This window comes from Jatropha curcas, chromosome 1 (assembly GCF_041381405.1).
Source record: "Jatropha curcas cultivar XTBG-Jc1 chromosome 1, XTBG_Jcur_1.0, whole genome shotgun sequence".
NCBI classification, from domain to species: Eukaryota; Viridiplantae; Streptophyta; class Magnoliopsida; order Malpighiales; family Euphorbiaceae; genus Jatropha; species Jatropha curcas.
The window spans coordinates 4,960,541-5,032,629 of NC_143151.1; the positions used below are offsets into that span (position 1 = coordinate 4,960,541).

The following is a 72,089-nucleotide window of genomic DNA, read 5'->3' on the forward strand; positions in this document are numbered from 1 at the left end:
AAAATTTTCCTTCTAGTGTTATAATTTTTTTTTTCAAAATTAAAATTATTGTTTATCATCGGGATTATGTATATAAAATATTATATAAGAGCAGTTTTACAAATACAAAAATAAGTAAATTATTACATGCATGAATTTAATTTTAATTAAGAAACTTGTAAAAATATATTAATTATAAATTCTATATTCCAATTTACAAATTGAAGGTTATAAATTCATGATATATGGACACATTTACATCGTATAAATTCTAAACTAAACAAATTTTATTCAAAAGCTATATATGAGTTGAGTATATAAAATTTTATTTTTAAAAAAATGTAAAATAGAATTTAGAACGAAAATAAGATTAATCAAGTTGAAACCTAAAGATTAATAACGTTTAAAGTAATTATTATTATATATATATATAATAAATATAGAATATGGATTATTTTTAAAAAATGTAAATGAATTTAAGATAAAATTGATTAGTTAAACTACAAATTAAAAGTAATAAGGTACAATTTCTATAATTTGATATTATAAAAGAGTAGAGATTTACAAGTCAAGCATTGGAGTTATATAATTTAATTTTTTAACTAAAAAATATTATCCAAAAAAATAAGGAAACATAATTTAAATTACATGATACATGATAAATATTTTAATAATAAGAAAATAAAATTTATAATTATTTATTAAAACTTTAAATAATTTATTTGAGTAAATGAATCCGAAGTATTAGACAATTATTTAGCACTGAATTTTTATGTTCTATAGAATTATAGTTGTGTTGAAAATAGTATTTTTTTTTTAATTTACACAATTAAATAGTTATTTATATTTTAATAATAAAAAACTAAATTCTCTATTTTTAATAATTCATTCTATAGATAACAAGTCAGTCATTTACTTAATTTTAAATCTTATGATTTATCTCTAACTAGTTTAATCTAACGGTGAAAAATGGAATTTTACCAAAAAATAAAAATAAAAACAAAAGCTACAATTTGATATATGGAATAAAATGGAATTTATAAAGTCATTCAAAATTGTCCATTATTGAATATTTACACCAAGAATTAGACAAACGAAAGCAAATTTTTTCTTGAAATCTGAAATTTTTTACGATAATAATAAAGAAATAAAAATTATTTTGTTATGCAGTGTAAATCATTTTTTCATTTGTCCTTATTATGAATGAAAAAGCAATTGGAATCTTTTTTAATTGCTCATCTCACTCATAACACAAATCACAAATGTTTAAAATTACCATTGTAGAACATGATTTTAACGGTAAAATTGATCAGATGTAAGACTAGATTTTATAAAATTTATGGATTTAAAAAATATTTTTTAGAATCAAATTAAATAGCTAAGAGGTTTGAGTGGAAAGTAGAAATACTTCAAGCTCTTTAAGTAAAATGTGGAGCGTTCGATATTTATAAATGGAGAAAATTTATGCAAGAGCGTTTTCCTCTTATGGTATTTCAATATTTATATTTTAATTCTAATTTTAAACATATATAAGTATCTAATTTATATTAAGACCCCAATGTAAAAAATTAGTTAATAAATTTATCTAATAACTCTATAAAATTTTTTATAGTATCCATAAAATATCAAAGAACTATCCTCAAAATGTTTTAGAAATGTCTTAGAAGTGTCTGAAATAAAAAATATTGAAATATATTTCTTAAAGTATTCGACACATGTTCGAACGTGTTTAAAAGGTGTCGATATCTAACTCGGTTACATTATAAGTACGTTCGAATTGATGTATTCATGCTTCCTCTATTCTATGTTATTTGTCCTATTTAATTTTACCTCTAATTCTCTATTTCAATTTTGTTATGATATTTGTACAATGTTCTTAAAAAAAAAAAAAAAAAAAACCTTTTCAAGTAGACTATTGCATACCATATTTAGCTTTTGTTTAATAAAATTTTGCTATGTCTCTCAAAAATAAATAGTCCATATACATAAAGTCCTTAACTTGCTGAAAATCTCCAAGCTCAAGTTGTCGTCTGTCGTGCTCTGGCTATTTGTCGTTTCAGGAAAGCAAAATTGAAGACAATATATATATATATATTTTTTTGAGTATAAGAGAAGTAATTCAAATTTAAATTTATTATCAGGTCATACATATATTTACCATTAGATTATATTTTAGCGTGTAAAAATAGTCATTTTAAAGAGAAGACCTAATGAAATTAGTCTATAATATGAGCTCCTCTTTTTATTAATAGAATAGGATTGGACTTGGGAGAATACACTATTAATATCAATTTGGATTAGTTTAAGCTAATCCATATAAGAAGGAAATTCCCTCGCGACGAAAAACAAAATGAAAAAAAGGAAGTATTCTAAGGCCATATTTGTTTTCAATAATATCCCCAAAGAAATACTTTTTTATTTTTTTATATTTTATAAAAATCAACCAATGTAAAATATTTTCTGGTAAAGGAAAAAAATGGGGGTGCCTTTATTTACAGAAAATAGTTTTCTTAGAAAATGATAACATTATTTTAATTTAACTTCATAAATATTATTCATAATTTTCATAATTAAAAAAAAATATATTATAAAATAAATTTAGAATTTTTTATATGAAAATTTTTAAATTTTTGTTATTGATTATTTATAATAATATTATTGTTTTTTATCATTTTGTAAAATTTTTTAAAAATAAAGGATATAATATATTTGTAATAATAAGATTAATTATTTATTAAAGTATAATATAAATTTTAATGTTATTTAGATATTTTATTTTTTCAATGAAAATATTTCATAGAAAAATTAGTTATAGATATAATAATTTAAATTATGAAAATATAATTTTTTTAAAAATGAAAAATATGTGTTTTGTTATGAAGGAAACTGGAAAATAACTTATAGCTGCTTTCCCAAATCTTAGTTAAAAATGAAAAATATGTGTTTTGTTATGAAGGAAACTGGAAAATAACTTATAGCTGCTTTCCCAAATCTTAGTTAAATTTTGAAGAATTGGAAAGTTGTTTTTTAGTTTTCTAAATAGAAAACTGACTGATTTGAGTAAAAAAATTATGTTTTTCAGTTTTTTTAAAAAATTTTTCTAAAAACCTACTCTAGTTTTCTATAAATGAACACACCTGAGGCATTTTAATGAAAAATATTTTCCTTTTACAAGTAAATAAAACATTTCTCTAAAATTAACAAACTTACTGTAACCTTATAAAAATACATTTTATATTAATCCATTGATCACTGCTAATCGGTGTACGTCATTGGCATTGCTGTGCTAACTACCATTATTGGTCGCAACTACCTTAATTTATTATTTTATGCATTTTTCTTACATCGCTGCAGGTCATATGAAATTTTTATAATTTTAAATATTTTTATATATTCTTATAATTTTAATTTTAATATATTTTGACTAATTTTCTATTTACAATTAAATAATAGAAAATAAGTTTTTTAAAAAATATATTCCAATGAAAAAAATATTTTTATAAAATAACAGAGCCTAAATATTATACTATGTATAATTTCTATATTGAGATGTAATATAATAAATCAATTAAAATAATTATAATAATTTAAAAAAAAATAATTACAACTATTTTAGTTATTAATAATTATAATTCATTGATCTTACAAAAATCAATAAAATATTGGGGTAGTCAGGCAAATGTCATATATAAGGTTTAGTTTTTAGTAAATATCATAAAATATCAAATATTAAGAAACTAACACATTTGGTCAAAATTAAAATGAAAATACCCAAAGTAACTTCAAACAACATAAAACTAATAGATTTGGTTAAAAGGAAAACGCTGGAAAAAAAAAAAAGAAAATAGTAAAAAAAAAGAAAACACTGAAAAAAAAAGGAGACGTTGAAAAGAAAAAGGAAACGCTAAAAAAAAAATAGAAAAAGCTAAAAAAAAAAAGAAAAGGGGAAACACCGAAAAAAAAGGAAACCTTCAAAAAAAAAAAAAGGGACACCAAGAAACACGAATTCTGTAAGAGCAAATCTTTATACAACTCATGTGATTCAACAACAAGGATGATGATGGGCAACAACAACTACAATAACAGTAAATACGATATATATGGTGTATATATTGTATTATTAAATACAATATATGTATACATTGTATCATTACATATTGTAAAATCAATTAAATACGGAATATATATATATACACCAATTAATACATCAGATCAAACCAAGTAAATACGGTGTGTATATATATACTGTATCAGTAAACACAGTGTATATATATGTACACTTTGTCAGTAAATACTGTAAAATCAATCAAATACAGAATATATATGTATATGTACAGCAGTTAACACATTGAATCAGACTAAGTAAATACGGTATATATATATATATATATATATAAAAGTACCAGTATCAATCCAAATAGAATTGAGAGTCCTACATTGTCTCTACAAAGCATAAACAACATCCATGATGGTGACAGTTTTCGATAAAAATTAAGTTTCTCATACGCTCATATAAAAATGAAATCGCAGAAAAAAAATAGAATAAAAAAAAAAAAACTGTGGAACAATGCCAATAATAAGAAGAACAACTGACAGCTGAAAATGATGAGAGCAAAAGGAGAAATAATGATGAGAAAATAATAGATGACAACAAAATGAGAAAGAACGATGGTGAAAGTAATGGAGGCTCAGCTGAAAATAATGAGAGCAAAAGGAGAAATAATGATGAGAAAATAATAGATGACAACAAAATGAGAAAGAACGATGGTGAAAGTAATGGAGGCTGCAAAAGACGGCAGCTGAAAAAGGAAAGAAACTAAAAAACAAAATAATAATTAAAATAGAAAATTAATAAAAAAAGAAAACACTAAGCAATTAAAATACTAATTTACTTTAAAATAGAAAATTAATAAAAAAGTAAACACAAAACAATTAAAACACTGATCATTAAAATAAGAAATTAATAAAAAAAAAAGAAATACAAAGCAATTAAAACACTGATTTACTAACAAACTAACGCCTAATAAAATAAAAAAGGACATAAAATAACAACAAACCCAAACTGATAATAATTTAAATTGAAAAGTCAAAATGACATTCTCTGAACATAAGTTTCAAAATATGAAATTTACTAGAATTACCCTAAAATATTAATAGATTAAAATGCGGCCCTCAAGGCTTAATCAACGGGTTCTCATGGGCTTTACCGATTAAGGGCCATAAAATTTCACGCTCCAGAACCCCAATAGCAAATTAGGTGATAAGAAAGAAAATATAGCAATATCGTTTGCTTCCTTACACTTGCCAATTTGGTTCCAAAACCTCAAAAAATATTTAGGAGTTAGATTAATTTTAAAAAACACTCCTCTTAAATCTTTTTTTTCTTCTTTTTAATCTATAGGTACAAGGTAGAGGGAAGAGGAGGTGGGAGCGGTTCAAATCCAGTTCAACCATGCAAAGGTTTTTTTTTTTTTTTTTTTTTTTTTTTTTTAAATATCGGGGTGGTGTCCAGCCTTTAGAGCCGACTAGTGAACATGTGTAATTCTTGCTCTCCACCTTAGGTTCATACAAATGCCCCCTCCACATGGACCGAGCAAACCTTCAATACATATAAGGGTGATGATCCATGAGCATACATAAGTATCATGATTGGCGGGTTTAAGCTTAAATATGTATTAATTAACTATTAGGACGCTTCAAAGAATTGAACTCAAGACCACCTGAAATTTATCTGGTATGGTTTCCATTAAGCTAACCCTTTGGAGGCAAATTCATGGAAGTATTATGACGACACTAAGACTTGATTCCCTCTTAAATAGATCTCAAGCCAGATTATAATTGAAGCTAATTATAAAATGATTAAAAATTGTGAATTTGAAAAAATTGGGGGGAAAATATACGCAACTTGATCCTCAGCGGTAATAAACTGTACTTGAATATTTCTAGCAGTAATTTGTTCACATACAAAATAGAATCCAGTTCAATATGGTCAAGCATAGCAACAATATAAGCAAAAGCTTTATACTCACTCTTTACGGAAAATAATATAATTGGAGAAATTGTCTCAGTAAAGAAAAGACATTGGGCCATAGTATGTCCTAAACATCTAAAAAGATCCGTGATTATTTTATAATGAAAGAGGCATTTTGAATATTGAAAGAGAAATTCAAATTTATCTTTATTATCAGGTCATACATTCATATACGGTTTCTTAGTCATGTCTTGGTGTGCAAGAGATATTAAGAGTCTAATCATTTTGAAATACATGCTAAAGGGCTTCAAAGAGACAACCACCTATCTATAATGCTTAGCATTTACTAATGAAATTCCAGAGGCTTTGGATAGCGATGATAATGTGACCAATAGAGTGAGATATTTGCCTTTGACTTTTCCGTTAGGATAGATATCCAAAATGATAGATTACATAGACTCTTCATTTATTAGATGTCAAACAACTAGCCAACCATTGTGAGATATTTCATAGGAAGCCATTACTGACAGTGATATCTAAGTTTTAAAGTCTAATACAAGTTTAATATTTTAGAAATGCATTTTATTTAGAAATTCAAAATTTTTTTATGTTCTGTGTTTAAAGGGATTACACCTCCTGATTATATATAAAAATAATAATAATATCACACTATATTGTAGAGCATGTGATGCTTTTGGAACAATTTTAGTTAATTGCTTAATTAAGTAGCTTAATTATTATCCGTTTTTCTCATAATTAAATTAATTAACCGCCCATTTGACATGATTTTAATTGTTTTCTGTTGCAAGCAAATAACCTTCTAACAATATGTCTTATTATAATATAAAGTTCTCAGATCTATCACGAATAAGTATATAGTTGATGGCTAAATATTTGAAAATAGACAATCAAATGAGAGACATCCACAAAAAAAGCACCTACTCTATATGCATGCATATTATTTACTTAGTTGTAATCCATCAATTCCCTTTCATAAACAAAAGATAGACACCTATTAGTTTATGGGGCAACTTATGATTCTAATTTAAATAACTCTTTTTTTGGAATATTTTTTTTTTAGAAAGAAAGGTTTATATTTAATTGAGTATCATTCACATGAATAATGAATTAATTTTAGCTTCAATAGAATATATGGAGCAATTAAAGTGTTTTGTAATTAATTTTTTCTTTGGAATATAATTTATTTATTCTTAATTGAATGCGATTCACAAAAGATGAAGATTAGAAAAAAGGAAAAAGGAAAAAAAAAAAATCTTTTATTGATTCATTGGGAAGTACAATGGCCGTTAACTCATTAAATCGATGAAAACACTTATGGTCGAGAAGACTCGAACTCGAAACTATCCACTCTTCATATAGTGAGAAAACGAACCAGACTAATCACACTTAATTGGCGAAAAAAAAAAAAAATTTAATTGTATTGATAACATAGTAAGATTTTACATCGTTTTTCAAAGTAATCAAATTATTTATAAGTGGGCCCTAATTAGAAATAGGCTTATCTTGAAAGAAATTGGTGGGTATGTCATTTTCATAATATTTATATGGAAGGAGTATATATATATAAGGTCAGTAACCTTTTTTTCAAATAATGAATGTCTATTTCTAATGTCTATGTGGGTTTGATTTAACAGAAGCATCTAATTGTTCAAAAGAATCACATTAATGTCAATGTGGCAAATTTTACTTTATTGCACAGTCTTGGAATATATGTACATCATATATAACAACTAGACCACACACCTATTCAATAAAACTTTAAAAATTACATATAATATAATGATATTTACTCTTTAAATAATTTCATTATAAATTATTTAAAATTTTAATTATTATATTTTCTATAAACTAGAAAACTGAAAGTTTCTTATTTTACATTATTTTTTAACAAGATAAAAATTCTAAATAAGTATATTTTTATATTATATTTAACATTTTGTTTGCTGGTTAGTTACTAATTGTTTCTACGTAACCTTCCTTAAGCTGAAGGTAATGTAACCTAGGTACATATATTGTGGCCATCAATTCTTATAGGTTAAAATAATTATTTAATCTAGTAGTGTATAGTTATAATTATGTTTTAATTTTTTTATTTGATAAATATATTGGTTAGTGTTTCAAATTTAATTTCGTTTAGTCATTCCATCCAAACACGTAACATTTTAGAGTTAATACACTATTATATTAAACTCTTTTGGTAATTTTACATTTAATATAACATCACTATTTAGTGCTCATTTAACGGTAAACATGGCTCTTTTTGAATAGAAGAATTAAATATTAATCATTATATTTAATAAAAAGGATGAAATTATAATTATCATCAAATGTAAGCAATTAAAATTGTATTCCGTAACAACTTTTTAAGTAGATTTTCAGTATAAAAAAATGCATTTTTTCGACCGACGAAAATCGGTCGCAATATTGCGACCAATTGCAATGATTGGGAGAGTGAATATCTGCCGACCGATTTGTGACCAAACGGCTACAGAATTTGCTATGGATTTGCGACCGATAACAAATCCGTCGCTAACTATAGCGCTAATAATTCCCACCGAATTTAATTTTCTGTCTGCGAAGGATTAGTGACTGATTTGCGACTGATTGTTTGCGACCGATGAGTTTTGTCTCAAATCGGTCGCAATTTGCTCCATGTTAAAATGACATCGCAGAATTAAAAATTGCGATCGATTTTGTGAATAATTTGCGACCAACGCGTTAGGGCTTTATAACTTGCGCGAGCAACCTCCTTCTTCTTTCTTCTCCTTCTTTCTTCTTTTTTCCCAGCCATTTGCAGCGTCATTCCCAGCCATTTGCCGCCTCCTTCTCTGCTCTATTGCAGCACCGGTCACCGAAGAAGCTCTTCTCCTCTTCGTTCATGGTCGTCAGGTCAGGTACGAGTTGCTCTTTTTTTTTTTGGTTCTCGTTTTTTTTTTTTTTTTTTTTGTGGATTTGTTTTTTTGGTTGTTCTTGTAGTTGCATGACAAAAAATTAGTTGTTATTTAGTTGTTTTAGTAGTGATTTAGTTGATATTTTGCTGTAGTTGCATTGTGTGTGTTACTAAAATAAATGACAAAAGGAAAAAAGAAAATCTGATATTGTAATGATAATTTTGGAATTTTTTATATTTTAGGCAAAATCTGATATGTAATTTAATCAATGTTTAATCAGTCTAATTTTATTAATTAGAGCATTCAATCAAATAATTTTATAAATAAAGTATTTAATAGATGCAATTTTAAAGTTTAAAGTGTTCAATTGATTGAGATAAAAATAAAGAAAGCCATAACACCTTTTTGTAAAATTTAAATATATTTAAATAATAAAAAGAAACATAATAAATTCTCATGTTATTTGTTATTTATTTCTAAACACTTGCCAAATTCTTAGTAAAATTAAAGTTGAAGAACATCATTTTGTAACGTTAGTAAAAGTAAAGTGAAAAACAAAAAATCACATCTTATTAATTAATGTTAAAAAAAGAATTAAAAAATTCAAGTAAAACAAATGACAAATAAACATAATTGTGTAACTAAAACAAACCATAATATAAAATAAGTACATAAATAAATAAATCAATATATGAGCATATATACACCCTTGACAATATATGTGCATATAACTAAAACAAACCATAAATTAATATTTATTCGTTTTTTTGTAATTATGAAATAATGCATTTTATTTGTTATTATTGTTGTTATTATTCTTATTTTTTTTTTGTTATGAAATGAATGATGCGTTTGTGTTGGAGGCCTAATAGTGGCCATTTTGCCTTTAGAGAATGTTGGTATGATATAGAAGTGTGTTTTGATTTGAGATTTGATTGTGTTATGCCGAAGTGCTACCGAATTTTTTTTAAAAAACTGAATATGAGGAATCGTACACTTACTGATATTATAGTAAGCATATATATATATATTACCTTAGTTAGAAATAATGAACTTAGTGAGTTTACACATATACAGTTACCCTTATTATAGATATAACCTTAGTAAGTTAGAAATGTAAATGGAACATTAAATTTGACATGTTTTAAGGATGGTTTAGGACTAATGCAATTATATATAATTTGCCCTTTATAAACAGAGTGTTAATTAGGTAAAAAAATGCAGACTAATCAAGATTGGATGTACTGGAGTTATGAGGTCAATGGGATATTAAGACAAGAAATCTTGCAAGGATTGGAGGCGTTTATATAGCTTGCAGTTAGTAATCCCAGTTGTATGGATGGTAATAAGTTGAGGTGTCCATGTAATCACAAAAAGTGTCAAAATAGAGCCTTTTTAGATATCGATACAATTAAACTTCATTTATGCAAAAATGAGTTCGTGGAAAATTATTATGAATGGATACATCATGGTGAACCTCGAGTTGCTAGTGGGTCAGGCCGCTCTATTCCGATAAGTTTAGTAGGTCAGCCTTATCAATTTCAGTATGGTAATCAATGCAATGATATGGTAATCGATGCGGGTAGAGTAGAATTTCATTGGGATTATATGGAGGAATCGCCAAACTACATAGCACAACAATTGTTTGACATGCTAAGTGCAGCTAACAGTGAACTGTGGCCTAGATGCAAGAATCATTCAGTTCTATCTGTTATGGCACGATTACTGCACATGAAAGTGGAGCATCATTTTTCAGAAAGATGTTACGATGATTTTGTGCAGTTAGCAAAAGAAATGTTGCCTAAAGGCCATTCGATGGTTGATAATTTTTACTGGACAAAAAAATTAGTTCGAGGATTAGGACTACCCGTGGAAAAGATTTATTGTTGTTGTAATAATTGTATGATATACTAGGGTCTTGACTCCGAATTAAGAGAATGCAAGTTTTGTAATCTTCCAAGATATCAACGGCGGGGTCAAAGGACTGGTAGAGTACAAAGAGAGAAAGCTTTCAAGAAGGTGTATTATTTCCCTCTTGTTCCTCGCCTTCAAAGGTTATATGCTTCTAAGGCGACAGCTGAACACATGAGATGGCATGCTTTGCATGAATATGAAGATGGTATAATGACTCATTCGTCAGACTCTGAAGCCAGGAAACACTTTGATAACAATCATCTTGTATTTGCTGCTGATATGAAAAACGTGAGATTGGGGCTTTGTACTGATGGGTTTCAGCCGTTTGGCGAATCAGGACAACAATATTCATCATAGCTTGTCATTGTCACACCATATAATCTACCACCCTCAATGTGTATGAAAGATGAATACATGTTTTTGTGTGTTATTGTACTTGGTCCTAATAATTCGAAACACAAAATTGATGTGTTTCTGCAACCTTTAATTGTCGAACTTAATTATTTATGGGAATATGGGGTTGAAACGTTCGATATTTCAGCCAATCAGAATTTCATAATGCGAGCTGCTTTGCTTTGGACCATTAGTGATATTCCAGGATTTGGAATGCTATCTGGATGGAGTACGGCAGGCAAATTAGCTTATCCTCATTGCATGGAAAACACTAATGCATTTACACTAAAAAAATGGAGGTAAACAACGTTGGTTTGATTGTTACCGCAAATTCTTACCAGAATCTCACCCTTGGAGGAGAAATCGACAATGCTTTAGAAAGAACATGACTATTGTTGATCCCCCTCCGCCTATGAAGTCTGGAGTTGAAATATTACAAGAAATGAAGATCCGGGGCTTATGAAAGTTACAGAGTTAGGTGTAGAAGAGGTAAATGGAAGAATTGGCAGGAATAGCAGGTGGAAAAAGCGAAGCATCTTCTGGGATTTGCCATACTGGAGTTCACTTCTTATCCGTCATAACCTTGATGTGATGCATATAGAAAAAAATGTGTTTGAAAATCTGTTCAACACTGTCATGAACATTGAGGGGAAACTAAGGATAATGCAAAAGCGAGAGCAGACATGAAGGAAATTTATCATCGAGAGAACTCGAGCAATCTGTACTTACTGGTAAGTTTCTAAAGGCATGTTATTCTTTAGATAAACCCCAAAGGTAATTATTATGCGAATGGGCCCGTTCATTAAGGTATCCAGATGGATACTGTTCAAATATGGGTAGATGTGTGGACATGAGGAAATACAGATTGTTTGGCATGAAAAGCCATGACTGTCATGTTTTCATGAAAAGATTGATTCCTATGGCATTCCGGGAATTATTGCCAAGGAAAATTTAGGAAGCAATGATAGAATTGAGTCTATTTTTCAAGGAATTGACGATGACTGTTATCCGAAGCGATGATATGAACCAATTAGCGTGAGAAATCCCAGTAGTGATATGCAAATTGGAGCGAATTTTTCCACCCGGCTTCTTTGATTCTTTGGAGCATCTGCCGGTTCATTTGCCCTATGAATGTCGTATAGCAGGACTGGTACAATATAGATGGATGTATCCATTTGGGAGGTGAATCACTCACATCCCATTCTAATCATTACATATTTTATTTCAACTCATATTTACATATTAGGTTTGTACAATTACAGACACCTGCAGAAAATTAAAAAGAATGTGCGCAATAAGGCTAAGGTCGAGGGATCAATTTGTAATGCATATTTGGTGCAAGAAGCTTCCACCTTCTGTTCACACTACTTTGAACCACATGTTTACACCAAGCATCGAAGAGTGCCACGTAATGACGACAGAGGAGATCGAATAGAATTTAAGTTAGAAGGAAATCATACAATTTTCACCTATCCTAGGCGTACGATTGGTAAATAAATAAAAAAAAAGACGATTGACTGATGCATAGATACGAGCGGCTCAAACCTATATTTTGTTGAATTGCGAAGAGATTACACCATTTGTACAGTAAGTATAAATCTTGTAGAGAGTCTAAACCTGGTCTGGGCCTTAGTTAAATCATATTTATGATAATTTTGTTCGTTCATAAACAGGAAATATATTAAGCTTTTGTGGCTTCAAAATCCCAATTTGACTGATACTGCAGTAGATGCAAAACTGGACTCTGAATTTGCAAAATGGTTCAAATGTTATGTAATAACTTTCTAGTTACACAACATATATGTGTACATTCTTAGATCTCACTCGTGTCATTACTATTTCCTATAGGCTCGAAGCTCGGGAAGCGATATTGATAACAAATTCACGACGGATATAGCAAAGGGACCTCCACCGGTTGCTAATGCCTACTCTGGCTACTTTGTAAAGGTTACAAGTTTCACACCGAGAGTTATGGGAGAAGCAGAAAGACAATGAATAGTGGTGTTTGCATAAAGGTATCAAACTACAGTGACGTGTCAAATGATTTTTATGGCAAATTGGTTGAGGTTTTGGAGTTAGAATATCCAGGCCTACCAATCAAGTGCACAATCTTATTCAAACGTGAATGGTTTGATCATATGCCAAACGTTGGCATGAAGGTTCATCCTAAGTATAATCTTGTGGATATTAATCAAAGAAGAAGATATACAAAGTATGAACCTTTTGTGTTGGCAATGCAAGTTGCACAGGTGTACTATGTCCCATATCCATCATTATCATTGCGATTGGATGGCATTGTGTAAAATCAAGTCTAGATCAGTTGTTCATGCAGTTGAAACCAAACAATCTGCTTCACTCGCAGTATCGGAGCCATTTCAAGAAGTTGGGGTTGATACGCAACCGATGAAAGTTGTTGAAGATTTAACGAATAGATTGGATGATGATGAAGACACTTAATACTTCGAACAATTTTAATGTTATAAATTGATAGATGTATATATAACACTAAAAAATTAAGAATTTTAATGTTATTCACTTTCTTTATACATATTTACCACATGTTCTACAATTCATATAATTGTATACATACATATGTAGGTTCTGTTATCTGTAGTACAGATGGCTAGAGGCAGGGCGTTTGATTCAGACGCATCCGGTAGTGGTTCGCGTGGAGGTCGTGGCCAAGGATGCAGTACACGTGGACGAAGAGGGACTATCCCTCCTCCTTCTTCTTCAAGTACGTTGGGGCTTCATCCTCTGCTCAGCCTCCCGTGCCGCCATCAATTCCTTCTTTTCCTTTCTCTTCTACCCCACTTCCTAGACCAGTAGAGTCTTCAGCAGCTTCACAGTCACCTACTGCACCAAGTAATCATAAATGTCATTACTGTCATTTCAGTTATATATTAATTATTTATCTGTATTTATAGCATTTGTCACTTCTTTTGCAGCTTCATCAAAGCCATGTAACAGGCTCAGTTTGGTAGCGGGACAGTAAGTACTTATTTAATTTTGCCTCTGTACTTGGTTTTGTTCAGATTTTGATGCTTTCATCTACTTATATTTCACTTGTGTTTTTTTTCTCAGCATATGTCCATCCTCTCGAGCATTAAGGCAAATTATGAGGATAATCAAGTTAAACCTCGATAAAGATGGATACAGATGGGATGCCGTACTATAAGAGGCGAGAGACTTTTATTGGAAAAAGTTTCAGGTATGATTTGGTTTAAGTTATATCTTCATTCAATGTTTACAATTAATCAAGCTACCTCTCTTTATTGAAATTTTATTTTTCATTTTTGCAGAAGCATTTCGTATGGAAAGAGGCAATTATGGAAATGCTAAAAGTGGCCTGAGAGAAATTATGCTCTCTACGATATGCTGACTTCACCTATAGGATGCGAAAAAGCAGTAAGAAGCAGCAGGATCCTGCATTGGGAGACTGGCAGTGATAGAGCAGGCAAAAGGCTTGGGAGGATCCTGCATTCAAGAGAAAGCGTGAGATATTTGCACAAAACAAGCGCAATGAGACTGGCAGTGATAGAGCAGGACCTTCTCGACACACAGACATATCAATATCTACTATAAAGACATCTCGATTATTAGTGAGTCAACTAGTCACAGTTACAAAACTGATGTTTAATGAAATGACACTATATTAATATATCATGCATAAAAATTCATTACAGGCTAAAAAATATGGTCGTGAGCCCACACCGATTGAGGTGTTTACTTACAGTCACACGAAAAGCCACGATGGAAATACGTTTGTCGACAGACGTGCGGTGGGCATCAATGTAAGTAATAATGAAGAATATCTACATTTACCTTCTAGTTGTTGCTTTCGTCTACAAGTTCAATATAATAAAGCTTGCAACTACATTAATTAATTAATTTATTATTTTCAGGAGAACTATAGTACAGCTTGCGAGCGTCTTATTTCTTCTCAGGCTGAATCTGAAGCTGAGTCAAGAATTGATGAGTTGGCACTTTGTCTATTTTTATAGTAATAGAGTTAGCACTTTATCTATTTTTATAATATTGAGTAAGATACTAGTAGCGTCTTGTTTAGTGTTTTGACAACGCTATTTTTATAGTATCGAGTAAGAAAGCATTTGAATTAACATTTAGATATTAATAGCATTTTATAAAAAGTTAACTCATATAATAATTAGTTTTTATCGTTTTATGAAAAACTATTAAAACAGTTAATTAAACAGTTACCAAAACAGTTAATTTTCACCCAACATATCCTAAATAGTCATTTACCGATTGTAATTTTTGCAAGAACTCGTTCATGTAAAGATGGGTAGTAGATATATACACACCAATCTGCACGTGCAACATGCAAACTGGGTACAATTATGAATTAGGGCTAATTGGATGTGTTTGGAATTTAATGGCCCACAAAAATAATAAATCTTTGTTTAATAATTAATTGAATTTAAGCTCTTCCCTGTTGTGTTGTCTTCATTCGTCTCACGTGCGTAACTATGCTTGCTTTATTCAATAAAATGGGACCATCAAGACCTTTGAAATTGTGAGATGCCAACAAAAATGTAGACATGACTGCACTTACTATGCCCTTTTTAGGAATGTGATGTGACCACTTGCTCTTCTCTCAAATATTTATTTATTATCTATTTGAATTTCCATCAATTACCTAATTTTTGAAATTTCTAATTTTTTTTTCAACGCAAGTTGACTATGCTCGTTTTATATTATTTTTTATATTTTTTTACTTTTTTTATCTATATATTGTTTAAAGCATAAATTTTTATTTAAATTAAAATAAATATAAGTGATTAATTTATAGTATATTTTGTTACTTTTTATATAATTAATTTTATTTTTATATAATGAAGTTGTCTTAAAATAAAGTTCAACTCAATCCCCAGATTTAATCTTTCAATCCCTAATTTATAGATACATATTCTTAAAATACTAATTTGAAAAAGGAAATCAAGTTATCATTTAATTTCAAAACCCTTGCCCTCAACCTCAAATCAATATTTATATATAACTATAACAAAAAGTAATAATAAATTATTTTTTTATTACTAGGTAAAAGAAAATAAATGAGAAGATGATCTGAATTAATAATGGTAATTACTTTGACTATAGTGACTTGACTATAGTGACAATATTACTTACACAGTGCATTAGAAAAGGAATATATGCACATCATACAAATTCTTGAACCCTAAAAAATGACCCAAAACAAAATATACAGTTCTATTTTTTTTTTTTTTTTTTTTGAGTTTCCTAAACATTATTTTCTTTCAAATCAAACAGATTTATGATATAAGAAAAAAAATATCAAGAAAATTAAAAATGCTTAATCATCAAGAGGCCATCTATTTATTGCAAGAGAGATATAAATTTTTTATTAAATTAAAATGTTAGTAGTTACAAATTATTTAGTAACGAAAAAAATAAAAATTAAAAAATTATTATTAAGAATAAAACTCTTTGAGAACTTATGTAATAAGAAACATTTCAATATATATAGATGTATAAATATCAATATATATATATATATATATATATTATGAATATGTTTATATATTATTAGAATCAGAAAGCAACGCATAACAAATAATAGATGATGGGATAAGACCTCATTCCTTCAAACCAGACATAGAAACAGTTGCCAGCAGATTGATTCGCTGATTTCTTCACAAAAACAATGAATATTGTAGCTAGTTCTAGAAGTAGATGCCTACAGTCTTCTATTAAAATACCAAATTAAGAATAATCAAGTGAGCGACTATTAAGCGCTTGAACCACTAGCAAGCAATCACTTTCCACACCACCTCCCTACCTGAAAATATTATATATAAATATTTTAAAATTAAAATTCTCAATTATTTGTCATCCTGCACGTATGCTCATTTTATTTAAAAATAAATTTTAAAAAGTAAAAATTTAAAAATTTTGAAAGGTTTAATTATGTATATTTGATTTGAAAAATTATTTTGTAAACAATACTAATCAAACCATACAAACATAAAGAAAAAAATATTAATAAAAATAATATACTTTCTTATTTTTTTATCTCTCTCCTAAATAAAATATTATAAATAGTCTATTTGTAAATTTACTTTTAAAAAAATATATCCAATCAAATCATACAAATATAAAGAAAAAAGGATATTAATAAAAAGAATATAATTTTTTCTTTTTTATCTCTTTTCTAAATAAAATATTTTAAATTATAATCAAATATTTAAAACATAAAACATAAAAAATTTTAAATGTCTCATTATTATATATATTTATTAAAAAATAAATTTTAAAAAAATAAAGTGGAAAAATTCAATATTGTTTCTTCTAATTTTAGTTTTATTATTTAAAAGAATATAAATAATTCTTTTGTTGTTAAAGATTAGCAAACTTTCTATTAATTATGATATTAAGTTTATGTCTGGTTTAATTGAATATTTGTAATACTTGATTTTATTATTAATGAATTATATTTCTCAAAAAATTTAAAAAAGATAAAAGTTGAAAATTTTAAAATGATTAATTATCTATTTATATTTATTTAAAAAATAAATTTTATGAATATATCTAATCAACTAATAAAAATGTAATTTTTTAATTTGCTATAATTAAATTTATTTTAGAATATTTTAAATTTTATTAAAAGCGCGGTCGGAAATCCTACTATCCTCTATCCCCACACTTATTGAGTATAAATTTAATATTAAAAACCTTTTTCCAAAATTATAAAATAATACTTCTAAATGTTCACTAATTCAAGGAAAGACTTGGATACTATTAAATAAATCCTCTAAATAGTGATGAATTCATGTTTTAAATCCTACTATACAAATATAATGCACTGCTTTGTTAGATGATACCATGGTTTAGTGATAAATATAAGATAATCAAAACCGATAACAAGTAACAAATTGAAAAGATGTGTCTTTATTTAAAGAAGATAAAATTCCATGAACAATGCTACAAAGAACACAAGCTGCTTGTGAGCTGTTTGAGACTCGACTAGATAAAAACTTGCTCTATAAACTTATCTAGTTGAGCTCAGATTGATCTATGAGTTTGTTTAATAACCGAGCATACCCATGAATTTGAAGCCAAAAATTCATGAGCTGGTTGGTATAGTAATTAAACACAAGCAACTGTTGGCCTATATTCGTACATGTAGAAAATAAAAGCATATGAAAACCAAAAACCAGATACAACCATAGACGAAATGGCCACATTTTCAGGGGAAACAAATGTCTTTATCGCTTGTGAGAATTGGGGACCAGTGACAGGCTAGCGCTGCAACAAATTCATATCTCAAAAAATCCCATTTGTGGACCAAGATCAAAAACTACTATACAACTTGTACACTTTGACTTCCTTGGGTTGGTTTGGTTGGTGGGATGGATAAGAGAAGAATATTATATATAATTATTATATATTGCATGAGTTTTTTCTTATACATTGAACTTTTTTGATAAAATGAAGACTATCATAGCATAACTTTATCAAATTCACATTCTACAGTTGAGTTATTGGTTTGATTTGGGAATCAACATTCGATTCACTTAATTTGAAATCAAAAAGAGTATGTGCCATGCATGCCATCAATTCATTTTGAATTGAAACCAAATCAAATTTGGTGAATCAAAACTGGTTTGGAACTGCACGTTTTGAAAAAATGGAACCAGCGCTGAATTAACGATTCAGCTTGGTTTGGTTTGATCTGTTTCAATTAAGTATATATAAGAACTTTTTTTAATTAATTTGGGACTTTGGTCCAATATAAGCAAAATTTAATTTGATTTGTATTTTTAATGGTTTGGTTTGATTTTCATTTTTTTCAAAATACCTTTTTAAATTTAATTTGATTATTACTTCAAGACGAATCAAACCCACCAATCAACAGCCCTACCCGGTACGTAGTATAATTAAGAAAAGGGTAAGTGTCACGAGATCGGGCAGCCAATTGAAGTGGAGTGTCATATGTAAAAGACCACATGGCAGTGTGTAATTCGTGGCGACATCAAATCCCACGTGGTTAGGGGGCTTTCCATCACGTGGCCTTGTGGTTGTCTCTTTTATGCTCATTGGACAGAGAGAGATTAGATAATATTAGCTAAGGTTCTCTTCTCTTCTCCTTTTATTTTATTTTCTTTTCTTTTAAACACTGTGGACATTATAATGGTGCTTGTCAAATCCTTATCCTTCCATAATCTCCCCGTATAATGTCTTCCTCTTGGTCCCATCTTTTCCTTTCTCTCTTCAATTTTCCTTCTTTTCCTTTTCCTTTTCCTTTTCTTTTTTCCTATAAATCCTCCTTCCCACCATATGAAACTTAACAAGAAATTAACAGAGAGAAACTTCAACGGCTTCGAATCTCTAATGCCAATATGTTGCCTTCTTCTGCATTTGCACCTGCACCTTACTAGTTTTCTTTCTTTTGTTCTCTTTATAAACTTTCAAGAAAATCATGATTTCAAGAAAATCAAGATTTTCTCTTATAAAGCAGAATAAGAGATGGGAAGAAGAAAGAGGTGTAGGTGTGAGTGCAGGAGAATGCCATTTTGGATCATACGTATACATTCTGAGTGCAGAAGAATGCCATTTTGGATCATACCTATACATTTATATATAAATATATAAATATATATTATTGTTGCTGATGGGTTTTCTTTGAAGCAAAGAATCTATGAATCTGCAAAATATATATGCAGATCTCTCCACCACACTAAAGCGAGCTAGGGTTTCCTCAGAGGTAACTAATCTTTCCTTTCTATGTGTAATTAGAATATATATGTATCTTTAGATAGTGATCTGGTGGAAGAATCTGAGGCTAACTTTTGAAGGGGAAATAAATATTAGAATTATATATATATAGCTTGGGAGCATTTTAGTGCAAGTAAATGCTTTATTCTGAAACTTCTTGTCAATAGGTAAGATAAGGGAATTATGTGTAGTACTGGAATGAAGAAAGGACATGAACAATTGCAATTTGTTTTTTTATTAAGCTCATGGATTGAAAACCCTAGCTAGGTAAACGAATTGCTAATTATGAATTTTCCCCTCTTTTCTTTTTATTGGAAAAAAATAAATGCACAACTAAAGATTGGAGGCAAATTTCAATGAATCTGAACAGGAATATCCATGACAGATATTTTTTAAAATTTGTATGATGTCATGAAAATTTATCTTCACTTATCTAATATATCCAGAAAATAACAGAGATCAAAAGCAAAATGTAGATTTTATATATAGTACTTAACAACTCTTTTTATTATAATTAATAAATGGGAATTGCTAATTGTATATGAGAAATCATTTTAGTATAAAAGATTTAATAAATGCTATGGAAAAACCAAGGTAATATTCATCTGTAATAATAGTAATTAAACTTAAATTATATTACACCAGAAATCTTATATATAACAGAATTAGATATACAAATAATTGCTCTTAGTAACAGTACTTAACACTTAATTGTCAAAGATGGCAGGCAGTACTGGTGATTTTGGAGCTGATATCTAAAACCTACAATGCTTATTAAGTTGAAGCACTCATAATACCTATTATATTGAATATTATTTTATTTCTGTATTCCACTATAGGAATAAAAGTTACTTAATATTTTTTTTTTTTAAATTTTGTAATATTTATGTAATACCAAAATCAGTATGACTTAATGTAATTTATTCACTATAAAAGATAAAATAGCAAACAACTTGACTTTTATAATTTTGTTAATTTTATGATTATGAAATAATTACATAATAATTATTTAATTGGATTGAATTAGTATACCTTTTGAAGTTTCTAATTTATAAAATATTTTTTTTTTATTTTTTATTTTATTAGTACTTAAATTAATTTTCATTCCAAAAAATAATTAAAATTGAGTATATAAATGTAACTAAAGATGAGAAAATAAAATTCTAATTTTTTTTAAAAGGATAAAAAGATTTTTATTATTTTACATTACTCCAAAACAAAATTAGTTCAAAGATAGAAATTCTTTTTTCCAATGTAATCATTGAAAAGTTATAAGATAACCCTTATGGATATTCTAATTTTATAGTACATCTTTTTACTTTTGATGTTAAATTTTTATTTTTGAGAACATTGCATATAAATAAAAACTTACAAAAAATTAAAGTATTAAATATAACACGGGACCGCAGGCTATAAAATAGAAAGGATGAGCTAGCTATGTTACTTTTTCTAGGGATCTTTGGCTCACAGTATAGAAAGCAAAAGGATTTAATGTCTTCTTGAACTTAAAAGTCAGTACTCGGCACAGTATTTATTAAAATTGTGTTTGACAACATCTTTTTAAGTAATTTTTTAAAACGTTAAATGCTATTTTTTTTAAGTAGTTTGGCATCTCTTAATATTTTCTTAATTCTTTATTTCTTTTGATTTGATTTTCTTTAATTTAGACATTAATGGAGTTAAAATTAATATATTTTATGTCAACAATAATAAGTTTTCAGTTTTTTTTAAATAATTAATAATATCATTAATTATTCTTTAAAGTAACAAAATATTTTTGTTCCTTTTGATAATTAATGAAATTAATAATATTATTAATATTTTCAATTTATTTTATTCATTGAAACTATTTTCTAAAATTAATTATAATGTTAAGAGGAGTACCTAGAGCTCATCAGCTTTGCTTGATATATTACTAATTGTTGCAAATATTGTTCATTTAGCCAATACTTGTTCTTTCAATGATTAGGAGGAAACAAATTCTTTTGAGATCTCAATTTTATATCACACACAATTTGACACATATATTAGAGTTAAAAAAACTCAATAAGGAAAATTTTTCCCTTTAGTTTCCATATTTAATATGAATTACTGAACTAGTCATGTACTTGTTGGATCCGCCAGATTGTTTTTTTTTTTTATAGTAAACTTTTTAATTTTATTAATTAAAATTATCAGGAAAAAACTTAACAAATCTATGCAAAAAGCCAATAGATTTTTCGAAAACACCCAATCTTAGCAGAAAAATGTTAAGTTAAAAAATTATGTACCGAAATACATCAACAAAAAATTTAGGGTTTTAGGGGTTATTTTACAATTTTATATTTTTTTAAAATTTGAATGGATTAATTTTTTTTAGAATACTATTGTGATTTATATTGGTGTGGAATTAATTTAAATAATTTAATTAAATGATAAAAAGTGAAAATATATATTCCTTTTGAAATTCTCAAGTAATAAGCTCAAAACTTTATTACCACAGTAAACTATTGTAATTCACCTGATATAATTATTATCTTTTATTACCACAGTAAACTTTATTACCAATATATGGTGAGAGACATTTTACTATTATATAAACTAATATTTAGTATTTTTTTTTTATTACAAATTAAAATTTAAGAATTCTAAAGTGTTAGGTGATATGCCACAGGTGAAATTAACCCAATTAGGTAAGTTGAAGTTGTATATAATCTTAAATAATAAAACCTTTGGAGACATTTTTTTGAGAATGACATTTGGAGACATACATTGATTAGGTGTTAAAACAGTAGAAATAAATCTCTTCGGAAAATCGTTTGTGTGTTTCTAATTTCTAGTCACGCGACATTAAAAGAGAGAAATAAATATAGATTTACAATCTTTAAAGCAAAACTTCAACACTTGAATCTTCTTACTTCCATAGGACGTGATGATGGTGTTAAGCCTTCTTTGATCTTCAATCTTTTATATCTTCAAAACACTATAAATTAATTAATACCATTCGCATCGGGACTAGATTACAAGATTGGGAGCTCTAAGGCTCAATTAAAGAAATCAAATTGCAATACTAGAATTAATTTGAAAAAATAATTACAAACCATTCATACAAAACTAATCAAATGCCCGTGGAATTTAAATTTCATTTTTTCAAGAACTTATATAACTTTATTTTTTTAACATTTATGTATTGTTTTTATCAAAGAATTAAGAATATATATAGTTGAATTGAATGCAATGGATTTATCATTTAGACAATAAATTTATTATTTAATTTATTAATTGTTAAAAAAAATCAAGAGTTTTTTTATTAATACAATATACTTATTAATCAGTTGTTATGAAGTATTAATTGTTGAAAAGAAATTGAAGAGTTCTATAATTTAATTTTTTTCAAATTAGATAATCAAATAAAAAGTAACGAAAAATTTAAAAAATAATAAAAAGCCATATAAGCAATTACATTTCTTTAACAATATCGTTCGGCATGATCAAATATGATTCAGCTTTTATAGGTTTATATAAATAGATATAGATATCCTAAGTCCATGACCAACCATCATGTTAATATCATCCTTAAAATATACATAAAAAGAAATTTTGTATACCATGAAACGCTTCATTACCTCAAATATCACATATTTGATTCATTAATATATGAAATAACATTTCATATTTTTAATGTCCACAAAATAAAGGTTATATATATATATATATATATGATATGTGCATAATTTGTTATTTTTATTCTCAATATTGTTGGTATTTCTAAATTATTTTTAAGTTTAACTTAGTTGGTTAGACAATTTTTATCAATTAGACATGATCTTAATTAATTTTGGAATAATATCATTAAATTAAGAAATTTTCAGCATTTTTATTATCTTGACCTTTGTTCGGTTTTTCAAGAATCTATGAAGTTATAGTCCTCCAAACTGGAATCTGTTTCATTCATAAGAAAGATAAAACAAAACTCTACAAATGTCTAAGAAGGATCAAAATCCAGTTCAGCCTCAATATTGATCAAAAGTGGTTCTGAATCCAGGAGAACTGTTTAGAATGAGCACACACAGCAGGTTTCAGTACTTAATTCATATATGGAGTTTTACATGTCCAAATAAACTCAGCCCAGGCCCATTTGAACCTTAACAGCCAGCTCTACAATTGTTATGAAGGCCACTAAGTGAAATGACGTCGTTTTGAGTGTTAAAAACAATAGACATGTTGATCGTTTTGTTGTAACGTATGTTGAAGACCTACCTCGGTGTTTTTACCGTATCTTTAGCTGTAAGTATCCGTTTTGGAAATGATAGCTCGTTGGAAAGTTGAGAAAGAGATCTTCAAGTTTGTTGGAGAATCAGAGAGAGATTCAAAAAGAGAAGGGCTAAAAAAAGGGAGAGAAAAATCAGAACGAGAAGATTTTAAATTGATTGCTTTCAAAATCCCTAATTAATTGGGGATTTTCAGTTGTCTTTGAGGCTATAAAATGAGTGATTTTGGAAGAAGCAAGATATTAAGGTTTTTACTTAGTTCATCATATATTTTGAGTATCTTTCTTTATTCTTTTGTTTTAGTGATTGTAAGCCATGAGTATGAGTGACTAATTTCTTAGTTCAATTCAAGGGATTCAACATCCATTTGTATATTTGTAAGACATGTTCTTACTTTAAATTGATTCTCTTTGAATATCTGTTGTTTCTTGCATTTAAGGTGTTAGTTCTATTGAATGATTTGCTAAAAAGGCCTATTAGTCAATTATTTGGTATGATTAAGTGCTATTTCATCTTCATAATCCGTAATTGTTATGTAAGATTGCATGTTAATAGCAATTATGTTTTACTGATTATGTTCCAAGTTTTCAGTAATAATGTAAAGAAACAATAGGGTTGAATTGAACAATTTATGCTTTTTAAATTGTTATGCAAGTTTTACTACTTCATGTTCTTAATGTTTTTATTAGATTGAAAAGGACTGCTTAATTCCGGTTCATTTAATAATTAGAGTTAATGAGGGTGTTGGGCTCAAATTAATGATAATAGGGAAGTCAAGGAATTTATCATGCTTGTTGGTAAGTTTCAGTTAAGTATTCAAGAAATAATTAATTCATAATTTGTCTGTGATTATTTATGCATTGGATTACAAACCACCTTGAATTGAATGTTTGTTAGATTGAATTCAAATTTAAGTTTATTAGTTACTTTTCTTTTGATTACGTTGATTGAATTTCCACAAACCAACCCCCTTTTTTGTCTTACAAAATAATGCAAAAAATTAAGATTTTAATCTTTAGGGTTCGACTTGAATTCATCGCTTCTGCAGTTAAATTCAGCAATTAATTTTTGGTGGAATCGACAAACATCAATATACTTTTCTTGGGTAGTTCTAATATCACTTGAGCACATGAGATATTTACTAAATACTCCCTCTGTCTCAAAAAGATAGCCTACTTTCTATTTTCATATAGATTAAGAAATATGATTAAAAGATAATTTTATTCATATAACTTTTATATTATGCTCATCTTAAATAACACATGAGTATTGAAATAATAACTAATAATTATTGAGGGTTATTGAAAATAAGGTAATTTAATAAGAGTGTAGTAGACAATTAAAGATTAACTATAATGTAAAAAAGGAAAGTGGATTATATTTTGAGACAAACAAAAAAGGAAAGATGGACTATTTTTTAGGATGGAGAGAGTAAATGTTCTCAAACATAAATATATGCTCCCTCCCTCCCATTTTCTTTGCATGGTTTGACAAAATACGCATATTAAGAATTTAGTCAACAAAAGTTATTTTGCCCTTTTTTACCCTTAACTCATTAAGATATTAATAAAAGTTCTTCATTTAATGAATAATCATAAAGGTTATTAAGGGAAAAATAATTATTCATATCTAAATTTAGAAACCTTGCAAACATTTTGGGACTTCCAAAAAAGGAATAACAAGCAAACAAAACAAGAAGGAGGGAGTATTTAATTAGAATTTTCTAGTTATTGGGTCTCTTTCTCTCTCTTTTTTTTTTCTCTTTAATTTTCTAACCCTAATTTTAGTTTGGGACTGCAGCTATTTAGTAGCGATAGCCCATACCTTCTATTTTTTACTATCTCTTTCACTTCACCTTCTTTTGCTTTTAATCTTCTTTTGCGTTAATAAACTCGGATCTGTTTTTTCTATAATATATCTATCTTTTTTTTTTTTTTTTGTTATTGTTGGTTGTCTCCATATTTAGAGTTTTTTTTTGTCCCTACTTTGTGAGGCTTTATTACTAAATAAAACTATGATATTTAATTTTATTTGATTGGAGACTTTAGATCTTGATTTGTAGGTCTAGATCTTCGATCGATGGAGCCTGCTAGTGCAGCTTGTTCCTCCATTGATGCTATTGACGTATAGCGGTAGAAACTCATCTATATTTATCATATATTGCAAACTATTGAAAAAGTGATCCAGATGAGTTATTATTGTGAAGTCCAAATCAATTAACAGACTAGTTATTACTATGAAGATTTATATTTTTGGTCAAGATTAAATCCAAGAGGAAAAATTTAATATTATAATTTTTTTAGTTTTAGTTTCATTATTCAAATTATTCAGAAGGATATGAATTCTTTTATTTCGTTAAGAGATCAGTGAACTTTATTAGCTAATAGTAAAATTTTATGTCTGATCTATATGTTTATTTGTACTTCTTAATATTTTTATTAATTAATTATATTTTCAAAAAAATTAATAAATATATATTTAATTCATCTCTCTTTCTTTTCTTTTTTGTATGTTTATTGTCTTATAACACGAAAGCAATTTTGGTAAAAATGATATTGTATTTATCACTACTATTTACATGAATAAAGAAATTGCTTTTATATACAAGAGATGAGCGGGAAATTAGTTATAAGATTCCAGCTAAGTAAACACTAGCAACATTAAGATGGGGAATAGAAAGATCTTTAAGCAGAAACATAATCCATTGAATTTCGCAAGTCATAATTGCGAGTGCTCTATATTCTGCCTCAGAAGAAGACTTAGAGATTGTGCTTTGTTTCTTAGATTTCCAATTGATTAATAATGAACCAAGATAAAAACTGAATCCAGTAATGGACTTGCAAGAATCCACACAACCGGCCCAATCAGAATCATTGAAGGCCTTAAGCTAAAGAGTAGACGATGATGGGAAAGATAATCCTTTGCCAAGTGTATGTTTGATATAGCGAAGGATTCTATTTAAAGCTTGATGATGAAACACAGTTGGATTACTTAGGAATTTGTTGGGATAACTGATCCCGAGTGGGGCCGCGGAAAAATACCGGTAGTAAAAGTAAAATAAAATTACTATTACCACATATACCTCCAATAATTTTGTATTGGATATTGATAATCGAATCCACCAGAAATAATAACCACGGTAATAATTAAATAATTATCGTAAATGCCAGATGAAAAAATAAGAACACCGAGATTTACGTGATTCACCCTTCAACTGTTATGGGATACGTCCACGGGACAAAAACTCCAAATAATTCTTCCACTAAAAATAGTAGGTACAAAAGAGATTACAAAAATAGTGGCACTCTAAGTGTTTCCCAAAAACACCCCAAAAATTACAATCCTCACTATTTTCTCTCTTTCCCAATTTTAGGAACTCTTTCCTAAAATTTTCTACACTTAACAATGTAGATCTCTTCGTTTTATATTTTTGTTTTTGTACATTGTGAAGTGAAAATCCTTCTTCTATTTATAGGAGAAGGGGACGCGTCATTAATGCGTCCACCGAATGGATGCGTTAATCACGCGTCCAAACTTTCAACAATTTCCCTTTTTTTTTCTTTGTATGCAACCTCATTTGACCAACAATAAAAATACGAGATTGTTGTTTCCTTTTTTTTTCTTTTCTTCAAACTTATGTGGGTCCACAACACCACACATCTTCTTCTCTTTTTTTTTTTTAAAAACTTGTGTGGGTCCCACATGTCGAAGGGACCCCACAACAATTCTCCCCCTCCCGACTACATGGTGGGACTTTCCATCCCTGCTGCTTTGACACATAGCTCGAACTTCTCCTTCGGAACGACCTTTGTCAGTATATCCGCAGCATTTCTATCTGTATGGATTTTCCGCAACTGAAACTGTTTCTCTTCAATGGCAAGTCTAAGCCAATGATATCTTACATCAATGTGCTTCGTTCATGCATGATACATAGTATTTTTGCTCAAGTCTAACGCACTTTGACTATCACAATAAACTATATATTCTTCCTGCTGCACACCCAATTCTTGAAAGAATCGCTTTAACCAGAGCATTTTCTTTCCTGCTTTCGTTGCTGCAACGTACTCTGCTTCAGTCGTTGATAACGAAACACATTTTTGTAATCTTGACTGCCATGAAATAGCTCCCCCTGAGAATGTAAATAGGTATCCTGATGTAGATTTTCTTTCATCAAGATCACCGACCATATCTGCATCTGTGTAACCAACAAGTGTAGACTTTTCACCTCCAAATGTTAAACATAACTTTGAAGTTCCTCTCAAGTATCTGAAAATCCACTTCACTGCTTCCCAGTGTGTCTTCTGGGGATTTGACAGAAATCGACTCACAACGCCAACTACATGAGCGATATCTGGTTTCGTACACACCATTGCGTACATTAAACTTCCGACCGCTGAAGAATATGGAACATTTGACATATCTCCTTTTTCTTTCTCTGTTGATGGGTAGGATTTCCTAGTCAACTTGAAGTGAGCGGCAAGCGGAGTGCTAACTGGTTTAGCATTCTTCATATTGAACCTCTCTAAAATTCGTTCAATATATTTTTCCTGCGATAACCATAACCTGCAGGACTTTCTGTCTCGAATAATCTCCATTCTGAGAATTCGCCTTGCCGATCCCAAATCCTTCATGTCAAATGCTTTTGACAAATCACTCTTTAACTTGCTAATCATATGTGCATCTAGTCCAACGATTAGCATATCATCAACATATAAGAGAAGGATGATAAATTTACCATTAGGGAATTTCTGGACATATACACAAGGATCTGCATCTGTCCTTTTGTAGCCTTGATTCACCACGAAAGAATCAAACTTTTATACCATTGTCGCGGCGCTTGTTTCAACCCGTACAAGCTCTTCTTCAAGCGACAAACCATGTCCTCTTTTCCCTTGACCTTGAAACCTTCTGGTTGTTCCATATAGATTTCTTCTTCTAGATCCCCATGCAAGAATGCGGTCTTTACATCAAGCTGCTCTAACTCAAGATTCAAATTGGCTATAAGACCTAGCACAACTCAAATAGAACTCATTTTCACAACTGGTGAAAAAATCTCATCAAAGTCAATACCTTTCTTTTAAGTAAAGCCTTTGACGACCAATCGAGCTTTGTATCTCACTAGGTTGCCATCATCTTTCTTCAGTTTGTACACCCATTTGTTCTTGAGTGTTCTCTTCCCTTTTGGAAGTTTCACCAGCTCATATGTATTATTCTTTTTCAAAGAATTCATCTCTTCTTGCATGGCTTTTATCCAACAATCTTTATCTTTGCAAGATTGCACATCTTGGAAGCTCTCTGGCTCCCCCTCATCAGTAATCAAAATGTAATCAGAACTAGGGTACCTTGTAGATGGTTGGCGCTCTCTAGTTGACCTTCTTAACTGAGGTTCAACTCCTTCTGGTGTAATGGGGTTCTCTAGCTCCCCCTGCTCAACACCCTTTGCATCACTGTTATCATCTACAATTGTCTCTTGATCCCCTACGACTGGCTCTTCTTCTTCTTCTTCTCGTTCTGATTCTGGCATTCCTCCTCCTGTGGCATCATCTGTAGGAATGCTTCCTGGTGTAATATCAATAGCACCATCACTTGTGAATTTTTCACAAGTTATATCTGGCATGATCTCATTCTCGTAGAATACTACGTCTCGGCTCCGGACAACTTTCTTTTTCACTGGGTCCCACAACCTATAGCCAAACTCTTCGTCTCCGTAACCAACAAAAGTGCAAGGAACTGACTTGTCGTCAAGCTTTGATCTCTGCTCCTTCGGAGCATGCATAAATGCCTTGCAGCCAAATACCCTCAGGTGAGAGTATGAAATATTTCTACCTGTCCAGACCTTCTCCGGGATATCAAAATCCAATGGTGCTGAAGGTAGTCAGTTGATTAGGTGGACAGCAGTATTGGCAGCTTCTCCCCAAAATGGCTTAGGTAAGTTGGTCATTTTGAGCATGGATATGACTCTCTCAATAATGGTGCGATTCATCCGTTCAGCAACGCTGTTGTGTTGAGGCATACCAGGAACTGTCTTTTCATGCCTGATACCGTGCTGACTACAATAATCTCTAAACTCCTCAGAGATATATTCACCACCATTATCCGTGCGCAAACACTTCAATGCCACTTTAGTCTCCCTTTCCACCATCGCGTGGAATTGCTGAAAGTGCTTGAATACTTGGTCTTTTGTGCGCAACAAATATATCCATATTTTTTGCGAGAAATCATCAATGAAGATAAGAAAATACCTATTTCCTCTAAGTGATTCTACCTTCATGGGACCACATACGTCAGAGTGTACCAACTCCAACTTGTTGTCTCTCCTTCTAGAGCTTTTCAAAAATGAGACTCGATGTTGCTTCCCAAATAAACAATGATCACAAGGGTTGATTTTACCTTTGGCTAATGGTATGAGGGACTTCTTAGCCAACATATTCAACCATTTCTCACTAACGTGCGCCAGCCGCCTATGCCACAAATTTGGTGAAGCATCATCTTCAACTGTATTCAGTTGACCTGCACATATTATTGCGTGCGTCTTATACAGCGAGCAACATAATTTTCCTCTCACCATCACCAAAGATCCTTTGGTGAGTTTCCAATTACCGTCACCTGTATGATGGTGATAGTCTTCCTTGTCTAGTACACTGACAGATAACAGGTTCAACCAAAGATCAGGAATATGTCTCACATTTTTAAGTGTTAATGTGCACCCGACACTTGTCTTTATGCAGATATCACCGATTCCCACCACTTGCGAGACACTATTATTTCCCATTTTAATAGTGCCAAAATCTCCTGCTTTATAAGTGGAAAAGTATTTCCTTTTTGGAACACAGTGGTATGAAGCACCAGAGTCTACTATCCACTCAGTATCTACATCCCCAATGTCACATCTTACCCTACTGTAAGACATGGCATGTCGCCCGTAATATAATTAATAAGCACTTAATTCTTATAAATGCTTACTAAGTATACTACAAGGGACTTAACCCTCGTTCCTCTGGCCGGTGGTGGGGCAAACCTCAGCGAGGATGCTGAGTCCCCAAGGGGGGGTGTATGTGGCAAGGCCAGCACACCTTAGGCAAATCCCACATCGGTTAAGGACGAGGGGGCGGTCCTATACATAAGAGGGGTGGTCTCTCAACTTGGTAGGCGCCTTTTGGGTGGGTTGTAAAGCCTGCCTAAAGGGACAAATCCGTGAGGAGGAATGTAGCTAGTAACTCTCCAAAGCGGACAATACTTACCAAGGGGAGGGCTATGACAATTGGTATCAGAGCCGACCCTCGTTCCTCTGGCCGGTGGTGGGGCAAACCTCAGCGAGGACGCTGAGTCCCCAAGGGGGGGGTGTATGTGGCAAGGCCAGCACACCTTAGGCAAATCCCACATCAGTTAAGGACGAGGGGGCGGTCCTATACATAAGAGGGGTGGTGCCTTGAATGGTAGGACGCGTTTTGGTGGTGAAATGGCTGGAGAGTTGGAAGAACTCCAGGGTTAAGCGTGCTCGCTTAACGGAAATCCTAAGATGGGTGACCTCCTGGGAAGTTTCCCATTTCCCCCAAGAACAAAACCGTGAGGGTGACCTCGTACGGAAGGGCCTAAAGCGGACAATATTCAGCCATGTCAAGGGCCATGACAATTGGTATCAGAGCCGACCCTCGTTCCTCTGGCCGGTGGTGGGGCAAACCTCAGCGAGGACGCTGAGTCCCCAAGGGGGGGTGTATGTGGCAAGGCCAGCACACCTTAGGCAAATCCCACATCGGTTAAGGACGAGGGGGCGGTCCTATACATAAGAGGGGTGGTCTCTCAACTTGGTAGGCGCCTTTTGGGTGGGTTGTAAAGCCTGCCTAAAGGGACAAATCCGTGAGGAGGAATGTAGCTAGTAACTCTCCAAAGCGGACAATACTTACCAAAGGGAGGGCTATGACAATTGGTATCAGAGCCGACCCTCGTTCCTCTGGCCGGTGGTGGGGCAAACCTTAGCGAGGACGCTGAGTCCCCAAGGGGGGGTGTATGTGGCAAGGCCAGCACACCTTAGGCAAATCCCACATCAGTTAAGTACGAGGGGGTGGTCCTATACATAAGAGGGGTGGTGCCTTGAATGGTAGGACGCGTTTTGGTGGTGAAATGGCTGGAGAGTTGGAAGAACTCCAGGGTTAAGCGTGCTCGTTTAACGGAAATCCTAAGATGGGTGACCTCCTGGGAAGTTTCCCATTTCCCCCAAGAACAAAACTGTGAGGGTGACCTCGTACGGAAGGGCCCAAAGCGGACAATATTCAGCCATGTCAAGGGCCATGACAATTTTTATATCTTGTAGCAAAATAATTTAGTTATTAAATATATATAACTTCTTTTGGTAGATATTAATCTCAATATAATTTCTTAAACATATTATAAAAAAAAAACATAAAATAAAATGGTTCCATAACCCATAAGTCCATGGATGATTTAATTACATATTGGAGTCATGTTTAAATCTTAGATACATAATAGAAATTAATTACTTTAATAGACTATAAATTTTCAAATTCATATAATCATAATTTACATGAATCTGCTCAAATATACATAAATGATCTGTTAATGTTTAATACATCATACATATTCCAAAAGAAGTCAAATATACAATAGCTACATCAGTAGCATACTATCTACATCAAATAAAAATGATCCTCTCTTGGTTCTTTTTCCTTTCCTTTACCTGCGATAGTACAAAAGCAACTATCGCTAAGCATATGCTTAGTGGTGTACTAATAAAAATAATAAGGAATGACAATTCATAAATCCACCATGGTAAAGAAAATAAGAAACAAAATAAATCAATACCATTTAAATCATCAATTCATAATATAGTCTTTACAGCTTTTATAGAGTCAATTCTGAGGGCCATCAGTGTCTAATGTGCACATCTAGACCTGCTATCTACAACCTCAATCTGTGATATGATTTCAACAGAAGAGGGAGCAATCTACAACCTCAACATGGAGGGAGAATTTCATATCAATCATATATCATCTAGTGATGATATCCATGTTCAATCGATCGTAATATCAACTTCAACAAATGAAATGATATTCGGGGTAATAACCATATCTATATCAGCTGTAAGACTTTTAAACCATTCCATTTATGTACTAATATCAAAATCACAATGGACAACATTTCATTTCACAACCACTGCTAAAAACATTTAATCACGGCCACCCCTCATACTACAGATATCAATTGGCCAACGTCCTCCTCTTTCACAGTATAAGAATCATAAAATTCATTTACAAATATCATTCGGTCGTATGCTTTCAAAATAATCTTTTTCCTCTTCAAAAAACTTATGAATATAATTATAATTCATAAAGCAAATCCATTGAAAATATTTTGCAAAATCAATTTCATTTTGTTTAAATAAAAGTAGGAAAGGAATAATATACACTAACCTGAACTAGATTGCTCCCCTAGCCCTTTTCCTCTAGTAATCACCCTCTCCTCAACTCCCTTTCTCTCAGCAGCTGTAGCATGATATTAATACTCACATTAAGATCATACTACACAATGTACACACATGCACTTCTATAAGAATGTAAATTAAGCATTAGAATGTAGTCTCATGCTTTTTCTTTCATTTTCACTATACTTGTTCAAGTGTTATATGATCTGAGTTTAAGCATGAAACACTTCATATCCAACACTTAACCACATCCTAGACACAAAATACTAACAATGAAAACAATAGAAGTGAATAGCATGCTAAATTCGTTCAAGGTTTATGAAATGCAGAATTTCAGCATTTGAGTAGCTGGCATTGCGTTGACTATATCTTGAATTCCCCATATTCAATTGCCCTGAAATTTTGACAGCATGTTCCAAACATCTTAGGGTACTGTTCTGGAAAATTTCATAATTTTTAAAGCTCATTTGCATTTTTAAATGACATAATTATAGAATCTGAAGTTCAGTTTTTCTCATGCTGAGCAGCCTGTACTAATTTAATTATAACTCCATTTCCTTTTATCCAATGGCCTTTAAATTTTAACACGACCTACCCAACATCTCAGCCTATCTCCATATCAAATTTCATAAATTTTGGAGTTCATTTGCTTAGTCAAATAGGTCAATTACAGAAGCTGAATGTCAGGCAGCATAACTGTAACATGTCCAACAATGATAAGTTTATTTAAGCATTCTCAACTCACTTCCAACACAAATTCATGCAATCCAACTCTTCTATTACTGAAATAACATCATAATATAAGATATATCAGAATCCCTAGTTCATGGCATATCAAGAACAAACTCAAAATCATCCATCTTGGTGACTTATGCAACTTAGACTTTGAATTCATGCATAACTACTTTCAATCATCTTAAATCACCTTAAAATCACTTCTCATCACTTCATCTTCACCAAATCAGATTACACAAACAAGCACCTCACTTCAAAGTTCATGGAATTCAAAAAGTAATCCATAGAAATGAAGGAGGAAGTGAAAATAACTGACCTTTTCTTAAGAATTACTTGAAAATTCTTTGATTTTCACCTTCTTTTTGCTTGGTTTTGACTCAAAACCCTCCTCCTCTCTTCTTAAACGGTTTGGCCTGCAACAATGAGTGAAGTGTCGTGGTTCTTTCCTCTTCTTCAATAAAATTATATAATAAACTTTATTAAAAATTCCTTCCATGTCCTTTAAATGCAAATTGCACTATAATCCTCCCTTTTGTTTTCCCTTCATCCTTTGGCACTCTAATCTTTTTAATCATTTTACTTTAGTCCTATTAGGTATAAACCAAGCGTATTTAATATTCTAAACTTCACTTGGTAAAAATCGTACGGAAATTACCGTTTTTCAGGCTTTTCAGGTAAAATCGTGCTTTACCGAGAAGTCATTCATCTTTCAACTCATTTTTGATTTCCTTTAAGCTTTCACATGGATTTGTAAAGATCAATTAATGTTTCATTTAATTAATATTAATATCCTCAATCTATAGTGTTTTCCATTATTTTAAGTTTTCCTTTTATTCGGATAACCGAATTCATCGAAAAAGCTAAAATAGAAAGAACTACAAAATTGAGGATATTACACCCAACATGACAGCAATTTGCATCATGAGTGACTAAAGTCACCTCACCATCTTCTCCTGAGACTGTAGCAGATATATTTCTGTCATTCTCCTGTCTTCGGTCTGCATTATCCTGTTTGAGTAAATGACAATTTCTTTTGAGATGACTCTCCTTACCGCAATGGTAACATTTTCTCATCTCTCTGGACTTAGATCTACCACCTGACTTTACATGCCTTGGACCTCTACTCTTGCTCAGACCCCTATTCTCTGTGACAAGGGGCTTGTGAACTGGTACTGGCAACATCTCTTCTTCGTAGTTCTTCATTGAGTAGTCTATTCTTTACCATAGACATCGTTACCACACCACTTCGAGCTGAGTTACTCAATGATACCATAAGAGTATCCCAGTTAGCGGTATGTCCTTAGAAGACGAGATGCAAGCGTGCCTATACCAGTTGTTGGGATAACTGATCCCGAGTGGGGCCGCAGAAAAATACCGGTGGTAAAAGTAAAATAAAATTAATATTACCACATATACCTCCAATAATTTTGTATTGGATATTGACGATCGAATCCACCAGAAATAATAATCACGGTAATAATTAAATAATTATCATAAATGCCAGATGAAAAAAATAAGAACACCGAGATTTACGTGGTTCACCCTTCAACTGTTATGGGCTACGTCCACGGGACAAAAACTCCAAATAATTCTTCCACTAAAAATAGTAGGTATAAAAGAGATTACAAAAATAGTAACACTCTAAGTGTTTTCCAAAAACACCCCAAGAATTACAATCCTCACTATTTTCTCTTTTTCCCAATTTTAGGAACTCTTTCCTAAAATTTTCTACACTTAACAAAGTAGATCTCTTCGATTTATGTTTTTGTTTTTGTACATTGTAAAGTGAAAATGACACGTCATTAACGCGTCCACCGAATAGATGCGTTAAGCAACAATTTCCCTTTTTTTTTCACAACCTCATTTGACCAACAATAAAAATACGTGATTATTGTTTCTTTTTTTTTTCTTTCCTTCAAACTTGTGTGTGTCCACGACACCACATATCTTCTTCTCTTTTTTTATCTTTCAAACTTATGTGGGTCCCACACGTCGAAGGGACCCCACAACAGAATTGGCTGAGTGATTAACAGTAAAAGACAAGTCAGGCCTCCTAGTAGTGAGGGACAATAATCGGCCAATGAGGTGACGATAAGATGAAATATCTGGCAAAGATTCACAAACAACGCTCAATTTAAAATGAGAATCCATGGGTGTGATTGCTAGTTTAAAGGCTAGATAACCAGTATCTGCTAAAATTTTCAAAGCATATTTGCGCTGACAAACTGAAATACCAAACTTAGAACTTGCAATTTCAAGGCCCAAGAAGAACTTTAAGTCACCTAAATCCTTAATCTTGAAAGTGATATCAAGAAAGGATTTGATTCGATTAAGCTTTTGAAGATCATTACCTGCTAAGATTACATCGTCAATATAAACTAGAATAGCTGTAAATGGAGAACCAACTTTATGAGTAAATAAAGAATGATCAGACTGAGATTCAGAGTAGCCACAACCAATAAGAGCTTGAGACAATTTAAAAAACCATTGCCGACTGGCCTGTTTAAGGCCATAGAGAGATTTTTCTAATTTCCAAACCTTAGAAGAATCAGATGAATGTTAACCAAGTGGTAAGTTCATATAAACTTCCTCCTTCAGATCCCTATGTAAAAACGCATTGTTAACATCTAATTGCTTGAGATACCATTGATTGACAGATGCTAAAGCTAATAACAATCTAATAGTTGTCGTTTTTTGCAGCGGGAGAGAAGGTGTCCAAGTAATCAATGCCCTCAATCTGTGTATAGCCTTTGGCTACAAGCGGGGCTTTAAATCTCTCAATGCTTCCATCCGATTTATACTTAATCTGATATACCCATTTACAGCCAATGGGGGTTTCGCCAGGTGGTAAATCAACTAAGGTCCAGGTATTATTTGATTCAAGAGCTGCAATCTCAGCAGCCATAGCATTTCTCCATTGTTCACTTTTGATAGCTTATATGTAAGTTTTTGGTTCAGATATAGATGATATGCTAAGAATGTAATGGAAACAAGAAGGAGATAATTTTTTATAGGAAAGAACAGAAGAAAGGGGGTACCTGACTTTGGAAGATGATGTAGACTCAGTTGAAGCAGAGAAATTGCAGTGATAGTCATCGAGGTAAGCTGGAGTTGATCTTATTCGATTTGAACGTCTAAGGGGTTGTTGGGTTTATGAAGATGGAATAATGGATGGGGGATTTGGCTGAGAAGGGGGTAATGGAGAAGAAGTGAGATTAGGTGAGAGAGAATTATAATCTGGGTAATCAGAATTTGGAAGAGAAGTGTCTACAGGCTGTGAAAAAGAAAAATCAGAAGTAACATGAGAAGAGAATAGGAAAATGTGTTTTGAGAATTGGACATCTCTAGAAAGAAAAATCTCTCTAGTAGCTAGATCCATGAGAATATAAACCTTGACCCAAGATTATAGCCTAAAAAGATGCATTTGTGGGCCCTTAGTGCTAACTTGGTTCTATGAGCTGCTAAAGTTGAGGCAAAACACAGGAAGCCAAAAACTTTGAAGTTAGCATAATTGGGGATAGTGTGATAAAGCATTTCAAATGGAGACTTATCTTGTAAAATGGGTGTAGGGGTTCTATTTAAAAGGAAGATTGCATGATGAAACAGCATAAGACCAAAAAATTTAGGGTAAATGGGATTGAAATATCAAAGCTCGGACTATGTTTAAAATGTGTTGGTGCTTTCGCTCTACAATGGCATTTTGTTAGTGGGGTTTCCACATAAGTGGTTTGATGCAAAATTCCTTTAGAATTATAAAAAGAAGACATGAGGAATTTTGGACCATTATCAGATCGTATGGTTTGAATTTTGGTGTGAAATTTGTTTTCTATGAATGAGATAAAGGATTGTAGATGTTGTCTTGTTTCTGATTTATGTTTCATTAGAAAAATCCATGTGTGCCTAGTGTGATCATCAACAATGGTAAGAAAATATGTGTCCATTAATAGATGTAATGGATAATGGACCCCATATATCAACATGAAGTAATTGAAATGGTTTAGAAGAGACAGATTTGCTAACAGAGAAAGGTAATTTCTTTTGTTTAGCATAATGATAGATGTCAAAGGTAATTTCTTTTGTTTAGCATAATGATAGATGTCACAAGAACTTGAATCTATATTACAAGGAATGGAAGGAAAAATTTTATGTAAAACAGAAAGTCTAAAGCTAGAAACATGGCCAAGTCTGTAATGCAATAACTGTGATTGTTGAATATGTGAAGCAGTAGTATTAAAGGCAAAGGAAGTTGATGTTGGAAGTTGAAGATGGAGTAACACATACAATCTCTCTTGCATCTTAGTTGAACCAATCATCTTCCAAGAATGAGGTGCCTGAATGAAACAAGAGGTATTTTGAAAGTTTAAGCTACAATTCAATGTGGAAATAAGCTTGGTAACAGATATGAGATTAAAAGTGAAATTAGGAATGTAAAGCACATCAACTAAATAGAAATCAGAATTGAAAATGATAGTGCCAGAAAAATGAGAAACAACATGTGCACCACTGGGGAGTTTGACAGTTATAGGTTTGATTCTTTTGTAAATGGTGAAGGCTGACAAGGAAACAGATATGTGATCTGCTGCACCTGTGTCTAAAATCCATGGGTTATTATTGGAGAAAGGCAATGAGTTAAAAGATATACCTGAACCTTGATTGATGATCGAAGAATTATTAGCCATAGCAGATTTTCCAATTGCAGTTGTTGTTTGTTGTTGAACAAATGCAACAGAGACATGATGTATTAACGATTAAGGAGCAGAGGTTTCCTGAATTAAGGACAGTAGCTTGTGATATTGCTCAGGAGTGAAACTCATAGAAGGACTATTTGACTGTCCTTCTGGTGTAGGAAGCAAAGCAGGAGGTGAATAGATGTCTGATACGGGATCCATTGATAAAATAATATAAAAATGGCACCATAACTGAATTTGTTTTAGAATGCAATTTAAATAGGTTGTTGATAAGTTTAATATGTCCATAGTACAAAAAATTGGTTTACTTAAATTATAATAAGTCGATTAGTGTTCTATAGTATCCTATAATAGTATAAACACATCAACATAATTTTATTCCTTTATATTTAAATCATAAATAATATATACTCTCTCAGTTCCCAAAGATAGTCGATGTTTCATTTTTGATTTGTCCCAAAATAATTCATTTCCTTTATTGCATTATAGTTAATTCTTAAATTATCTTATTAAATTTTATCTTATTTTCAATAACCTGGCTAATTCTTACTTATTATTCTAATTTAATAATTGCTCGTGTTATTTAAGATAGGCATAATAGAAAAGTTAGATGAATAAAATTATTTTTTAACTATAATAATTATTAATTTCTTAATCTCTGTGAAAATAAAAGGTGGACCGTGTTATTGGAACACATAGAGTATTATATATGTAATTGTTGATGCGGGCTCATTACCAGGCCCAAGGCCTAATTTTGAAGCCCATGCAAAAGGGCTAGTTAGGCCTAAAAGTCCAACCTTCTCTTCCTCTTTCCAACCCTCTTCATCTTTTTACCTCCTGCCTATCTATTTCTCTCCCTCCTCCTTTGGATTAAAAACTGTCTCCTTAGCTTCTTTATTATTATTATTTTCTTTTTTTGGTAATATTTCTCTTTAGCTTCTTTCTCTGTCGATGTCCTTTTCTGTGCATTTCAATTGATGCATAACTGCACTATTGAACTTTTTTTAAGGTATAATGGGAAATGGATAATGAACTTAATTTCATTGACGAGCTGAATCTTGATTTGATTTTCAGCTTATACATTTTTATGGTTCAATCAAAAGAAAGGACCCTTTATTAACTATTATGCTTTTGATTTTTTCTGATCCTTTTGTTTGGACAAAATCTAATTTGCTTATTCTTCTATTTTAATCTAATTTGCATATCTTCTCTCTGTCCCCTCTTTTCTTTCCAACTTTTTAACCCTAAATTTACTTTGGAGTTATGGCTCTTCATCAACAGTGATTCTAACCTGCTATTCATTTGTTCTGTCCAATTTCTATTGCCTTGAAAATTCATTTGGTCAAATTGAACCGAACCAATTCAGTTCGGTTCAATTAAATGCTGATCTCTATTTAGTAGCCAATGAAAATATTTATACTTTTATTTACATAATGGTTAAGCAAAAAAAAAAAAACAATATCATTTATATTAATTTTATTATTCAGAAGAATTTTGATAATTATTATTTTTTCATTTATTTATGATAGGAAGTTGTATATCGAAATTACAAGAGTGAATATTGTTAGTTATTTGAAATACTTCTGATGGACATCAAGTCCTCATGTTATATTTTAAAAAAATATTTTATGAATAAATGGAAATTTTAATTGTTTGGCGATGATAATAAAATTTAATAAGCAATTATTCTGTAGCTTTCTTTAGGACTAGGAGGTGTAATCCCGTTGGACAGTAAAGCCTAAAGGTTACAATCCCAACCTTTACCGGCTACTTTTTAGCAATTTAATTATATCATAAACTATTTATAATTTAAAAAATACATATATTCATTTTGTTTTCATATTATATTTGCTTTTATCGTAATAACAATGGTTGAATATCTAAATTCACTCGTAAATTTTACAGATGACTTATCATGCATTTAAACTTATAAATTTTAGTAATATTATATACATTTCGACATTAATGTCAATAATTTTTAGAGTTTTGACTGTTATTTATAAAATATCAACTTGATATATAGTTAGCATGACTTTTGAAAGAATAATTTTCATAAATTTTCAACTTTTAAATGAATGTTTAATTGATCTAATTTTACAAGTTAAAGTGTTTAATAAATTCACAGAGAAATAAAATAAACAAAACAATAATGTTTTCGTAAATTGTGATCATGCAATATTTTGATTTTAAACATGATCACAAAACATAAATTTCACATCACACGCCAAAAAAAAAAAAATATATATATATATATATATAAGAATAAATAACAACTTGGTCCTTCAAATTTAGTCATAATCAGAACTTCAGTCTTCTTGTTTGATAAATACAGTGATTAGACCCTGAACTATTTAGTCTTCTAGAAGTGCTATATTGAACGTGAAGGACTAAATAGTCAAATATTACAGAGTATTTAACCTTTAAAATGGTATACAAGAAAGGTACAGAGACGATAAATATGGCATCCTATAAATTATGCATTTATTTCAAATGTATAATGTAGAGAAACAAACATAGAAACTCATAGCTTCGATTTTACTTTTTCGATGAGCTCTCGTCTGAGGATTTTTCCTGCAGCTGATTTTGGGACAGTGTTTATGAAACTCACCCTCTTTAATCTTTTGAAAGGCGCAACCTGCAAAAGAAAACATGAAAATGAATGTGTGTTCAACCTCAGAGAACGGAAAATAAATGACTAACAGCAGCACATGCAAATTGCAGAACTCCTGCAGTTTCTTTAGTCATTTCTCAAGCATGATCTTCTTCCTGCCCCCAGTTAGGGGAATAAGAAAGTCCAATCACACAAAGACATATACGGTGATATATTATTAAGAGTACATAATACAGAAAAAGAAGATGAAAAGAAGAATATGAGGAGAGGGAGGATTCAAGCATAAATGAAACTCAACTAACTCAAAAAAACCCATGATGATTCTCCATGCTATTTACCTGATCAGCAATAAATTTCTGAACATCTTCTTCAGTCAATGAACTATTAGGCGATCGCACAACATATGCAATTGGGACCTCACCAGCTTCGGCATCAGGAAAGCTAAAAGGTGAAAGTGACTCAAATTATCATTGGTGTGCAAATGCAAGGGATTAACAAAAGCATTTCTTATGAGCTAACTTATGCAAGTAGCTCAAATGTGTGTATGTGTTCAACTTACGGGATAACAACAGCATCTAATATTTCAGGATGAGAAACAAGCAGCCCTTCAAGCTCAGCTGGTGCAACCTAATGAGAATAAGCAAATCAAAAAACGATTCAGTAGCAGAGCAGGCATTCGACACAAACTAACAAAGTTCATAAAGGATGTTATGATAGAGTTTACAAGTAGTAAAAGCCTCGGTATTTTATCTATTTCTTTATACGGGAAGTTACCTGGAATCCTTTGTATTTGATGAGCTCTTTAATACGGTCAACAACATATAGTCGCCCATCTTCATCAAAATATCCAAGATCTCCTGTATGTACCCAACCCTTCCTATCTATTGTGTCCTTTGTGGCCTGTGGGTTGTTAAAATAACCTGTCGGAATTTCAAAACATGGTAGGATTAAAGTTGTTAATCCTGATAAATAACTCTATGGAAGAATGGCCAATTTAAACTGAGCAGACTGATCAAATAATAATAATAATAATAGAAAGCAGATATGCAAAATGTATCCAACGTCTAATTGGAATCATGACTGTTACATTGTTTGATTCATCTTGAAAGCAAGCTAAAGAAAAGAAGAGAAGACGATGGACATCCCAAGGAAAGATAAGCCTTCTAAAAAGAACATGATTGTTAAGCAAAAAGCCAATTCAGATTAACATTTGCCTAAAACACCTGACAAGTGCTAATGTGAAGGAGAAGTTGAGAGGGAGGAGTTTGGTCCAGATAAATGGCCCTGTTAACTAGCATGTCAGAGCTAGCAGGCGAAAGTTAGCAGTATGATATCATACAACAACTCTCATGGCAACTGAGCTATTGGATACATGTAAAACTTGGTGTTCCAGTTCCAGATCAAAAATGGTCAAGGCTTATGACATGAACTTCCAGACCATTTTGGACCGCTATGAACTAATTCAGTCAATAGATGCTAGAAAAGAATGCAGGAGGCATTTGATAGTACTTTTGAAAAAGAAATGGGTGTTTGTAGTTGAAAATAAATGCAGATAAACTACGTTGTAAAGACATTTTTTGTGAAGAATGGAACTCAATATAGCAGTAAATTAAGTGTTTTACCTCGCATCATATTGGGTCCCCGAACCCAAATTTCCCCCGTTTGTTTTGGAGGAAGAGGCTTCAGAGTATCTACACTAACTATTTGCGCTTCAACTCCAGGGACAAGTGTTCCAGCTGAACCAGTATGTCGAACACCTATCCTTGGATTCTCCACTGAAATAATACCAGTAGTCTCAGTCATGCCATAGCCCTGAAACCACAGAAAGCATCCTGAATCAAAAAGAAACCTTACTTCTAGCAAATCATCAAATTTCAGGAAATGTACACAGTTGCACTTTTAGAATTCTTTGGTAAAAGCATAAGCATTGATGGATGCCAACTGTATACTTCGTTACACTCCTTGCACATGAATGTTTAATCAGCATTACTGAAGAGAATGATGGGTGATTTAACAATCTTCAGAAAGCATAATTAGATAATTCATAAGTTCGCATAAATTTAAGATTTGGACAACGACTACACTTCATTAATAAAATAAAGGTATGAAGCATCAATCTTTTTCTTCTTAAGTCAAATACAAACCGGTTGAGATATTAATAGACTTAATGGCACTCTATGTATGAATATAATATTTCAAGAAACAAAACTTTCATTCAACTTTTCTTTAATAGCAGCCACAAAGGGATTCGGATATGTGATACTAAATACAATAGTAATAAATTGAGATAGCCCAAAACTTCAGTTAGATGCCAAAACCCACAAAACAAAGCAAAGAAATATCTTAACTCAGTACAAATATTTCATACGCATACATGCAAACCTCTGTTGATATCCTAAGCAAAATTCAATGCAGGTGTGGCATGTTTTATATACCCAAACCAAAATCTTCATCCTCAATATGAGTTTAAATAACTAATTGAAATCATTTGAATATGGATTTTTCACATTTTCATGCTCAGATAATGATTCTCATAAGAAATTAAACATGCTGTTCGGACTACCTGAGCAACTACAGCATTAGGAATGCTCTTAGCACATTCTTCCATCAATTCTTTTCCTAAAGGAGCTGCACCAGAACCCACATGCTGCAATGAGGACAGATCATATTTCTTAACCAAGCTGTGTTTAGCCAAAGCAAGTATGATAGGAGGCACAACCCACATATGCGTCACTCTATACTTCTCCACAGTTTTCAAAAGCATCTCAAAATCAAATTTTCCCATTGAAACTACTGCATTCCCCTTTTGCATCTGTGAATAAGTAATCACAGCCAAGCCAAACACATGAAACATAGGCAAGCAACAAAGAAAAACATGGTGCATTTCACCTGCTATTTCTTGATCAATTGTGACCATTAAAGAAGCTGCAATGAAATTTCCATGAGTCAAAATCACTCCTTTGCTAATCCCAGTAGTGCCTGAAGAATACAATAAAGCAGCTACATCCGTTTGCTTCACATTACTCGCAGGAAATTCAGAGTTCGACCCTCCTAGCTCAACAAGATCGTGGAAACTTTTGATTCTTGAATTGGGATCCATAGTTAAGGACTCTTTAGCTCCTAGAAACACAGTCGGCAAATTGAAATCTTTCACTTTGTTCCATAATTCAGGCACTGTTATAATCAACTTGGGATTAGAATCTTTTATCTGTTTTGAGACTTCTGTGGTAGTGTAAACAGGGTTTGCAGTTGTTGCAATAGCACCAATTGAAGTGATGGCTAAGAAACAAATAGGGTAGTGGTAAGAATTGGGAGCAAAGATTAAAACCACATCATTTTTAGAAATACCCAGACGGAGTAGGCCATGGGAGACCTTTATAACAATGGATTTGAGCTGTGAAAAAGATAAGGTTAGTGATAAATCTGCATCAATAAGAGCTGGTTTATGAGGGTAAGAACTGGAATTTCTAAAAAGAAACGAAACCATTGAAAGATTGGGATCTTTAGGAAAAACAATAGTAGGTCTTAGCGACCTGTATATTCCATCCCTTCCATACCCAGATTTCTCCATTGCAAATTGAAAGAATAAAGTTTGTAGGTTTTGCTGCGTTGCAAGTCTCGGTGGATTTGCAGAAGAAGAAGAAGAAGAAGGAAAAGTATTAATAATATTTAGTTGGTTATAAAGATCAAATGGTGACCTCACAAGAAAAGGATAGAGCTAACCACTTGACATAACATTTTAGGTTCAAAAAAATAAAAAGAAAAAAACAGATATGACCTTTTCAATGCTTTGTTGCTATCTTGCTAAAAACCAAAAAAAATGCCATGTGATTGTAAAATCCAAGTACCCTTGTTGTTGCTGCTCTTAATCTCGAAGATGATAAATAGATAAGACAGCTATTTTTTTGGCGGGTAAAGATGGAAATTTTGTTCATATGGTAATATTTTAATTTTGAAGACACTCATAGATATGAACCCAGAAATTAGCAATCGCAGTTTATTTTCTTTAAATATTTATGATTTATTTTCCAGTTTTTTTCATTTCTTTTCCTAGGAGCAACGGTCTAAAACATTATATTTATTTTTTTAAAAAAAAATTATACACGTATCTTTACATACGCATAAAGATGATATAAATGTAAAATCCATATTTTAGTGACAACTTCATGTCTTTTCAAAAGTTTATGATATATTTTCTTTTGTACATCAAGATTATGATGTGTTTGAACTATTTAAATAATAAAAATTTAAAAATTCATTATATATTTTAATTATATATAAATTTCTCTTTTAGTACGGTGATTATAAATAGTATTTTAATTTATTTGTATTTAGAGATTAAATAAAGGAAAATGAACATAATAATATGCACGTCAAGTGGATTCATTTGAAATATGGCACTAGTCAAAAAAGGAAATTCTTTGTGGACAATAAGGATCTTCTGCTTGGAAATCCAAATAATAGAGTCAAATCTGATGGCACAAGCATTAAGACAAACCCAAGCATAGATACAAATGCTTTTGGCATTTTAAGGGTTGAGTGAGAGTGACGATCTCAGCTTGGAAATTAAATGTTTGATTCCATTATCTCACAAGTTGAAAATACTTGCCATTTTTTATTTATTATAAAATTTAATGGATTGAAAAAATATTATAGAATATACAGCAAGAGATAGTCTTTCAGTTTATTCATCAAGTTGATAAAAATTTTTTATTGTTGAAAAATCTCTAATAACACCTTTCATTCTCAAAATAAATAAGAAGACCATTTAGATCACGTGTAGTTGAATATTCTCAATATTTTGATATTATTGAGGAAGAAAAATAAATACTAAAATAGTAATTTGTTAAGAGTTAGTGTTATTTAGCTCAGGATGAGCTAAGATCATGGTATATGAATTGACTAATTTAACCCTTAAGTGCTTTGGAGGGATAAACAGGTGGAAATGATTAATGAAACCTGCTTTTAGAGGAAAATCTATTCATTAAATGCATATTTTTAGAACCAATGTTCTTCACTCTGTCTCTTAACTAATTATGCATATGTTAGGTATTTCTATTATGTAATCTCTAATTATAGTGTTTGGTGAATGAGAAAGGAAGAGTAATAGATGCCAAAGAATATATAGAGAGAAGAAAGCACTGGAAAATTTTCGGGAAAAAAAAAATTATTGCAGTTCAATAAATGCCAATACACTTTCCAGTTGCCCTATGGACTAATTAATATACAAGTTTTTTCCTAAAAAAAAATTAATATACATGTTTTACACGTCCATGCTGCAATTAATAGAAATAAAATATGATTGAACACTGCTCCCTTCGTACTTTTTATATATGCACACCATATATTTACCAAGATTAAGAAATCAGTTTAACTAATTTTTTCTTATTTTTTCTGATATACCCCTAATTTTACATTAACTTCTCCTCTTACTTTTAATGATGTTTCTTGATTAAATAATGCAATAAATACATTATCTTCATAAAAAAAATAGAATATTAAAAATTTTGATTAGGAATAAAAATTTAAATTTTTGAAACTCAATTCTTGCATCTTTAATTGAAAATTTGGTAAATACGTTGGTTTTCTAAAAAAATTGGACCCAATTTATAAATTGACTGCTCACAAATTTGAACAAATACAACAATATGTCCCATAAAATATGCTCATAAATCATAAATTAGACTAAAAATGAAAATCGGTGCAAAAAAAAAAATAATAATGCTCTAGCCTTTGAGGGAAACTTATTATTGGTCCCTCTTTGTATAAGTTGAGTTAAAAAAAGAATTATTTTGTGCTCAAATAATCTTCCAATAAATTTGAGTAACCGTCAAAAAGTTTAAATATGGAGTAACTTTACAAAAAAGTCCTCAAGTGTAGAATCACAACTCTTAATTGTACTCCTTTTCTAAATTTTATGCAATTTTTAAACTTAAATTTCATCTTAATCGGCGCACAATTTTCTTAATTGAATCATATTTCTTGTTCTAACGTAAATTCAAAGAATAACAATTCTATCACCAAATTTCATTCACATATAATGCTCATTTACACTTTTGTCTGCTATTACCTTGATAATCTCTTATAATAAAATTTTCACAAAGAATTAGACAAGGATAATATGAGGTTTTTATATTGTTTTTTTTTTTTCAATGTAACCAAAAAATGAAAGTTTGCCTATATAAAAAGAAAGGAGAAAGTTTTTTTTTTTTTTATATACTATCTCCATTCCTAATTACTTATCTCATTTGAAATTTTATGTTCTTTAAGGAAACCATTAAATTTGTTTAAGTTATAATAAATTATTGACTATATTAGCTTTAATTTAATATATCTAAATACCAAATTTTTGAGGATTGAAGCAATAATTGTTGGTCATATTACAAAAAGTAAACATAGAAAAATTTTTTATTATTCATTGAAACTAAAAACGTGACAAATATTTTAAAACATAGTACTTTGTCAGATGTAACAAGTATTTAGGAATGCATCTATTAGCTGCAATTCATGATATTTCTCACATATGAAAAAATAATTTGTTCCAAAATACTTGTCACATTTGTGGTTTTAAAGAATAATAAATATTTTTTTCTCTGTTCATCCTTTGCGTATGATAAATAATTATTATGCATCAATTTAATGGTTTTCTTAGAGTAGTATTAAATTAAAGGTAACATAGTTAATTTACTCAATAATTTATTATAATTTAGACAAATTTAATAATTTTCTTGAAGGAAGATGAAATTTCAAACGTGACAAATACCACCGAATAGAGATAGTGTTATGGAACAGAGATAGTAACTCATAGTATGACTTAAATTATTATTGAGTAAATTTATTTAATAATAATTTATGCACTTATAATTTAGTTTTCAATTTATTTTTTTTTCTCTTAAATAGTCCACAAATCATCAAACAGATTCAAAATTAAATCAAACCGCATTATAAATTTTTTGAATAAGGCTCCTAGCTAGAAGAGACAAACCCGTCCCAAATACCCGGTCCATTGCCGTTCCTGGCTCTCCTCACTCCAGCTCTGTATAGCCACGCGCCCACGCAATCAATTTTTAATTTTTTATGAGGTCAGCTACACTTCAATGGCTACTTCATCTTTTGCGACTACCTTATCTCGCTTTGGTCTCTTACGGTTAACCAGAAATAAGCCATCTTTAATCCCATTATTTCTTCACCAATCCAACTCAAAGGTTAAAGAAAGAGCTTTCAATCCGTTTCAATTATCATTTCCATTTTGGAAATTTATCATTTGAAAACTTAATCTGTGTAACGGTGTGTATTTGCAGAATCCTAATAGATTAAGACTGTTTTCAATGGCGTCGGAGCCGAAGGAATCGCCCGCTAACAACCCCGGTCTACACACTACCATCGATGAAGCCACCAAAGGATACATCATGCAACAAACCGTAAGCCCACATGTATTTCAACCTATATATGCAAGTGCGTGAGCTTGGTCTTCATTCGATTGTTTTTTGTGCAGATGTATCGAATTAAGGATCCAAAAATCAGTCTCGATTTCTACTCTCGCGTATTGGGCATGTCGTAAGTTTCTATTTTTCTTTTTCATTTATTTTGAGATTCACTTGATTTTCTTTACTAACAATCAAATGTTAGATGATTGGCTTTCAAATTTTCAATGATGTGAAATGGATTGTTAAGTTCACATGAAAGGTTGGATTATCAATTATTATAGGTTTTTGGGGTTTAAGCCCATGTAAATGTAGCGTTGGACAAAGTGTAATATATGCATGGAGTTTGGTTATTTGTAATTCTAGGCTTTTGTCTTTTAAAATCTTTAGCCAACTTTGTGGTTTAGACGTTCTAGCATCGTTAAAAAAGTTTTCTCCATGGTTTGATTAAGAAACATAAGGTTTTATCCTTAAAGAAAGAAAGAAAGAAAGAAACACGGGCCTTGAGTTGGACATCAAAGTAGACGGCTGCTTTGATTATGTCTGGCAAGTTGCAAGAACATATATGGGAATTCTCACTGGTGTTTTGAAGTTAGGATCCGTTTCTCTACATTACCAGACTTTGGCTGGATTTAGAACCTAATGTTGTGATCACTGTCTTATTTAAATATTATTCTCTTCTGTATTCTCGAAATTTTGCATGCATCCTCAATTGAATTTAATATTTGTCATTCAAACTTCTTCAATTCTCAAGGTTACTCAACTATATGAAACCATTGATTCAGATATCAGAATGTCTTATGTCTGGCATCTGAGACATCCAACTTATGATTTTATCTGGCTTTCTGTGGGAGGGCATTCCTTTAATCTTCTATACACCCCATAAAACAATGTGTGGTCCATCTGAAATACTGATGGTATTTTTATGCTATTACACGAGAATAGGGAGAACCAATTAAAGATCAAGTTCCAGACGAAATATATGGCCCATCTGTATTTGGAGGGATCTATGTGGCTTCATTGAAGTTCTTAAATTGATGGATTCTGATGGGCTTCATCTCCATCCTTTTTATAATTTCACGTCTTGAAGTGTTGAAGTGTTTGATCATTTTTTTTCCCCTTCATTTTTCTGAATGATCCATTTATCAATCAGTTTGGGATTAAGGTACTGTAGTATTGCATGTCTTATTTTAATTTTTATGTTCAAGATGACACCATATATCCCATAGGTTTCTGTACTGTACTATTTCCTATATGTTCTTGCTTGGACCAGGCCCTCTCAATTAATGGGCCTTTCTCTGGGACACTGCAATGATGTCAATTGATGTGGTATATGCAAATGCTGCTAGTCTTCATAAATTTTAATTTATCAGTGCAGTTAACTCTGATGTATAGGTAACCTATATTCAATATGTAAATTGGGATAATACTAATGCTGTTTCAAGTTTAAAACTTGTGCCTTCTCCAGGGCTAATGATTGTTTTTGTTAAAATTTTTTAGGTTGCTTAAGAGGTTGGATTTTCCTGACATGAAGTTCAGCTTGTACTTTTTGGGCTATGAGGTAATTGACATTACATCATATCTGTAAGAGCTTTGCATTATTAGTGTTTTATTGTCAATGAATTTTGATTGCAATCTTCCCCTGCCTTTCCTCTCTCTCTCTCTCTCTATCTCGCTTTGATCCTGTGTATGTTGGATATGTTTTTATAATGCTTCACATTTATGATATACATATCTGTTTGGTGCAGGATACAACGTCAGCTCCAAATGACCCAGTTGAAAGAACAGTTTGGACCTTTGGTCGGAAGGCTACAATTGAACTAACTCAGTAAGAAAGATGGATTTGCATGACGTCCTTTTTTCCCTCCATCTTCAAGGTTGTCCTTTGATGGTTCCCTTTGTTATTTATACATCTAACAATCAAATGCTTCTTACAGTAATTGGGGTACTGAAAGTGATCCTGACTTCAAAGGATATCACAATGGAAATTCTGATCCTCGTGGCTTTGGTACGTAAATATTCTGATTAGTTGGAATGTATATTGTTTGAAATATATTAAGGGTGTTAGATAGTTAGAACCTAATGGCTTTGATGTGCTGTTTTGTTGATTTGATACCCACACAAATCTGATCTGGTTGAGAGAACTCCTAAATGCTCTTAATTTGACCACTTTGAGGATGTTGTCTTGAATTTTTAGGAATAATAATTTTTTAATGGAACGGTGGTGAACTTGTGATGGTGAGACCTCTAATGTTATACAGGAGTGAATGTTGGGTCCCGAAGGTCCAACATATTCACAAGATGAATATTGTAGAAATACAGATGTTAAGATGGATGTGTATCTATACAAGATTGAACAGATTAGAACGATGATATCTGAAAAATGGCGCAAATAGCGCAAGTTGGGATAAAATGGGAAGACATCTGAAATGGTTTACTTATGTCCTACTGAACTCCATCTGTCTGGTTCATAATGATACGTTGATGGTGGAGGGTGTAAAAGAGGAAAAGGTAAACCTAGACCCACATGAAGGGAAGTTGTCTCAAAAGGCCTACTACCTGTTGGCATTAGTGCAGACTTAGTTGCAGACGGAGCAAAATGGAAATAAAATATTCATATAATCGACACCAACTAGTTTGGGATTAAGATTTAGTTTTTATTACTCTTCTAATAATTTTTATAATGTGGATTAGATGTTTTGCTTAGTGAGTCTTGTCTCACTGTGACTGTTGATTGATGCTCATGCCATTAAACATATTTACATGATTTTATTTCTAAGTGAAGACGGTATATGGGGCTTTCTAAATAAATTCTTTTCTGTGGCTAGAGATTTAGATGGTATTTAGTAAAACTGAAAAATTAAGTGAGCACAATTTTTAAAACCTTATGTAAGCGCTCACATTGCTAATTGCTCATTGACCTGTTATATTCAGTGTGAAGAGAGAATTTTGACTTGTTTTGTTAAGTGAATTTTGGCTGACTTTTAATTGATATGGATAAAGCATTATAAAACAACCTAACAGTAATGAGCATGGACAAGTTTAGTTTTAAGTGTTGAATTGTTTATCAAACACAGCCTTAGTTTCCTTGCCCCACAAAAAGCAATTTTGTTGAATGCTTGCAAATCCCAAGTTGCCACATCAGTTTTTGATTACTTTGAATAAGTGTGATTGGAATTTCCACCAAGTACACTTTAGAATGAGAGTGTTTCTTTTTTTTTTTAAACCATAATAGCAAGCAAAGCTGCATGCTAATCACTAAAATGTAACCTGTAACTTTTGCTGTGTCTCTTAGAGAGATTCTAGTTGACAATCTTCAAGATAAATGTATTCTCTTTTGGTAGGAAAGATATTTTTTTTCACAAGCATGATTGATTTGAAATTCTCTAACCTTGTTTTGCAGGACATATTGGTATTACTGTGGATGATGTGTACAAAGCATGCGAGAGATTTGAACATCTAGGAGTGGAGTTTGCAAAAAAACCTGATGACGGTAGGCAGTCTCTTTGGCCAATATCATTTAATGAGCATAAACATCATTTTTAAATTTTAGGCAGCAGTTTCTATGGAATGTAGTGTTTGGTTTAAAATAGGCTGTGTTCAGTAAGAAAAGCATGCAGTATGGCAGTCATTTCTAAATGGTGATATTTTGTTGTCCATGAAACCTATAAAGGTTTAAATTTCAAGTTTTTTATCCACTCAAAAATATCTTGACATGACTTTGAAATAAATGGTGAAAAATGTGATCATGCCCTTTTAGGCTTGTGAACATAGAGGGAAAGAGAAGGAAATTCAAAGCTAGAAATAAGAATGCCTGGATGTGGGTTTTTGAAGGTTTAGCACTATGAAATTACCAGAACCAGAGTCAAATTTGTAACTTAGGATTTAAAGGGGGAATGTAATAGGGATTATATTTAGTATTTAGGAATTTACGGACTGTCTGGTTTGATCATTCAATACGACCTTCACTTGAGGCAGTAAATTGTACGTTGCTGCCATATACTTCTCTTTGGAAAAAAAAAGCCCATCCTTCTTCTTTTCTCCAAGCAAGGAAAGGCCAGAAGTTTGTATTATCTGTAATGTAACCAGCATGACTGTAGTGGGCTACCTGAGTAGGAGGGTCGAGTTCTCTTTGGTAGAGTTTTGAGAATATACTTATCATTTAGTCTTGCATCCTTCAAATGCATATGTGTTGTTCAGTTATGTGCCTCACGTCATTGAATTTATATCAAGGAAAAATGAAAGGGATAGCTTTCATCAAGGATCCAGATGGCTATTGGATTGAAATTTTTGATCTCAAGACTATTGGGAAAACAGTTAGCAGTGCAGCCTGAGATAAGGACAAACAAACTTAAGGTAGTTTCTTTTTCATTGTTCTCTTCCTATTTAATTATAATCTTTTTCCTCTTCCTGCTTTTGGTTGATTGTAGATTTCCAACATATTTATAAATGCCACATCATTGTTCCACCGTTAATTATTTCCTTCATAGAAACATATTTTTCTAGCTCTTCCTTGCTCCCTAGATGTCCCGCCAATGTGTTGTCTCTTCATATTGTTCCCTTTACATCAGTCTAGTTTATACATTTTGCTGGAGAGCTTTATACGTCTAATTCTTCCCATTTTAGAAACAAATTTCTCCAGATGTTAATCCCTAAATGTCCCTCAAGCACGGAGTCGCTTTATTTTGTTTCCTTCACATCAGTGTACACATTTTGCTGGAGAGCTACATGTCTAATTAATGGAAATATGTTTCTCCTGCTCTTACTCCCTAAATGTTCCTCTAGCATGGAACTGCTTTATATTGTTTCCTCCCCATCAGTCTAGTTTGTACAGTTTGCTGTGGGCTATGTATGTCTAGTTTCTTATGTAAAAGCATCAATGAGGGATGCCTGCTCTTCCTATTGTCATGCAACTAGTTTACCACTCACTTTGGTGGCATACCTTGTTACTGTAAATCTTTAATATTGCCTACTTTTGGGTATAGAAGTGATAAATTTGCCAGATTTCCTAGGAGTTCCTAGTGTGTTTTCTTTCCCAATATGATTTGCCTTTTTGCTAGGCTTTGAACTTCGCGGCCATAGAGATGACTGTACTACCACTGAATCAAAGCTCATTGGTAGCTTTTGATGTGCTTTGACAACTTAAAGGGTCTGCTTTCTCTCTTTCAAAGGTCAAGAAAATAAAGTGGATGAGTGTAGGGAGTACCCGACTTCCTTTTCTCGATCCCCTCCATTGGAATTTTTTCTTTTAATTTTTTTATGTTATCCTATGAGGTTGATGGATAGGTTTGTTTTCAACTGCAATTTGTCTTGTTGCAGGAAAAATTGGAGCATTTCGAGACTCAGAGAGAAGAATTTCCTTGAATTCGCCCATGGAAAACTTGGTTTGGTAACAAAATTTCTGTTGTAGTTTTCCATATGTCGCGTTGGTTTGCTTATGCTTGTCAACATTGGATCATAAAAACAGAAGGATAAAAGTGGAACATGTAGTTGTGGTAGATGACCTATGTTCCTATTTAACAAATGAAAGTCTTGATTAGTTATTTCTGTTGGTAGATGACCTGGCCCCCAACTTGGTTGGAACCTACCATTAGCCAATAACAAATGACTAGTGCTGCTTTATTATAATTTTGTTAAATTTTCTTCTTCGTTCTTGTGACACAATAATGCTTAGCATTAAGGCTTTTTGTACAATAGTGGATTTTACAGCTAGATGGACAGTCAGAATTTTGCTTTCACGACATTTATGCCATGTTCGACATCAATTATATATTCATATTTGACTAATTTTATTATTAATAGTGTTAAGTGGCGTAGCGATTTATGATAGTTTAGAGTTTGGGACCGGATTATAAAATGTTACTTCCTTTAACAACTATTATTAGGATAGTTGAGGCCTCAAAAATGATTACTTGTGTTAGTTTTAACTATAACAAAGTAAATTTATAATCATTAAATTTCTTTGTTTATTTATTCAAATTTGGTGGTGGTTCCATTATAAATTGGCAGCAATAGTTATTTTATTGAAAATAGAAGTCAAATTCTAATTGATTTTACTAATAAATTAAAATATAGTGATGTGCTATCCCTTGTGTGAGATTTTTTTCTCTCTCTTTTAAATTTCAGAGGAAAGTGCTTGAACGGGTAAACCTGTGACTTTCATGAATAGTTAACACAAACAATTAAATGAATATTCAGAGAATAATGGTATTTAGCCTCTCAGTTTGATTATTATTATTATTATAACTTGATTTCTTTTATTTGGTACGTATACTTAATAGTTTTAGCTCTCCAATTAAAAATGTTATTTTTACCGTTAATTGAGAGATTAAATAGCATTAATAGTAAACGTGGAGGACTAAATAGTAAAATTAAATGTGAATAGTCATAATCCCTAAAACTGTACTTTATAAAAAAAATTATAAATAGTTTAATAAGGTTAAATTTTTATTATTAATAATAAATTTTTGAGTACTAATTAGTTATTTACTATTAAATAATGTGGCTCGAAAGCAATAAGCAATACTATTACTTCTTTATTATATGATATGGCTTGAAAACTTAAATCATTTTATACTTGCACATGTATTGACCTGTGAATTTTCTTTTAAGACGAATAGATTATATTTGTATTGACCTGTGAATTTTCTTTTAAGACGAATAGATTATATTTCCTATATGTGTATAAAGAATTATTTTTTTATGTTGACTTTAAAAATCAAAATCCTATAAATAATTTATATGGTCAATTGAGTTAATTTTCAATACTTCTAATTTTATATCAATTATATTAATAATATATTTAAACTCCATTTATTTTGTGAGGTGAATTAGGATCAAGTTCATTTTCGTAATGTGGATGGTATCACATAGCCTCGAGGTCAAACCTGCATTCCATGATGGAAGTTCCTTAGTGGATTGTACCTGAATATATCTATATTGGACCGTCGTATACTTGTCAGGTAGCCCAATTGTCTATCCTTCTTCACTCGCATACGAGGGAGTTTAGTGTGTGTACATATAACACTTAGCAAATCTCCTCTCTAATTAGCCTTTGAGATGAATTAGCCCTAAGTCCTTTTTTTTTATAATATTGAATGAAAAATATAAAATTTACTTTAGAATATAAATTTTATATTTTAAAATTTTATTGTTAAATATGAGAAAAACATATAAAAATGATAAATTGGTGATAAGGATAGCCAATGACTAATGGTAATGATTAATGACTAATGTAGGTTAACAATGATGGAATTAATAATGTATATTTTTGAAGTTCTAATAAATTTATGATGCCTAAAAACATTTACCCTTTTAAAAATAAGTATTTTCCTTCAAAATAATTTAATTTTCTTTTGGACAAAAAAAAATTATCGTACTACTGATTAATTTTTTTTGTACGATAATTTTTTTTGAGTGTTCTAAACATTAAAAATTTCCAAAAAATATGTTGAGGTAAATTTTGTTTTTCAAAAATAAATGGAAACTGAATTGCATGATATTTTTTTTTTTACCCTTTACCAAGATTAAGTTTAAATTCACAACCATCTTTTTTTCCTTCTCAAAAAAGGAAAAAAAAAAAAAAAAAAAAAGAACAAGGGTAAACAAGATAAAGCACAAGACTAAATAGAAGTCAAAAATGCTGTTGTAAGCAAAATATGACTTGTAAAAAGTCTCTATCAAGATATTGAATAAAACTGAAATAGTTTCTCAAGGAACTTATTCCAATTGGCTTCTTTGCCTGCCCTTAAATGATTACTATGGGTGTAACCATCCTCCTAAATGCCAAAGGCTTCAAGGTTTGGTCTAGGTAGAAAAGGAAGTTTATAATATTTTATTATTAGTATCAATGTTGACTCTTTAGAGTATCATGTGGATTTCTTCTTTTAAGAAAAGGCTATGCATCTGCATGTGGATTGTGGGGTTGCCCTACAAATTCAAAGCCATAGTCCTTTTTTTGGAGTTTTGAAATTCTAGAAAACCAATCATACACTAATGATTTTTAAGACTTAATGCTTTCTTGTTCCAAGTATATCTTTCACAGTAAAGCAAGCTATTAGCAAAAAAAAAAAAAAAATCTTTTGTTCCACTTGGATCTAATTAAAAAATATTAGAATACATTAATTTTTTAATAATATATTATAGAATATCTAAATTGTCATTCTTAAAATTAAAAACTCCTCATTTAATTTACTACAAAACACCTAATTAATATAAATAAAATTGAAAAAAATAATTAATATACTTTGTGAATCCTAAACGAGTATTAAAGTGGAACAACGTAAAATCTTCATTTCTTGCTATGAACTTGGAATCGTATCTGAGTCTAAAAAATCTTGCCAACTAAACTTCAAACTCCAATTCTACCCCCCAAAACCTTTCATTTTCATTGCTTCAAATTCTGAGGATTAGTTATAGCAATGTCCTAGATTTTCTTTGAAACATCAAACATGGTTGAGTTGCCATGTGAATACAACTAATCATTGTTAGCAAAAAATTCTTCATTGTTCACACCAAAACTAACTTTTCTTTATGCACTCATCATCAATCATCATCATGATCATCTGATTAATTTATAAGATAAAATATTACATTAAAATTATTTTTTAACAATCAAAAATTAGAAAAAGTTCTTTTAGTGGATTCCAAACTTAAAACCTCAATTAATAAATAAAGGTCGAGTTTAATCTTTTTTTTTTTTAATTCGTAGTTATTTCTCCCCATAAGCGTTTTTTACTTACTCAACACTGATCTTATAAAGATTTGGATAACTTTAATTTATATCCCTATATTCATACTCATATTATAATATTTTTTTTATATATAATCCATTTGTTCTTTAGAAGAGAAATTACCTTTTCTTTTTCTGAACTACCTCAAACATTTTGTATATATTGAAGAAGGTCCCAACTTGGAGAGCTAGAGGGACTATAGGAAGGTCTATATAGAAAAACAAAATGAATGAAAAGGTCTAATTATAATATATGTTTGACATTATTGGCTCCCTAAAGAAGGGCAGATGCTATAATCCCACATTTCTTCATGCAAACTTCCAAAACCCCCATCTGTGTTGACAACAAATCCAATTATATTAATATGAAAAAAATATATTAAATTAATAAAAGTGATTAAATTATGAACTAAAATTAAATATTTGATAATCAGACTTGTCAGTAGGTGCCACACTTTTTGACCTTTACACTTCACTAGAAAAGACATTCCTAGAAAATGCCTTTTTCCCAACTGCTTTGAAGCAATCAAACTTTGAAAACAAAAAAACATAAAAAAATGAAATTAAAAATTGGATTAAATACATTAAATAGCTGGCAATATAATTAATAATTCTTATGAGATGCAGATTGCAAACAGTTCATTTCACTATAAATTTTATTAATATTTAAATTTTTTTATATTTTTGTATTTTTAGCCTGACTATATATGCAACAAGGCTGGAGTCAGATAACAGTGTTGTAGCCTGACACAGATCTTGTGATCATGCTATTTTGGACCTCTTTGGAGTGCTTCCCAATAGGGATTCCCTGTCATTTTTATTTATCATATGATTTTTTTCTCTCTTATTATTATTATTATTATTATTTCTTCTCTTAAAATGTCTCAATCCATTTTTTTACTAATTTGAAAGTTATATAATGAAAACTATCTCTTTGTGAAACTTGTTTTCAATTTTTACTCAATTTTTAAGATTGAAATTTCTGTTTTAATATATCTTATTTAGCTCTAAACCCTGTCATTAATTTATTTAAATGACAAGAGTAATCATTTTTTATTTTTTTGGTTCAAAGAAAAGGAAGACTAGAAAAGAAAGAGTACTAAGGAATATAATTTATTTCGTGGGCTACATACATTGCATTTTTTGATATTCCAACAATTAGTTTCGTATATTTTCAGTCTTTATTGTAATAAATAAAATAATTACAAAATCACATTTTTTTTCTTTATATTTAAAATCCACCATTGATGAATTAATAATATAAAAATAAAAAGAAATAATGGAGATAACACAATATCTTACATGATTGCAATATTTTTTTAATATATAAATTGTTGAACTATCAGTTGTCACCTACCAATAAATCATATGAAAAGATACAGAAACGTCAAGGACCATGCACAGACTAAATATTCAGTTCTTTGCCACGTCTATGTATTTTCTACATATATATATACAATCCCCAATACTTATACCTGCTCTTTTAAATTATAAAACTTGTATTATATTCTCCATTTCATGTTTCCTGAGTTGGAAAGAGTAGCAGCCATAATTAGTATAGTTTCAATTCTCAAATGATACATCAAATCTCTTCCTCTACACTGGATATCATATTTAGTATAAGCTCTCCGTTAATTATGATTAATTAATTATGAAAAATGAAGTCTATACTCGTATTTCTTATCCCATCCTGCATATAGATTAACGAAATTTAGTTAATATAATTAAATTATAAATTTTACTTTTTTTAAATATACCCTTATATTTATATACGTTAAAATGGAGTGATTCATATTAAATTATCTTTGAAATTAATCAAGCTGTAACTAAACATTTGATTAAATACAATTATCTTGGAAGATTAAAGATTGGTATTTTAATTTTATTTATATCAAGATTTAATTAATCATAATATAATAGTTTGACTATTATATTTGGGGATAAAAAACCATATTAAACAAGGGTAAAATAGTAAATTTAAATATTATTCACATCCAAAAAAAGAAAACAATACAATAATTTGAGATGGATCAAAAAGAATAGTAGAACAATAATTATGGAACAGAGAGAATATTAACTAATATAAGAAACTAAAGAGCTTTATTTGTCAAGAGGATTTTACCTGAATAATAATCTCCTCCCAACACGTATAAAAATCCAACAAATAATAATAAATATAAAAAAGGGCTGCAACCAGAAAATAATAAATATATTCCCATTAATTGATTAATTATCTCAAGTTTTTCTTAATCAATAATATAAAAAAAAAATTAGATCTTTGATCAAATCATATATAATTTTTTATTCTGAGTAATAAATCATATACTCATAACTGTATACACATTATTAAATTAACACTCACATCAAAGAGGGCATGACCAAACAAATTGATCTATTTGACATTATAAAATCAATAAAAATAAATAATTGTTTGTTTGAAGTTTGATTAAATTAAAAAAAAAATGTATGAAACTAATTAAGAAATGAATTGGGGAAAATTAAAAAAAGGAAAATATGGAAGAAGAGTGAGATTATGATTAATTATTGAGTCAATATTTAAAAGATATTTGTAATGTAGTCTCACAAAAATCCAAAGTTTATATCATCATCTTCTTTGTTTTTAAATTTGTAGTAGACAAAGTTCCCACCTTTGAGTCAGAACTATTTCATGTAAAAGATTCTAGCCTCTTCAGAAACTTACAATAGGCCAAGCACTATCTACAAATACAATGCACTCTCTCATGACCACAGCTACCCCTCCTCAAATGCCAACAAACATTGAATTTTCAAGGGTACACTGGCCTTTTTCTTGGGTATATGTATAAACCCAAATAAATCAACCCTAGAGTTTGGGGCACCCTAAAATCTTTTAGTCTTGTAATTATTTTAATTTGCTCATGGAGTGTCTGTATATAGCCTTTTTTTTTAAGTTTTGAACTCAAATTCTCTTGCCTTTTTAGAGTATCTATGAATTAATATATATTTTTTAGAATAAAATGATCATATTAAGAAGGAAAATCCAACAATACAAAAGGAAGAATAGAATATCTATGAATTAATATTTGCATTTATCAAACTTGAAGTGTTTTCTATAATCGAATTTAAGAATATATATATTTCTCAGCTCGACATTTTTATTTAAAATTATTTCTTAAATAATAATTTTCAAATTAAATCTAATAAATAAAATCACAACAAATTAACAAACATTCATTAATTGAAATTCAAACTCTTTTGCTACTATTATTGTATGACACTTGAGCACTTGCAATCTTTCATTTGTATTCATATGTATTGGGCTAATATAAATTTCCAACTTTTTCTTATTGTTAATACTTTTGTATACAAAAACATTTAAAAGTATAGTTTTTTTTTTTTTTAAATTTTAATCGTCTATTATCTGACTAATCTGAATTCGTGTCGGACAAAACCACAAAAGGAGGCAAACCACTCCTTCTAGAATCTTTAAAGTGACTCCATATTTAGTGCTAAACTCGAAATCTTTAATTAAAGAAGAAAATATCATGTTTTATTCCATCTTATCTTTCAGGGGTAAAAGTATAATTTTCTTTTTTAATATTAAGAGATGAATACTTAAATTCGCAATGCTTATATTCCAAATAATGAGTGGTACAGGTAGAAGTTACTACTAGTGAGTGAGTGAGAGAGAAGTAAAAGTGGAAGTGAGAGAGAGTACAAAGATGATGTTAAAAATGTATGATGACTTCCCAAAAAGAAATATGCACAAAAATAAAAGGAGCTTTTTACAAACTCATGTACTGTCAAAAGAAGAAATGTTTTTTCATATTTGATCATCAGAAAACAACACAGACTCCCATAAACAACTCCAAACTCTCCCTTATCTGAAATCTCTCCACCTTACCCCATCAAATCTTTCTTGATTTTACTTACAGTCAGAAGAACAAGTCCATATACATAAAAATCATTCACTAATATAATAGTAATATTAAACTTTTCTTTTTCTCACCATTTCAATAGTAGTACATGAACTTCTCTCGTGTCTTGCTTTCATCAATCAACAAGTTGTTATAGTTACTGTTGTTACTACCACTACTGCTACTAATCAGTTGCTTGACATCTTCAAGATCATACTCCAATGGATTAGTAGTAGTAATTTCTCCAAAATACCCACTTGCCTTTTCTGCCCATTGATTCAGATTTTCACTTCCATTGTTATAACTTAACATAAACTTTTGATTTTCTTCATACCCATTTGAGATCAAGCTTTGAAGTCCCATTTCTTCTTGTTTAATGTCTCTTCCACCATAGCTGATCTGACTGCAACTTCCATCAGAATTAGAACTGCAACTTGCTTCACTTCCAAAAACTAATAAATTATTGTTATTGTTGTCTTTTACTGGATGATAATATTGCAAAGGGTGATGATGATTAGTACTCAGTAAGCTTTCCTGGGTTTGGTAATTAAGATTTGGTGGGATTGGTGAAATAGGATCAAAGCTGGCATTAAAAGGTTTATTAATAGAGCAAAAAGGGTAATTAGAAGTAAAGGAAGAGTCTTTATTATTATAAAGAGATAAAAGAGACTGAGATGATGATGATATTAATGGTTGAGATTGAAATGGTAAGGCTTTTTTCTGGTGAGGAGATATGGCCATGAGCTTTTTCTTAAGTTTAGTATTCCAGTAGTTTTTTATGTCATTATCAGTCCTTCCTGGTAACTGAGCAGCTATTATTGACCATCTGCAAAATTTGCATGTTAGAGAAAGAAAATAAGGTTCCATTGACAAGAAAAAAACATAAATGTATTTGAAACTTGTCATGCATGCAGAGATATTATCCAAAAATTGGAGATTCTTCATGTGTTCAAGATTTTCTTTCTTTCTCTTTAAAAAAATTTAAAAACTATAAACTAAAATTATTTATATATCTGTTTCCTTTCATTTTCTTATTTGCCGATTTCAGACATGTCTTCCATTGTTATTTCAAAACCAACAGTTTATAATAATGGAAAAAAATTCAAAAAAAAAAAAAAAAGAAAAGAAAAATCATAGATGTTTATTGGCAAATTATACATAGATCAAAGATAAATTAATTCATTTTTAAGAAAAATTAGTAGTAGAATGTTACTTAGGGAGATAATTGAAAACTATATTCATTTAATGCAGTACCTGCTTCCAATGCTAGCAAATAGAGTGCAGATTATCCTATCTTCCTCATCAGAAAATTCACCATGTTTAATGTTAGGCCTTAGATAGTTTAACCATCTTAATCTGCAACTTTTCCCACATCTCTTCAAACCTAATCATAACAATGATGGTGATCATTATAAAAAAATAACCATATATATAATTCATACAATTAAGAAAAAGCAAGAAACAGAACCCAAGAAATGAAATCTTTTTTAAAAAGGAAAAAGAAATCTTTAATAAAAAAAAAAAAAAAGAAATGCAACCTATAAGAAAAAAAATGAAATCTTTAATTTGATAAATGAGATCTTACCAGCTTTTTGAGGGAGAGCAATCCAATTACCACCAGTTCCATACTTTTCTATGTAATCTTTAAGCTTTGAGTCTTCTTCTGGTGACCAAGGACCCTTCTTCACATTTGCCTTATCACAGCAAGGAGCTCTTCCCATCTCTCTCTTTCTTTCAAGAGATCTCTTTTCTTGAATATATCTTCAAAAAACTTATAGTACAAGAACAAAAAAACCCAGTAGCTCTTTCTCTCTCCTTTTTCTTTCTCTCAGTTTCTATACAAATGGTGGGGGTCTGGTTGCTTTGTTGGTTCCTTTTAATACGAGCATAAGACAGACTTGGGGTTTTCTACAGCAAAGAAAATGTACTTTTTATTTATTATTTATTTATTATTTATTTATATTCAAGATGTACACAAGTCAAAATGATAGACATGTTCAATCAGTTGTAAGTATCCATGACAACGGTTCGGTTTCAATCTGGAACCCAACCGAAATCAGACCTTCAAAATTGGTTTTAAATCATGATCAATGGTTCTTGATTTTAAATCGTAATTGAATCCGTGTACTTACAGTTCGGTTATGGTTTTTCATTTTTTAAATTAAAACCGCTGATTTTAATTTAAAATCGGCCGTTTAGATTTGAAACCGTGAAAAATAGGTTCTTGAAATTAACTTTAAGAATTTTTTTTGTTAAATTGGTTTAGTTTTTTTAATAGTAATATTTATTATTATTTATTACTCTCTCCGTCGCAAAAAGATAGTCCACTTTCTATTTTCACAAAGAAAGTACTGTATTTATTCCATAATACTTGTGAATTTCATGTTTCTTAAAAAAACTATTAAATTTGTTTAAATTACAATAAATTATTGAGTAAATTGACTACAGTACCCTTAATTTAATACTAATTTTCTAAGAAAACCATTAAATAGAAGTAATAATTATTGGTCATATTCAAAGGGTAAAATGAAAAAAAAAATATTTATTACTCCTTAAAACAAAAAATGTGATAAGTATTTTGAACAAACTATTTTCTTAAATGTGACAAGCATTATGGAACGGAGGTAATAGCAATTATTGTGGCTAAAGGACAATTTTATTTGTATAACTTTTTTATTATGTCCAACTTAAATAACAAGCAATTATTATATTGAAATAATAAGTAAGAATTAATGAGATCATTGAAAATAAGATAAAATTTAATAAGGGTAAAATAGATAATTTAAGGATTAACTATAATACAAAAAATGAAAGTGGACTATATTTTGGGACAAACTAAAAAGGAAAGATGGACTATCTTTTTTTTTAGACAGAGGGGGAGCATATAAATTAAAAAAAAAAAATTGTAAAGAATTATCTAATTTTGGTTCAAAATCAGAATAAAACCGAAATCTACGGTTCTATCTTAGAAACAGACTAAAAATAGTTGGATTTCAGTTTTATATTTTTATAACTGGAATCGGCATTTCTGAAACAGTCACCATGGCTACAGAGTTATAATGCTTATTAATAGAACTTTCCACCCTTCAATTTTGGTTCACCCTACATAAAACCTTGCTTAGTCTTTTTCTTTTCTTAAATGGCATCCAAAGTCTATTTAACCTAGAAGAAATTCAACAAGAAATTGAATTGATAGCTACAGCCTTCTAATTGTGACATTTTCCAAACCATAGACTAAGTAATAGATAACTATATAACTAACTGGCTTCAACTTGATAGTTAAATAAATTTCAATCACCATATTATAAAAGTCATACTCTATTTATTATTTATTTTTTATGCCTAGTTTTTCACACATGCACCATTTTCCATGTACATACCGGCACTTTCTTTCTTTTTTTTTTTTAATTGGCACATACCCATTTCTTTGTACTAGATTATTTTATGATTAATTGATCACAATTGACAAATAATAATCCATATTAATGCATTTTTTAAATTATCACATGTACTTGTGAATCCAAATTTGAATATCCAATCTTTTACTTTCTATTATTACTTGTGAATCAGTCATCACTTGAAAGATGGAATTCTTGAATTCTTGATGATTTGTAAAGAGGATAAATTTATAATTATGCAAGGCTATTTTTTAATTTTATGATTATGTATTACTATTAACTTGCACTATAATTTAACCAACGAAATAACTCTTTATTTTCCTCTCATCACCCTAAACAAATTTATCAATTTTCTTTCTTATATAAAAATTCTTAAAATTACCTTTTTTTTTTTTTTTTTTAGTTTGTGCATATGTGTTTCAGGCTTAAGCTAGGGGTGATATTCTTATAAAGCCCTCTTCATAATAACGATTTCTTAAATATCTAACCTTGTAGGTAAAATTCATCTGAGGATGCGGTCTATTTCCGTTGATTCAACTCCGTATTTGAACTAATAGAAAGAATATATTAACTGTTTTGATAGTTGTTCGTTGTTTTAGTAGCGTTTAATTATTAGTTATTTTAGTAATTTTTCATAGTACATTAAAAACTAAACGTTACATGAGTTAACTTTTTATAAAATATTACCTTAGCCTCTAAAAATTATTCCAAACGCTATGTTATAAACAGTTAAAAATAATTTTTAATTAAAACGTTAAAAGTAACTTAAAAAGCTGTTTTCGATCATAATCTTAATATGTCTCTTAATTATAACCATTATACGTGTTTATAATTCTAGTTCTATAATTTACATATCATTAAAGTTATTACATAATTAATAAGAATCATGAACATGCATATTTGGGTCCATCCTCTCATATTCTTTGCCAAAAATCCATCTCATCAATTACTGCAATATATATATATATATATATATATATATATATAATATTAAAAAAAATGTAAAAATAATATGGATGCAGTGATTGGTGTAGAGTACATTGTAAAAGATTTCCCATCTAGAGCCTATTAAGTTACAAAATAATGAAAGAATAGTGGCCTAAGGACCAATTGGAGGGACCCCAGTAGATTTTGTAGGTCATAAAAAATCAAACCCAATTCAAAGTTTTTACTGCAACTAGATTTACTAAATTTGTTAAATGTATTCCAAAAGGAGAAATGTAAAACATTTATGGTGAATATTCCAAAGGACCTTACTTCTATCTAGCATATATGAACCTAAACGAAACAGAGGGTTTGATTAATTGTTCTTTGTTCACGTGAAGCTATTTGTCCATATACAACTTTCTTATTAGAGGATGAGATCATTAAGATTGTGAAAGGATATCCATCGTCTTTTTAATTAATTGTGCAAATATATATTTTACTTTCTTTCGTTTTAATTGCTCATTTAAAATTTTGAGAGTATATTAATATTTTTTTTTTCAATTTTATTTATATTTATTAAGTGTAATTTATTTTTATCTTTTTATCATTACTTTAATTATAGTTAAATTAAAATGTTGACTACACACATAACTAAAAGTTTTTCATCATATCAAGACATGAAAAATGAAATGGAAGTGTAGGCATGGCCGGTTCATTGAGCTACCGGTTCTGGTTCACAGAACCGATAGTTCAAAATTTTTTAAATGTTGAACTTGAATTGGCCCTCGAACCGCCGGTTTCGGTCCGGTTTCAGTTTTGGCCGATTTCGATAAACCGACGGTTACGATCACGATTTTCAGCGATACATTTTTTTAAAAAAAAAAATTCAGTTATAATGTTATATCTTTTTTTCGAAAATATTAATATGAGTTTAAAAAATATTGGTAAATGTTATTTTAAATAAATTTTAGAATGCTCATACTCATATAAGAATAAAATTAATTAATTTTATAAAATAATCAAATAAATTATCATTTTTATTTTGTTTAAATGTTATTAATTAAATAAATTATAAGAAAATTTTGAAAAATGCTTCAAAAGAATGTAATTTTAAACTTGTTAAACTGTCACGACCCGTTTCCGTGGGCCGGACCGGCACTAGAGCCCAGGTAAGCTTAAGGCTCCCGAGGCCCGTAGTAAGCCTGAATCACTAAAATTTATTATTTCAATATAAATTTCAAACATTCAGCCCATTTTATAAAAAAAATAAACCTCAATCCTTTTTATTAAATCTCGGCCCAAATTTATCAGCTACAACATTCCACGGTTCGGACCCAATTAATAGTACATCACATTTTTAATATGGGCTCACATAATTATATCGTCTATGTTAATACACGACTAATTGTACGCAAATTCTACAACTGCGGAGTCACTAACTAATAGATATACATAGATTTTTATATATCTAGATACATAGCAAAATATTTATTGGTCTAGGAAAAATTTTCTTTCTAGCTCTGCGACGAAGGAACATAGCTTAACCGAATTAAAGAGAAACTTACTTCCTGAAAAATTAAACAAGATATGTGAGCTTTCTAAGGAGTAACTATTATTGCACAACACACACATTCACACATATGTGTAAATATATCAATCTAGTCATCCGACTAGTTATATGCTCACGCAGCCAGTCACACAAATGACATGTCACCAGCACTCACAATCATTAACATCTTCATATAATCACATCACGTGGAAATTAGTCAGTGGAGTCACCGAACCCCCGATGAGCCGTCCTCCCACATGGCTCATCCTCTCACATGTGCACCAGGGAGCCGATCCCCCATACTGGCCGACCGGTCTAATCCTCACTTGACCAGCCCTCTCATTGTTTTTCTATCCTCTCTTTTCTTTTTCATACCAACAGGAGGCAACCCGGTCGTCTCCATCAAATCTAGATCATCAGGCGCTCACAACAGGAGGCCACCCTGCGGGCTGCGATCAAATCTAGATTATCCGGTGCGCCCAATAAAGAAGCCAACCTGTGGTTAATAGTAACGGTAACAGTAGGTGCACACGGGGCGCCGATCTCCCATTTACCCGGCTAACAGAAACAGAATCAGGATCCATATAACAGAATCAGAATATAACAGAAATCAGAATCAGGATCCGTATAACAGAAACAGTCTCACAAACCCATGGTGACCCACTTCATCCCAACTCCACACAAACAAAGCATAGCATAAACACAACACAATTAATCAAACATTGCAATTAAGTGCAGACATATTGATCAGTTGGACAACGTAATAAAATGCACAACTAGACAACCATTCTCAAGTGCAATTAAATAAATAACAAATAATAGTAAGAATAAGCAAACAATAAAATAAATTATAATAATGGAAATAAATAAATAATTGAATAATTCAATGAATAATAATGAAAATAATTAAATAATTAGAGCACTCTATTTAATATTTATTAAGTTATAGAATTAATCTAAATAAACTTATTAATTATGTCATTACTTAAAACTAGTCTAAGTTCTATCGAAATTTCGGCAGCACCTCCCCTAAAAATTGGACTATCTACCTGCTCAAATATCGCAATATTATATATATTTATCAATCAATGTACACAGCCCATCCGTCGGGCAATCAACAAATTTAAGTCCCATCCTCCTTTCAGTACAAGTATGTCAACGTTCACTAAATAAATCTACAAATTATAATAACCTACAACATGTTCCAATGATTGTATTAATTGTCCTCTAACTAATTATCAAATAAATGTACACTTTATAAATAAAACTTGCGTCGATAAGTTAAATTCTAAACTAGCCACTAAAAATCAATGCTAACCTAAATAAAAATTCAATATATATATGTATATTTCTACGTTAGTATATCTAAAAGGGCACCCGTTACCTGAAATAGCTGCTACCCACCAAGAGAAATAGCTTCAACTTGACTTAAACTTATATACAGTAAACAACTAACTCATTTCCCATCAAAATTTAAACTTAACAACAACATATAATTCATATCAAAGCAAAAACTCAAGGGAAAAGCTGAAATGGTCGCTGCCATCTAAAGTTTCCAACTTCTTTCGCCAAAACCTGCTGTAAACTAAATAATTGATTCATATAGGTAAGACTTCAGTTTATAGTTCAATTAAAGCTTCATTTTCCTCCATTTTGGCATACCTCTACCATTTCCATTTTTAATTAAAGCAAATCCATGATCAAATTGTTTATCTAGCAAGAATAATATTATCGAGTACTAACTGACCTTAGCTCAAGTATTGGTAATTTAATTGTTGTAAAATTTATGCTATGCTTATACTTAGGAATTATACTAAATTTATACATTATATTATAGCTAGCAATGTCTCTTAAAAATTCTAAGTTAACATGTATAGATAATAGCTAGATTTCTCATTCCTAGACCAAAACTGTTAACCATAATAACCCACTCAACTTCATCAAGAAACTCAAATAATAATTCCTAAGTAGCTATGCTTATATAATTCCTGAGCAAAACACAGACAGTAGCTAGAAATGTACATTCTTATACCCATATTATTTAATTCATGATACCCTTTAAATAAAATTTAAAGGAACTATAAACATATTATAAATGGTTAGAATTTAATTACCTAGTTAAACAATTAGCGTCGGAAAAATGAATTTTCCGGTTAGGATGACCGGAAACAGCTCCAGCTATCTACATTTGCCCCCTGCCGGAGTTGAGGAAGACGGTAGCCGGTGGAGTCGTCAGAGGTGTTAGAAGGTGTAACCAGCCAGCCCTTGACTGGTTTCGCCGGAAATAGCAAAGAAGATCGGCGAGTCGACTGTCCCGATCGCCTAAGACCGCATCTCGCAGCTCCTTAGTTTGCTGCGCTAGCCTGAGGCAACAGAGGTGAGGGGAAAGGAGAGCGGCACGGGAACGGCAGCGGGAGGCGATGGGAATGGCGCTGGCTTCAGGTGATTGGAAAGGCAAAAGGGAAAGGGGGAGGGGGTGGAGGTCGCGCACATGGCGCTGGCGCCAGGAAGAAGAAGGGAAAAGAGAAAAGGAAGGAAAAGAAAAGAAAAGAAAAAAAATCTTGGGGCTTCTAGACCATTCCGGTTCGATTCGAACCGGTTTGGTCTAATTCAATGTCTTGGCTCGATTTGCTTGGTTCTCGGGTTTTTCACTTGGTTTTCCAATTATTCGTGTGGTTTTTGAAAAATCAATTTGATTTCTGAATTCGGTTCAATTCATTTGATTATTTTAATTAAGTTTTGTAACATTTCCTCCTTTAACCAAAATAAAATATAAAAATAAAAATAAACTATAATTAGTAAGGAGATTTGTTTTTAGGGTAAATATATATATATTAATCGCTGGGATTTTATATTATTTCTCGAAAACTTTAACTGTTTACGATTCGAAATTTTCGACATTTTATTTGGGCTTGGGCCCAACTCGTAAAACTTTGGGCTCAAATTAGAATTGCCCGATCTTTACAACCCATACTATCAAAAATTCAGATTTTTGATTTAATAAAAATTCCTAAGTTTTGAAAATAAAAATTCGGGATATTTCATAAACAATTTAAAAGGGTAAAAAAAAAAAGTTAAAACAATATAAGTTTAGACTATATATTTCTCTTTTTTTTTTACTATTTACTTTTTAGATTTTTAACTTTTAAAGTAAAGTGTATTTAAAAAAAAAATCTTAAGTAAAATATATCATATAGTAAAATATTATTAAGACTTTTAGAGATGTATAAAATAGGCCAAGTGATTATCATTTTAAAAATAAAAATAGAAAATTTCTGGTTCGAACCGTACTGGAGCCGCCGGTTGTAGGACGGTTCAGGTTCAGTTTTTAACATTAACATGAACCTTAATCGGCCCTTGAACCGACGATTTCGGTCCGATTTTGATTCATCTACAGTACGGTTCGGTTTTGGTTCAAAATGAACTGGTGGCTATGCCTATGGAAGTGGTGCTTTGACCCTGTTTGGTAATCTTAGTTGTTGTAATAACTGTCCGTTGTTTTACTCGTTGTGAGATATTAGCTATTAATGGTTAGGTATTTATATAACGGTTTAGAATAAAAATATTCAGTAAAAATAACTGTTTGATTAGCTGTTTAATATAAAACGATAAAAAATATATGGATGAATATTGTTGCAATGAGGAACAAGGCAAAGATAAATGATAGGTATAGATGTCATAAAAAATTTATAAAACACTAAAAGTTAGAGAGGATAATGTTTCATGAAATACTATCTTAAACTTTAAACGCTATGATAAATGTTATATTACCGAAGGCCTTAATTAATTAAGATAGTGTTTTAATCCAGTCAAAATACTAAGCACTAATGCCGAACAAGGCCTTAGCATGAGATAAAATAGCATTGATTTTGTAGTAAATTTAAATAGAAAGTTTTTAATTTTAAGAAGAGCAATTTAGACATTTTAGAAAATCAATATACTTTAATCATTTTCTTAATTCTTGTGAAAATATGAAATGTTACTTTTAAAGTGGAACGATGAGAGTGTTATTTTTATTACTCCCTCTCTTGTTACTTTAGAGAAAATTCTCGTTTAGGGTGTTTATTTTATATAGAAAATTTTGCTCTAAATGGAATTTTTAGAAATAATATCAAAAGAGCAAGTCTAAAATGCCCTTGAATAATCTGTATTATCTATTTTTTTTGCCTAATCAATAAGTATAGCGACAAACAAAAGGTAGGTTGAGCAGTTAATAATGTTTTATTTGCAAAATGTAATAACAACTACATGTACGAGCGGTTTGATATAAATATGTTCAACTTTACAGATCTGAGTACAAATAAGAATACGGACACTCATCAGGTTTTATTATATGACCACACATTTCAATTGTTGCATCCTACTTATAGAAAATGTTTTTATGTCCATTAATACTTTTAATTTGGGCACAAATTTAAATTTTTCAAACAAACCAAATTGTAATGCTTCATTGACTAAATTTGTACTCAATTTCTAAAAAGTGTGCATTAATTTACGTATAAAGCACGAATATGA

The 72,089-nt window shown here is 30.7% G+C and overlaps 3 protein-coding genes, 2 long non-coding RNA genes and 1 pseudogene across 6 annotated transcripts; 3 read left to right on the top strand and 3 right to left on the bottom strand.

The window, feature by feature from the left end:
- Positions 1-10,428: 10,428 nt before the first annotated feature.
- Positions 10,429-14,551, top strand: LOC149498860 (uncharacterized; annotated as a pseudogene).
- Positions 14,552-32,657: 18,106 nt separating this feature from the next.
- On the bottom strand, positions 32,658-38,142 carry LOC149498861 (uncharacterized). The gene is made up of 3 exons (XR_016318490.1): positions 37,389-38,142; positions 33,605-33,676; positions 32,658-32,871 (listed from the first exon to the last, which is right to left on the bottom strand). It is a non-coding gene; the product is annotated as an uncharacterized LOC149498861 (long non-coding RNA).
- LOC119370200 (uncharacterized) lies at positions 36,519-39,360 on the top strand. The gene is made up of 2 exons (XR_005177765.2): positions 36,519-36,920; positions 37,051-39,360. It is a non-coding gene; the product is annotated as an uncharacterized LOC119370200 (long non-coding RNA).
- A 1,941-nt stretch (positions 39,361-41,301) lies between these two features.
- On the bottom strand, positions 41,302-45,519 carry LOC105628033 (AMP-dependent synthetase and ligase family protein). Its single transcript, XM_012209332.4, has 6 exons — positions 44,213-45,519; positions 43,272-43,461; positions 42,424-42,569; positions 42,209-42,276; positions 41,988-42,090; positions 41,302-41,673 (listed from the first exon to the last, which is right to left on the bottom strand). The coding sequence occupies exons 1-6, from the start codon at positions 45,218-45,220 to the stop codon at positions 41,560-41,562; spliced, it is 1,629 nt and encodes a 542-aa protein (XP_012064722.1). The 5' UTR covers positions 45,221-45,519; the 3' UTR covers positions 41,302-41,559.
- Positions 45,520-48,654: 3,135 nt separating this feature from the next.
- LOC105628032 (lactoylglutathione lyase family protein / glyoxalase I family protein) lies at positions 48,655-54,785 on the top strand. 2 transcript variants are annotated; one of them, XM_089726662.1, is made up of 9 exons: positions 48,655-48,854; positions 48,951-49,070; positions 49,145-49,206; positions 50,574-50,634; positions 50,822-50,901; positions 51,011-51,081; positions 52,477-52,566; positions 53,307-53,429; positions 54,134-54,245. In XM_089726662.1, the coding sequence occupies exons 1-8, from the start codon at positions 48,747-48,749 to the stop codon at positions 53,405-53,407; spliced, it is 693 nt and encodes a 230-aa protein (XP_089582788.1). In that variant the 5' UTR covers positions 48,655-48,746; the 3' UTR covers positions 53,408-53,429; positions 54,134-54,245. The 2 variants fall into 2 exon arrangements, with proteins under 2 accessions (XP_089582788.1, XP_012064721.1); XM_012209331.4 differs by lacking the exon at positions 54,134-54,245 and adding an exon at positions 54,393-54,785 and having other exon boundaries at positions 48,658-48,854.
- A 6,796-nt stretch (positions 54,786-61,581) lies between these two features.
- LOC105628031 (transcription factor MYB28) lies at positions 61,582-63,582 on the bottom strand. The gene is made up of 3 exons (XM_012209330.4): positions 63,286-63,582; positions 62,955-63,084; positions 61,582-62,526 (listed from the first exon to the last, which is right to left on the bottom strand). Exons 1-3 carry the CDS (start codon positions 63,419-63,421, stop codon positions 61,797-61,799), a joined length of 996 nt encoding a protein of 331 aa, XP_012064720.1. The 5' UTR covers positions 63,422-63,582; the 3' UTR covers positions 61,582-61,796.
- Between the last annotated feature and the right edge of the window lie 8,507 nt (positions 63,583-72,089).

Coding starts and splice junctions, on each gene's coding strand:
- LOC105628032 (XM_089726662.1), top strand. CDS start 48,747: ATGGCTACTTCATCTTTTGCGACTACCTTATCTCGCTTTGGTCTCTTA. Junction 51,082..52,476: donor TTCTGATCCTCGTGGCTTTG/GTACGTAAATAT, acceptor CTTGTTTTGCAG/GACATATTGGTATTACTGTG. Junction 52,567..53,306: donor TGCAAAAAAACCTGATGACG/GTAGGCAGTCTC, acceptor ATTTATATCAAG/GAAAAATGAAAGGGATAGCT.
- LOC105628033 (XM_012209332.4), bottom strand. CDS start 45,220: ATGGAGAAATCTGGGTATGGAAGGGATGGAATATACAGGTCGCTAAGA. Junction 42,091..42,208: donor TTAGATGCTGTTGTTATCCC/GTAAGTTGAACA, acceptor TTCACCTTTTAG/CTTTCCTGATGCCGAAGCTG. Junction 41,674..41,987: donor AGAAATTTATTGCTGATCAG/GTAAATAGCATG, acceptor TTTCTTTTGCAG/GTTGCGCCTTTCAAAAGATT.
- LOC105628031 (XM_012209330.4), bottom strand. CDS start 63,421: ATGGGAAGAGCTCCTTGCTGTGATAAGGCAAATGTGAAGAAGGGTCCT. Junction 63,085..63,285: donor TGCTCTCCCTCAAAAAGCTG/GTAAGATCTCAT, acceptor TGTTATGATTAG/GTTTGAAGAGATGTGGGAAA. Junction 62,527..62,954: donor TTTGCTAGCATTGGAAGCAG/GTACTGCATTAA, acceptor CAAATTTTGCAG/ATGGTCAATAATAGCTGCTC.